The sequence below is a fragment of the Triticum urartu genome, chromosome 1 (genome assembly GCF_003073215.2).
Source record: "Triticum urartu cultivar G1812 chromosome 1, Tu2.1, whole genome shotgun sequence".
Classification (NCBI taxonomy): Eukaryota; Viridiplantae; Streptophyta; class Magnoliopsida; order Poales; family Poaceae; genus Triticum; species Triticum urartu.
Window position 1 is genome coordinate 35,782,064 of NC_053022.1, and position 72,089 is coordinate 35,854,152.

The 72,089-nt window shown below is 44.0% G+C and overlaps 4 protein-coding genes and 1 pseudogene across 5 annotated transcripts; 2 read left to right on the plus strand and 3 right to left on the minus strand.

Moving 5' to 3' along the window:
* Positions 1-4,827: 4,827 nt before the first annotated feature.
* LOC125532661 lies at positions 4,828-14,245 on the minus strand (annotated as a pseudogene).
* Positions 14,246-26,357: 12,112 nt separating this feature from the next.
* On the plus strand, positions 26,358-30,312 carry LOC125544947 (glycine-rich cell wall structural protein-like). 2 transcript variants are annotated; one of them, XM_048708759.1, is made up of 3 exons: positions 26,358-26,699; positions 29,418-29,662; positions 29,831-30,312. In XM_048708759.1, exons 2-3 carry the CDS (start codon positions 29,437-29,439, stop codon positions 30,091-30,093), a joined length of 489 nt encoding a protein of 162 aa, XP_048564716.1. In that variant the 5' UTR covers positions 26,358-26,699; positions 29,418-29,436; the 3' UTR covers positions 30,094-30,312. The 2 variants fall into 2 exon arrangements, with proteins under 2 accessions (XP_048564716.1, XP_048564708.1); XM_048708751.1 differs by having other exon boundaries at positions 26,360-26,699; positions 29,402-29,662.
* Positions 30,313-31,621: 1,309 nt separating this feature from the next.
* LOC125544940 (glycine-rich protein A3-like) lies at positions 31,622-34,172 on the plus strand. The gene is made up of 3 exons (XM_048708740.1): positions 31,622-31,860; positions 32,760-33,215; positions 33,641-34,172. Exons 2-3 carry the CDS (start codon positions 32,777-32,779, stop codon positions 33,922-33,924), a joined length of 723 nt encoding a protein of 240 aa, XP_048564697.1. The 5' UTR covers positions 31,622-31,860; positions 32,760-32,776; the 3' UTR covers positions 33,925-34,172.
* Positions 34,173-34,513: 341 nt separating this feature from the next.
* LOC125544933 (UPF0014 membrane protein STAR2-like) lies at positions 34,514-36,106 on the minus strand. Its single transcript, XM_048708727.1, has 2 exons — positions 35,453-36,106; positions 34,514-34,951 (listed from the first exon to the last, which is right to left on the minus strand). Exons 1-2 carry the CDS (start codon positions 35,975-35,977, stop codon positions 34,640-34,642), a joined length of 837 nt encoding a protein of 278 aa, XP_048564684.1. The 5' UTR covers positions 35,978-36,106; the 3' UTR covers positions 34,514-34,639.
* A 17,586-nt stretch (positions 36,107-53,692) lies between these two features.
* LOC125548587 (putative WUSCHEL-related homeobox 2) lies at positions 53,693-55,157 on the minus strand. The gene is made up of 2 exons (XM_048712188.1): positions 54,432-55,157; positions 53,693-54,290 (listed from the first exon to the last, which is right to left on the minus strand). The coding sequence occupies exons 1-2, from the start codon at positions 54,990-54,992 to the stop codon at positions 54,060-54,062; spliced, it is 792 nt and encodes a 263-aa protein (XP_048568145.1). The 5' UTR covers positions 54,993-55,157; the 3' UTR covers positions 53,693-54,059.
* Positions 55,158-72,089: the final 16,932 nt, after the last annotated feature.

Consider the following 72,089-nt stretch of genomic DNA (forward strand, 5'->3'; position numbering starts at 1 on the left):
GTTGGGTCATGAGACCCATGTTTGTAATATCTCGCTCCTTGGAGCCTAATGAATAAATACTTTGAGTTGTAGAGTTTTGTTGTGATGCCATGTTGTATTTACACATATCGGGCATATTGTGTGTATGATTGAAATGCTTGGTATGTGTGGGATCCGACAACCTAGTTGTTTATCCTTGGTAGCCTCTCTTATGGGGAAATGTAGTCTAGTGCTTCCACTGAGCCATGATAGTCTGCTACAGCCTGGTTTACCAGAGTCCTGCTAGCCCAGTTACTACTACTTCGGAACACTTAGACTGGTCGGCATGTGATCCACTTCGTTCCTATGTATGTCCCTTTGGGGAAATGTCACGCGGTGATTCCCGGAGTCCTGCTAGCCTGCTACAGCCCGGGTTCCCGGAGTCCTGTTAGCCCAGTTTCTACAGCCCGGATTCACATGTTGATGACCGACACGTTCGAGACTGGGTCATGTATTCATGTCCCCGTAAGTTAGTGCCACTTTGGGTTCATGACTAGTCATGTCATCCCGGGTTCTTTGTCATATGGATGCTAGCGACACTATCATATACGTGAGCCAAAAGGCGCAAATGGTCCCGGGCCAGGTAAGGTGGCACCCGTGGGAATACCGTGCGTGAGGCCGCAAAGTGATATGATGTGTTACATGCTAGATCCGTGTGACCTAGAATCGGGGTCCTGGCAGCTTTGGTATCAGAGCCTGACTGCCTGTAGGATTACCAAGCCAAACTGGTCGAAGTTGAGTCTAGAAATGCTTTAGTTATATAAGGGAATTGGTTGTGGAACGGAACGTAAGGCTCTAGTTACTCCTTTACCTTATGCCCTTCTGATCTGAGTCAACCTCTTCTTTTCTGTGGGGACTAAGGACTAGGCTTCTCATCTTTCTATCAGGATCATGTGTTACTAATCCATAGACTTATAGGATTGATGGATTCAAGTCTCATTTCAGTTTCTAGTACTTCCATGTGTTAACAGTTGATCTCGGAACCTTGATATTGTGATGTTGAGTGGTTATGCCACCCTTTTGCAGGATGTCTCAAATCTTTTTGAGCATTTACAGCCGTTATGCTGTCCGAGTCATCACAGGTTTCTAACTAGTCTGATGCATTTGCAAATCCCTTCTTTCCGTTCCCGATGTTTCTTTGGGATAGTTTAACCACACTAATCGGTGAGTTGAGGTACTCTATTGACTCAACATATATGTTGGGGCTATTATTATGACCCTAGGTGTCTTAGGGGATCATCTAGTAATCTAGCCATGTTTTGTGTTCCCAGTGTGATGATTCTGGCCATCATTCCCGAAAGCATCCCGTGATGCCACTTAGTTAGTATAGACATTCTATTTCTGGGTTCTTGAACCCGAGATTCACTCTACTCATTCATGTTGATAGTGTTTGCTAGTTCCTTTAGGATATTAGTAACCTTTGTGATAGTTCTCGAGGTCTATGGTATTTCCTTCTTCCCATACCATGAATCAGCCAAGGCAGACGTTCTCTAAATGGAAGGATCACAATAAGAGTGGTCTCAATGAGTTCTCCATTCTACATTGTGGCTCTGCCAGTCCTACCTTCCTGCATGGGTTATCCGGAAGAAATGTTGAACTTTGATGGACAAACTAATCCATGCATCCACAACTCAGAAAGTTATATGTTCCTTTGAGTTGTCCTTCTTCAGCCGTAGTCCGACCATCATCGATCAATTGATAGTCAAGGGTACATGTGCGATCATGTTCATCGATGCCTCTTATTCTTGTGGTCCGTCAAGCCATTCTATTCCGGTATGACTAGGAGAAACAAACTCCAGTACCTCATCCATATCTAGGATTGAGTCAAAGTAGTTGTGCTCTGCAGAACAAATGCCAATCCAGCTTTTGCTCTGTTCTACCCTGGAGTATTACCCCCTTTATGTCAGGATTGTCATGAGAATTGCACCATCTCTTATGAATTCTTGACGCAGTGATACTTCCGGCCATCATTGTTTCATTCCTCGATTACATGTTATTGTAACCGGAATGCCGACAAGTGAACTGTGATGCGTGAAATCAATACTTAACGTGTTGGTTATTGAATCATCATCCTAAGATTGATCGTGCTACCTAGTCCATATTTCCTGGTGCGCTCTTCGATCAAAGAGTTAGGATTGTGTCAATCCCTTTCTTATTTGACAACATCATCTTGCCTCGAAAGCAAGAATGCTCCTGAGTTAATAACATATCGGTGGTTCATGATTTTTTGAATATCTTCTCGGAAGTATCACCAGGCTGTTCCCTGACCATTATGTGGAGCTCATGATCAAATGGTTTTCCTATAAACCACTCTTTCTCCAAGAATCTGTGTTGGATACCCCTGAGCTAGTTGGGTAAGCTAGACAACAACTTGGAGAGTTGGAAGATAAAAGCTTGTCTGACTTAGTTCAAATCATGGGGATATCTGTGTGTGTGTTGAAGAAAGATGATATCTTCATTGATTGGTCCCCGTGATCAATTATTGGAGCTATTTTCTTACCCAGTCTTTGATTCGAGTACGGGCTATCGTCAAATCAAATCAGAACCAACGATATTCGTAATGTTGTCTTACTTGTGGTTGTTTCCTCGAGCATACACCATTATATCTTTTGGGTCTGACCAATGCTGCCACCTTGTTCACATAGTTGTGGAATTCCATCTTCATTGGAATTCTTAAGAATTGTTGTTGAGCCCATCGATAACATCCTTATCTTCTCCATGATTATGTTGGACATTGAGCTAGTGTTGGAAACTTCGTAAGCATTGCCTTCGTGTTTCGCTCATGAGGTATATGTTTTGGTGAAAGAAGTGACTTTCTCCAAGTTCACGTGCATTAGGTGTAAGTTGCCGCCATGAATTTGAGAAAGGTTTGTTTTGTTTCCTCTAGAATCATCCCAAATCAGTCATGCATACGTGCGAAGTATTCTATGGTTTAGTAGATTAATTACCTCCACTCCATACGTATGCCCTAGCACACCAAGCCACTGATTGATTTGTTCAAGAAAAGGGAGTCTCATGTGCTAATCCTAGGTCATGCACATGACTTCATTATCTTCAATGATGGTTCCCAACCTAAAGTCGGTAGTGCTTTATTATAAGACTACTACGTGGTCATGCTTGTCTGGGACAGCGTGTTCACATGTATGTAGCAGAACCAGCTCATGTTTTGGAGCTTGCTATCATAGTTCATTTCTCGAGAATCTCACAACATCATCTCGTCGGTTTGTGTTGCAAACTTCTTTTCCAGACATGATGTCTAAAATATTCTGTTACCAGCCATGGTAGTCTGCTACAGCCCGGTTTACCGGAGTCCTGCTAGCCCAGTTACTACTGCTCCGGAACACTTAGACTGGCCGGCATGTGATCCACTTTGTTCTTGTGTCTGTCCCTTCGGGTAAATGCCACGCGGTGATTCCTGGAGTCCTGCTAGCCTGCTACAGGCCGGGTTCCCGGAGTCCTGTTAGCCCAGTTTCTACAGCCCGGATTCACACGTTGATGACCGACACGTTCGAGACTGGGTCATGTATGCCTGTCCCCGTAAGTTAGTGCCACTTTGGGTTCACGACTAGTCATGTCGGCCCGGGTTCTCTGTCATATGGATGCTAGCGACACTATCATATACGTGAGCCAAAAGGTGCAGACGGTCCCGGGCCAGGTAAGGTGGCACCCATGGGAATACCGTGCGTGAGGCCGCAAAGTGATATGATGTGTTACATGCTAGATCCATATGACTTAGAATCGGGGTCCTGACAATCCTACTAGGACTAGGGAGTCCTAGTAGGACTCCACACTTTAGGCTGTTCCGGTAGCATCATCATCACCATCATCACGCCGCCGTGCTGACGAATCTCTCCCTCGACACTCTGCTGGATCGTGAGTTCGTGGGACGTCACCGAGCCAAATGTGTGCAGATCGCGGAGGTGTCGTACTTTCGGTACTAGGATCGGTCGACTGTGAAGACGTACGACTACATCAACCGCGTTGTCATAATGCTTTCGCTTACGGTCTACGAGGGTACGTAGACAACACTCTCCCTCTCGTTGCTATACATCACCATGATCTTGCGTGTGCGTAGGAATTTTTTTTTAAATTACTACGTTCCCCAACATGTCCGTCGGCTTGCCTTCGGATTCTTCTCTAGTCTCACCGTCTGCGTCGCTACCGTTATGACAGCGGGGGGATATTGAGTAACGTGATTGTATTAGGAAACACGAGATAGACTAGGAATTATTCTGGCTTGTCTTGTACTCCAAGTAGATCATGTACTCCTATATATATGCCCACGAGGTTCAAGCAATACAATGAACTATTCCACCAAATCCCTCTCTCCCTTCTAATAGACTCAGTCCAGCGGCTCTAACTTTTAGCTTATTAATGCCAGTTAGATCAACAATATTATCGAAGAATTCTTGGAGAAAATAGAGTAGATCATTCTTGAACATATCCTTGAAAAATTAATAGAACTCATTTGTGTAGCAATCAGTCATGAGGCCTACACTGATCAAGTATGCAACTACTCCCTCTGTCCCATAATTTAAGACTTTTTTGACACTAGTGTAGTGTCAGAAGATGTCTTACATTATGGGACGGAGGGAGTACTAAAAAGAAAAACATGCATCCAGATTGCCGCACACACAATTTAGGTACACTGCGAGGTCCATACTGATCAAATATTCTCAGGTTATCAGTACCTAGAAATTAGATTATTACTGGGTGCGCCATAACATGAAAGCTCATGAGCTCCGGTGGTTAGGCGAGATCATTCACCAGCAGGACGGTTCGATCCCTATCACGCGCATGGGAGCATCATCACCCCATGGTCCAGCAGGATTCATGTGTGAGTCGCTCCATGATTCGACGCCTGCGACCTTTATCCACCTGGGATCTCCTTGGGTAAATGGCATCACATTTCTTGCATGGGACTTCACCATGCAACTCGAATCTTTTCAGCCCCACAACTCGCTCCATGACTAGCCTTATGTAGTTTGTCACCTTGTCTTCATCCTCACAACCGTACATCCGGAGCAACTTCAAGTTTAGGTGCTTCAAATCCTTGGATGGTTCCCACACCACGTTGGTCTTCTCGGCACTGTCCTCAGACGGTATGTCACATGCATGCCGCTCTCGAGATAACTTCACTCAAGTCCATACAAGACAAATAACACAAGTTAATTGAACTCGACACCAACCCATGCAGGGCAATGTAGTAACAGTTCAAACTAAATATATCTGCCATTTAAATTTTTGCAACATGTTTAGTATTACTTCCTCCGTCCCACAATGTAAGACTTTTTTTTGACACTAGTGTAATGTCAAAAACGTCATACATTTAGTATCTAATCTAAGTGTATGCCTGTGTAGAGTTTGGACAACCTTGCATGAACTAAATCCTAGGCAAAGTAAAATATGCTAATATGCTTCAGGTAACTCTGACACGAGTGCGATCCAACATGATTTATTTATTTTTGGTCTTGCACGGACGTTGTCTCTCTGCAAAATATAAATGGAATGCCAGAACTTTTTATTTGCATTGCAATATCATCCATATACAATACAATCCATGTGTTCCATATATCCCAATTACTATGCGTACTCTTCTAAAATAGGAGTATCTGATAGACTAGAGTTGGTGAGTGATTGAAAATCAGATTAACTTTCTTGTGTGTTGTTAATGTTGAATATTCGGAAACCTGGCTGTCATACTAGACGGAGTCATGATATCGAGGCTAAGGTGTGGGTTATCTATACCTAATATTAAAGGACGAAAGATTTCATAGTTCTTCATAGGTCATCCTTCTATATCCATTGATTTTGTGTTAATGCTAAATATAGACGGTTGAGATTTAAAAATAAATCTACATAACACTACTTCAGATATAAGGCACGTACACAACCCAGCACGTACTCGTCTATGAAGATTCCTTTTTTAAACAGTTTATGGGAGTCTGACCTGCACACAAGCACACACACTAAAAAAACACAATTCAAGTATGCAGCAAGGGGAGGTTAAGAGAACGGGCACAAAACGCACCAAGGTAAGAACAATCATAGCCGATTGCATCTGGCGTGAGCATCTGGAGACAAAAGAGCACGGGCGAGTGCTCCAAGGGGGCAGCCAGGAGCGAGCCAGCACATAAACGTAAAGGCTGAAGAGTAGGCCGTTGGGCTCGTCAGAGGCGCACATGTACCCGGTGGACCACTCAGCTGATGATTGAGGCGTGGCTAATCCTTGTGAACGGTGAGATTATGTATGCAAGCACAACACGAGGATGATGGATGGAGCTGTCACACAAGACCCCTGAAATTGTAAAGATGCAGCAAACCATTGGCGCCATCGTTGTAGGGTCGTCGTGTTCACGTCAAGCTCTCCAACATAGCCATCCAGAGTGCGCCAATCACGTTGCCCACTAACTGCTACATTCACATGACATGACTTCGGACGATAATGCCCGGCCCATGCATGGTTACGCTGGAGTTGCTTCACCAACTTGCACCTCGAGTGAAACACTTCACCACGTGGAAGCTGCCGAAGACAAGGATGAGGGGCTCAGCACCATGACGCCGCGTCGCCGCTTCCCGTCCGCTTCATCATGCCGGATGCCGATGAAGATGGAGACACGGAGCTTGGAGTCAAGACGCATGCTCTCCACTTTATCAAGCCAGTGTAGGGTGGACACTGTCCGCACCATTTTGGTCCCTCACCGAGCAACCTTTTGGACTGGCTGCCGGTGGTCCAGACAGGATCGGACCGACCACCTAGTCATGTTTTCAAGGACCGATGGGCGACGCCGAAGCCCGGGACGGACCGAGCGAACTGGCCAATCACCCGCAAAAAAAACATGATTTATTTATTTATTGTCTTGCACGGGCATTGTCTCTCTGCAAAATATAAATGGAATACTATAACTATTGTTTGCATTGCACTATCATTCATATACAATACAATCCATGTCTTCCATATATCCCAATTACTATGCATACTCTATGCGCTACTTCTAAAATACTACCTGTGATAAGACTACAGTTGGTGAGTGATTGAAAATCAGATTAACTTTCTCGTTTGTTGTTAATACTGAATATTCGGAAACCTATCGTACTAGACGGAGTCATATCCAGGCTAAGGTGTGGATTAATTAAATTAAAAAGAAGGTAGAGTAACAGGCTTACTGTAAACTTGTACAGGGCAGGTGCATCTTCGAGGATAAATATGGTCCAGCTCAGATCACACTCAGGGAAGATACCAGAAAAAGACACTTCGGTCAGATTTCTGAATATGGCAGTGAGATGCTTCAGATGTTCTGATTGAATCCATATCTACACCAAGAAGAAGAACACAAATAGACAGCTGAGATTATCTATATCTATACCAATATAAAAAGATCCAAAAAGGCAGATCCAATTGATCTCGGCCATCAAACTAAGTCAATCCAACGACCAAGACTGCTCCAATAGCGGGCATTCAACGTGTTTAACATGCAATTAATACCATACCAAATATTGTACTAACTGCAGAATTAACACACAAATAATAGCATACATAATATCCACGTGCAATTAATATATTGCCTAAATATTAACATGCAACACATGCAATTAATATATTGCCTAAAATATTAACGTGCGTCGCACGTGCGCATTTACTAGTCAGTAAAGAAGAGCATATATATGATACGTCTCCAACGTATCTATAATTTTTTATTGTTCCATGCTATATTATATTCTCTTTTGGACATTATTGGACTTTATTATACACTTTTATATTATTTTTGGGACTAACCTATTAACCGGAGGCCCAGCCCAAAATTGCTGTTTTTTGCCTATTTTAGGGTTTCGCAGAAAAAGAATATCAAACAGAGTCCAAACGGAATGAAACTGTAACGCCCACGATGCGGTTATATCTCCCATGTGTCGAAGCACGACTTAGAGGCATAACCGCATTATAAGCAATGTCGCAAGTGGGGTAATCTTCACACAACCCATGTAATGAATAAGGAAAAGAGATACATAGTTGGCTTACACTCGCCACGTCACACAATAGCATAAATATCATTACATTCATCCAGATACAATCAAGGTCCGACTACGGAACCAAAATAAAGAACAACCCCAAATGCAACAAAGTTCCCGATCGCCCCAACTGGGCACCACTACTGATCGTCTGGAAAGGAAACGTAGTATCGTCCTGAGTCCTCATCGAACTCCCACTTGAGCTCAGTTGCATCTCCTGAAGCGATATCATCGGTCCCTACATCTGGTTTTGGAAGGAACCTGTGAGTCACGGGGACTCAGCAATCTCACACCCTCGCGATCAAGACTATTTAAGTTTATAGGTAGGGTAAAAGGTATGAGGTGGAGCTGCAACAAGCACTAGCATATATGGTGGCTAACATACGCAAATGAGAGCGAGAAGAGAAAGCAAAGGCACGATCGATCAACTATGATCAAGAAGTGATCCTAGAATAACCTACGTTCAAGCATAACACGAGACCGTGTTCTCTTCCCGGACTCCGCCGAAAAGAGACCATCACGGCCACACACTCTGTTGATTCATTTTAATTAAGTTAAGTTTCAAGGTTATCTATAACCGAACATTAACAAATTTCCATCTACCCATAACCGCGGGCACGGCTTTCGAAATATCAAATCCCTGCAGGGGTGTCCCAACTTAGCCCATCACAAGCTCTCACGGTCAACGAAGGATATTCCTTCTCCCAAGATAATTCGATCAGATTCGGAATCCCGGTTACAAGACATCTCGACAATGGTAAAACTAAACCAGCAAAGCCACCCGAATGTGCCGACAAATCCCGATAGGAGCTGCACATATCTCGTTCTCAGGGCACACCGGATAAGCAATCCATACAACTAAAACCAACCCTCGAGTTTCTCCGAGGTGGCGCTGCAAGGGGCTCTAGTTTGGACCAACACTCAGAGGAGCACTGGCCCGGGGGTTTAAAATAAAGATGACCCTTGAGTCCGCGGAACCCAAGGGAAAAGAGGCTAGGTGGCGAATGGTAAAACCCAACCGTGTAAGGAGGAGTTTTATTCAAGGCGAACTGTCAAGGGGTTCCCATTATAACCCAACCGTGTAAGGAACGCAAAATCAAGGAACATAACACCGGTATGACGGAAACTAGGGCGGCAAAAGTGGAACAAAACACCAGGCATAAGGCCGAGCCTTCCACCCTTTTCCAAGTATATAGGTGCATTAAAATAGACAAGATATAATAATGATATCCCAACCATAAACATGTTCCAACAAGGAACAAACTCCAATCTTCACCTGCAACTAGCAATGCTATAAGAGGGGCTGAGCAAAGCGGTAACATAGCCAAACAACGGTTTGCTAGGACAATGTGGGTTAGAGGTTTGACATGGCAATATGGGAGACATGATAAGCAAGTGGTAGGTATCGTAGCATAGGCATAGCAAAAGAGCGAGCATCTAGCAAGCAAAGATAGAAGTGATTTCAAGGGTATGGTCATCTTGCCTGCAAAGTTCCCCGAGTTGATGTTAGCTTAATCCTCGTAAGCGTACTCAACGGGCTCCTCGATCACGTACTCGTCTCCCGGCTCTACCCAAGCAAGAACACAATCAAAGGGAGACACAATCAACCATGTGCAATGCACAAGCAACATGATGCAACACATGGCATGATATGCGGGATGTGATATGCGATGCATATGCATGCTTCGGAAAGGAAAGATTGAACCTGGCCTCAACTTGGAAAACCAAGAGTGCCACTGGAAAGATGAGTTGATTTCGGTCGAAATCGATATAAATATCACCGGAATCGGATGCACGGTTTGCAAATGACAAGCAAAACAAATATGGCACCGATCTGCGATTAACAGCACGAGGCCATCTAAAAGCATCAAGAACAACGAGCTACTGCACTCTAACATAACAACAAAATACATGGCAGGGATCCAATCAAGATGCTTGACAAAAGATGAACACTGAGCTACAGCTAATTCACTCAATAGCAGGTTCAAACAAGCATGGCAAAAGTGCAGAAGATATCATGTTTCAGACTTAGTGAAAATAACATGTCAGGAATTTAACATCTGGAAGCAATCTTTAGAGCAAGATAACAACATGCTACAGGAACATATCATGGCAAAGCAAGCCATGGCATGAAGCTACTCAAAGCATACAACAAAAGTCCCTTACTGACCATAAGCCAAAAGGGATCAGAAAATACAATGGCAACCATGTGGACATAGCAATTATCGTTAACAGATTCAGAATTGGTAGAAAACTGGAACATGGCAAAACAGATATTAAGTAGGCATGTTTACGAGCTTGATGCACTCACCACAAAGCATTGCATGAAAAACTAAGCATACACCCAGCAAATAGACATGGCATAGAAGCTAAACATGGCAAGAACAACAACATAGCATGCATGGATCAACTACAACAACATCGGCAAAAATGTTTAACACGTAAACATTCTGCCAGGAACATTTTATAGCAAAAGTAGAGCTCGATTGAGTCAAGCTAGGGTGCTCCATAATTGCAAACAAAGACATGGATGGAAAGAGCACAACAATATCTACAAAACATCCTTATTGATCATGCTCAAAAGAGGCATGGATCACTCTGTAGCAACATGAATACATGGCATAAAAATATTAACAGGGCAAAGACTTAGAAGATTTCTAAGTCCCTGAAATTAGCAACATCACGAGAGCTACTTTGCATGCTTGTGCTAGTCACCACAAAGATCACAAAAATACATGGCATACACCCCTGTAAAGATGGCATGGCATACTTCAAAACACATGTAGGGCTCAAGTTCATAGGAGGAACACATTAAACATGACAAAAATGACAAATGTCCAATTACTGATAAAAATCTGAAACTAACATTGCATAGCCCTCTTGCAACAGCATTTAGGGCATCAAGATGAGCTCATATGAACATGGTGCAATGGAATGAAATGAAGTACTCGTCGAGACGAACAATTTGATATGCTACACGCCCAAAACGGAGCCACGGATGCAGAGTTATGGCATGATGAAAATATGCAAAAATTACTGAAACGGGGCAAAATTAGGTCAACTGTTAGGGTTTCCAAATCTCGATCCGGATCGGGCGGCACGGAAACTGAGGTTGCGAGAACAATGCTCGCCGGAGACGCGCCGCGGTGGCCAGAGTCGGGGACGGCGCGGAGGGCGGCGGCCGGAGTCGGGGACGGCGCGGCGAGGTCGGGCGGCGAGGCGGCGAGGACGGGGCGGCGGTGACCGGGCGAGGCAGCGGTGGCCGACGAGGTGCGGCGCTGGGCGGCAGGCGGCGGCGCTCGAGGGCGTGGGAGGCCCGGGCGGCGGGGCGGAGCGGAACAGGGCGGCGACCGCTTCGGGCCGGAGGGGCCCGCGATGGGCTCCGGCGGGCCGCGCGGTGGGAGGAGGCGGCCGGGCCACGTGGCGGCGTGTGATTGGCGGCGGCAGGGTTGTCCGGCGGCGACGAACGTGTCCGGCCGCGCGGAGAAGAGGGGAGCTAGGGTTAGGGTGGTATGGATCCGGAATTTTTGGGGGAGTGGCCTTTTTATAGGTAGAGGGAGCTAGGAGGCTCCAAATTGAGCAAGGTTTTCGGCCACGTGATTGTGATCGAACAACCTAAATGATGGAGGGGGTTTAGGTGGGTTTTGGGCCACTTTGGAGAGGTGTTGGGCTGCAACACACACGAGGCCTTTACGGTCCCTCGGTTAACCGTTGGAGTATCAAACGAAGTCCAAATGGCACAAAACTTGACAGGCGGTCTACCGGTAGTAAACCAAGGCTGCTTGGCAAGTCTCGGTCCAATCCAAAAACGTTTAATACCCGCACACGAAAAGAGGTAGAAGGGGACACCGGAGGACATAGGAGCGCTGGAATGCAAAACGGACAACGGGGAAAATGCACGGATGCATGAGACGAACACGTATGCAAATGCGATGCACAAGATGAAATGATATGAGATGCATGACAAAGACAAAAGCAACACGAAGACAAAAACCCGACAACGAGGAAATATCATAACTTAGTGCCGGAAATGGCAAGAGTTGGAATACAAATATGGCAAGTTACATACGGGGCGTTACAGAAACCTTCGGGAACGTGATTTTCGGAACGAACATGATCCAGAGGACTTGGACCCTACGTCAAGCAATCAAGAGGTAGGGGGGCGCGCCTACCCCCCCAGCGCCCTCCACCCTCGTGGGCCCCCTGTTGCTCCACCGACGTACTCCTTCCTCCTATATATACCTACGTACCCCCAAACTACCAGATACGGAGCCAAAACCCTAATTCCACCGCCGTAACTTTCTGTATCCACGAGATCCCATCTTGGGGCCTTTTCCGGAGCTCCGCCGGAGGGGGCATCGATCACGGAGGGCTTCTACATCAACACCATAGCCTCTCCGATGAAGTGTGAGTAGTTTACTTCAGACCTACGGGTCCATAGTTATTAGCTAGATGGCTTCTTCTCTCTTTTTGGATCTCAATACAAAATTCTCCCCCTCTCTCTTGTGGAGATCTATTCGATGTAATCTTCTTTTGCGGTGTGTTTGTTGAGACCGATGAATTGTGGGTTTATGATCAAGTTTATCTATGAACAATATTTGAATCTTCTCCAAATTCTTTTATGTATGATTGGTTATCTTTGCAAGTCTCTTCGAATTATCAGTTTGGTTTGGCCTACTAGATTGATCTTTCTTGCAATGGGAGAAGTGCTTAGCTTTGGGTTCAATCTTGCGTGTCCTTTCCCAGTGACAGTAGGGGCAGCAAGGCACGTATTTGTATTGTTGCCATCGAGGATAACAAGATGGGGTTTATCATATTGCATGAGTTTATCCCTCTACATCATGTCATCTTGCTTAAAGCGTTACTCTGTTCTTGAACTTAATACTCTAGATGCATGCTGGATAGCGGTCGATGTGTGGAGTAATAGTAGTAGATGCAGGCAGGAGTCGGTCTACTTGTCTCGGACGATGATGCCTATATACATGATCATACCTAGATATTCTCATAACTATGCTCAATTCTGTCAATTGCTCAACAGTAATTTGTTCACCCACCGTAAATACTTATGCTCTTGAGAGAAGCCACTAGTGAAACCTATGGCCCTCGGGTCTATCTTCCATCATATTAATCTTCCAATACTTAGTTATTTTCACTATTTATTTTACTTTGCATCTTTATCATAAAAATACCAAAAATATTATCTTATCATATCTATCAGATCTCACTCTCGTAAGTGACCGTGTAGGGATTGACAACCCCTTATCGCGTTGCGTTGCGAGGATTTATTTGTTTGTGTAGGTGCGAGGGACTTGTGTGCGGCCTCCTACTGGATTGATACCTTGGTTCTCAAAAACTGAGGGAAATACTTACGCTACTTTGCTGCATCACCCTTTCCTCTTCAAGGGAAAACCAACGCAGAACCAACGCAATGCTCAAGAGGTAGCAATATATGATATGTGTGCAGAAGAAAATTAGCTTTTACCATTTGGTGGCGAAAATTGAGATGCAATTTCAACAGGTTATTTGCACTCCTTCTTGAGAAGCACTTTGGTGAGCAGGAATGGCACCTACCACGCCTTGGCCTTACAGGCGAGGCTGACTTGACGAAGCTGTGGAACGTAGCCAAAGCGCACGGGGAGGTTCTTGGAGCGCCAAGAATGGCACAATGCCGTACTGAGCCCAGGGACGGAGATGAGGTCGATCCGCTTGCAATGGAAGTGCATAAACTCAAGCTCCTGGATCCCAGAACACGGTGTGTCAATCTTTAGCACGTGGTGCTGATCGACCAGTCCGCAGGAGTTCATGTTGAGATGCTCGAGCTTATCGGAAGCAGCAATGAGGCTGGGGACGTCGGAGTCCCCGAACGCAAGGCTCTTAAGGCGCAGCCTCGTGAGCGAGCGGAAGGCCGGCTAGTAGGAGCAGGAGAAGGACATGAACTGCTGCCCTAGCTCAGGGATCTGCGGTCCAGAGTTTACCTCGGGGGCGGGGATACTTGGAAGGCGAGGCGTCTGGTCTTGCCGTGGTTGATGACGTCTTGGACGACGCTGGCGTTGGAGCTCAGATGACAGGCCGACGACAGGAAGAAGTGGAGGTCGATGACCTTGATGGCCATGGAATTGGCACGGCCACGCTGGCACTCGCAGAAGTTGTGGTGGGCACAGACGTACGTCAAAGAGGCCGTGAACGCGTCCATGCATGCATGGTTTTGACCGGCATGCATTGCGCGGGGGACGTCGAGTGTCACGAACGAGAGCTGGCGAGGGAGATTCCCCTAGAAGGCACCTTCTCTGTTGGGTTTCGTAGTAATTTCAAAAAAATTCCTACGCACACGCAAGATCATGTGATGCATAGCAACGAGAGGGGAGAGTGTTGTCTACGTACCCAACGCAGACCGACTGCGGAAGCGCTGACACGACGTAGAGGAAGTAGTCGTACATCTTCACGATCCAACCGATCAAGCACCGAAACTACGGCACCTCCGAGTTCGAGCACACGTTCAGCTCGATGACGATCCCCGGACTCTGATCCAGCAAAGTGTCGGGGAAGAGTTCCGTCAGCACGACGGCGTGGTGACGATCTTGATGAACTACAGCAGCAGGGCTTCGCCTAAACTCCGCTACAGTATTATCGAGGAATATGGTGGCAGGGGGCACCGCACACGGCTAAGGAATAGATCATGTGGATCAACTTGTGTGTTTCTGGGGTGCCTCTGCCTCAGTATATAAAGGAGCCAAGGGGGAGGGGGGCGCCGGCCAGGAGGAGGGCGCAGGAGGAGTCCTACTCCTTCCGGGAGTAGGACTCCCCCCCCCCAATCCTATTCCAACTAGGATTCCCAAGGGGGGGAAAGGGAGAGAGGGGGGCCGGCCACCTTCTCCTAGTCCTAATAGGACTAGGGGAGGGGGGAGGTGCGCAGCCACCTTGGGCTGCCCCTTTCTCCTTTCCACTAAGGCCCATGAAGGCCCATATGGCTCCCGGGGGGTTCCGGTAACCTCCCGGTAACCCGGTAAAATCCCGATTTCACCCGGAACACTTCCGATATCCAAACATAGGCTTCCAATATATCAATCTTTACGTCTCGACCATTTCGAGACTCCTCGTCATGTCCGTGATCACATCCGGGACTCCGAACAACCTTCGGTACATCAAAATGCATAAACTCATAATATAACTGTCATCGTAACCTTAAGCGTGCGGACCCTACGGGTTCGAGAACAATGTAGACATGACCGAGACACGTCTCTGGTCAATAACCAATAGCGGGACCTGGATGCCCATATTGGCTCCTACATATTCTACGAAGATCTTTATCGGTCAGACCGCATAGCAACATACGTTGTTCCCTTTGTCATCGGTATGTTACTTGCCCGAGATTCGATCGTCGGTATCCAATACCTAGTTCAATATCGTTACCGGCAAGTCTCTTTACTCGTTCCGTAATACATCATCTCACAACTAACATATTAGTTGTAATGCTTGCAAGGCTTATGTGATGTGTATTACCGAGAGGGCCCAGAGATACCTCTCCGACAATCGGAGTGACAAATCCTAATCTCGAAATACGCCAACCCAACATCTACCTTTGGAGACACCTGTAATGCTCCTTTATAATCACCCAGTTACGTTGTGACGTTTGGTAGCACCCAAAGTGTTCCTCCGGCAAACGGGAGTTGCATAATCTCATAGTCATAGGAACATGTATAAGTCATGAAGAAAGCAATAGCAACATACTAAACGATCGGGTGCTAAGCTAATGGAATGGGTCATGTCAATCAGATCATCAACTAATGATGTGACCTCGTTAATCAAATAACAACTCATTGTTCATGGTTAGGAAACATAACCATCTTTGATTAACGAGCTAGTCAAGTAGAGGCATACTAGTGACACTTTGTTTGTCTATATATTCACACATGTATTATGTTTCCGGTTAATACAATTCTAGCATGAATAATAAACATTTATCATGATATAAGGAAATAAATAATAACTTTATTATTGCCTCTAGGGCATATTTCCTTCAGTCTCCCACTTGCACTAGAGTCAATAATCTAGATTACAACTGTAATGATTCTAACACCCATGGAGCCTTGGTGCTGATCATGTTTTGCTCGTGGAAGAGGCTTAGTCAACGGGTCTGCCACATTCAGATCCGTATGTATCTTGCAAATCTCTATGTCTCCCGCCTGGACTAGATCCCGGATGGAGTTGAAGCGTCTCTTGATGTGTTTGGTCCTTTTGTGAAATCTGGATTCCTTTGCCAAGGCAATTGCACCAGTATTGTCACAAAAGATTTTCATTGGACCCGATGCATTAGGTATGACACCTAGATCGGATATGAACTCCTTCATCCAGACTCCTTCGTTCGCTGCTTCTGAAGCAGCTATGTACTCCGCTTCACATGTAGATCCCGCTACGACGCTTTGTTTAGAACTGCACCAACTGACAGCTCCACCGTTTAATGTAAACGCGTATCCGGTTTGCGATTTAGAATCGTCCGGATCAGTGTCAAAGCTTGCATCAACGTAACCTTTTACGGTGAGCTCTTTGTCACCTCCATATACGAGAAACATATCCTTAGTCCTTTTCAGGTATTTCAGGATGTTCTTGACCGCTGTCCAGTGATCCACTCCTGGATTACTTTGATACCTCCCTGCTAAACTTATAGCAAGGCACACATCAGGTCTGGTACACAGCATTGCATACATGATAGATCCTATTGCTGATGCATAGGGAACACCTTTCATATTCTCTCTATCTTCTGCAGTGGTCGGGCATTGAGTCTTACTCAACTTCACATCTTGTAACACAGGCAAGAACCCTTTCTTTGCTTGATCCATTTTGAACTTCTTCAAAATTTTGTCAAGGTATGTGCTTTGTGAAAGTCCAATTAAGCGTCTTGATCTATGTCTATAGATCTTAATGCCTAATATGTAAGCAGCTTCACCGAGGTTTTTCATTGAAAAACTTTTATTCAAGTATCCCTTTATGCTATCCAGAAATTCTATATCATTTCCAATCAGCAATATGTCATCCACATATAATATCAGAAATGCTACAGAGCTCCCACTCACTTTCTTGTAAATACAGGCTTCTCCAAAAGTCTGCATAAAACCAAATGCTTTGATCACACTATCAAAACGTTTATTCCAACTCCGAGAGGCTTGCACCAGTCCATAAATGGATCGCTGGAGCTTGCACACTTTGTTAGCTCCCTTTGGATCGACAAAACCTTCCGGTTACATCATATACAACTCTTCTTCCAGAAATCCATTCAGGAATGCAGTTTTGACATCCATCTGCCAAATTTCATAATCATAAAATGCGGCAATCGCTAACATGATTCGGACAGACTTAAGCATCGCTACGGGTGAGAAGGTCTCATCGTAGTCAATCCCTTGAACTTGCCGAAAACCTTTTGCGACAAGTCGAGCTTTGTAGACAGTAACATTACCATCAGCGTCAGTCTTCTTCTTAAAGATCCATTTATTCTCAATTGCTTGCCGATCATCGGGCAAGTCAACCAAAGTCCATACTTTGTTCTCATACATGGATCCCATCTCAGATTTCATGGCTTCAAGCCACTTTGCGGAATCTGGGCTCACCATCGCTTCTTCATAGTTCGTAGGTTCATCATGATCTAGTAGCATGACTTCCAGAATAGGATTACCGTACCACTCTGGTGTGGATCTTACTCTGGTTGATCTACGAGGTTCAGTAGTATCTTGATCTAAAGTTTCATGATCATTATCATTGGCTTCTTCACTAACTGGTGTAGGTGTCACTGAAACAGTTTTCTGTGATGAACTACTTTCCAGTAAGGGAGCAGGTACAGTTACCTCGTCAAGTTCTACTTTCCTCCCACTCACTTCTTTCGAGAGAAACTCCTTCTCTAGAAAGGATCCATTCTTAGCAACGAATGTCTTGCCTTCGGATCTGTGATAGAAGGTGTACCCAACAGTTTCCTTTGGGTATCCTATGAAGACACATTTCTCCGATTTGGGTTCGAGCTTATCAGGTTGAAGCTTTTTCACATAAGCATCGCAGCCCCAAACTTTAAGAAACGACAACTTTGGTTTCTTGCCAAACCACAGTTCATAAGGCGTCGTCTCAACGGATTTTGATGGTGCCCTATTTAACGTGAATGCAGCCGTCTCTAGAGCATAACCCCAAAACGATAGCGGTAAATCAGTAAGAGACATCATAGATCGCACCATATCTAGTAAAGTACGATTACGACGTTCGGACACACCATTACGCTGTGGTGTTCCGGGTGGCGTGAGTTGCGAAACTATTCCACAGTTTTTCAAATGTACACCAAACTCGTAACTCAAATATTCTCCTCCACGATCAGATCGTAGAAACTTTATTTTCTTGTTACGATGATTTTCAACTTCACTCTGAAATTCTTTGAATTTTTCAAATGTTTCAGACTTATGTTTCATTAAGTAGATATATCCATATCTGCTTAAATCATCTGTGAAGGTGAGAAAATAACGATATCCGCCACGAGCCTCAATATTCATCGGACCACATACATCGGTATGTATGATTTCCAACAAATCTGTTGCTCTCTCCATAGTACCGGAGAACGGTGTTTTAGTCATCTTGCCCATGAGGCACGGTTCGCAAGTACCAAGTGATTCATAATCAAGTGGTTCCAAAAGTCCATCGGTATGGAGTTTCTTCATGCGCTTTACACCGATATGACCTAAACGACAGTGCCACAAATAAGTTGCACTTTCATTAACAACTCTGCATCTTTTGGCTTCAACATTATGAATATGTGTATTACTAATATCGAGATTCAATAAAAATAGACCACTCTTCAAGGGTGCATGACCATAAAAGATATTACTCATATAAATAGAACAACCATTATTCTCTGATTTAAATGAATAACCGTCTCGCATTAAACAAGATCCAGATATAATGTTCATGCTCAACACTGGCACCAAATAACAATTATTTAGGTCTAATATTAATCCCGAAGGTAGATGTAGAGGTAGCGTGCCGACCGCGATCACATCGACTTTGGAACCGTTTCCCACGCGCATCGTCACCTCGTCCTTAGCCAATCTTCGCTTAATCCGTAGTCCCTGTTTCGAGTTGCAAATATTAGCAACAGAACCAGTATCAAATACCCAGGTGCTACTGCGAGCTCTAGTAAGGTACACATCAATAACATGTATATCACATATACCTTTGTTCACCTTGCCATCCTTCTTATCCGCCAAATACTTGGGGCAGTTCCGCTTCCAGTGACCAGTCTGCTTGCAGTAGAAGCACTCAGTTTCAGGCTTAGGTCCAGACTTGGGTTTCTTCTCTTGAGCAGCAACTTGCTTGCCGTTCTTCTTGAAGTTCCCCTTCTTCTTCCCTTTGCCCTTTTTCTTGAAACTAGTGGTTTTGTTAACCATCAACACTTGATGCTCCTTCTTGATTTCTACCTCCGCAGCTTTCAGCATTGCGAAGAGCTCGGGAATAGTCTTGTTCATCCCTTGCATATTATAGTTCATCACGAAGCTCTTGTAGCTTGGTGGCAGTGATTGGAGAATTCTGTCAATGACGCAATCATCCGGAAGATTAACTCCCAATTGAATCAAGTGATTATTATACCCAGACATTTTGAGTATATGCTCACTGACAGAACTGTTCTCCTCCATCTTGCAGCTATAGAACTTATTGGAGACTTCATATCTCTCAATTCGGCATTTGCTTGAAATATTAACTTCAACTCCTGGAACATCTCATATGCTCCATGACGTTCAAAACGTCGTTGAAGTCCCGATTCTAAGCCGTAAAGCATGGCACACTGAACTATCGAGTAGTCATCAGCTTTGCTCTGCCAGACATTCATAACAACTGGTGTTGCTCCTGCAGCAGGTTTGGCACCTAGCAGTGCTTCCATGACGTAATTCTTCTGTGCAGCATGAGGATAATCCTCAAGTTACGGACCCAGTCCATGTAATTGCTACCATCATCTTTCAACTTTGCTTTCTCAAGGAGCACATTAAAATTCAACGGAACAACAGCACGAGCCATCTATCTACAACAACATAGACATGCAAAATACTATCAGGTACTAAGTTCATGATAAATTTAAGTTCAATTAATCATATTACTAAAGAACTCCCACTTAGATAGACATCCCTCTAATCCTCCAAGTGATTACGTGATCCAAATCAACTAAACCATAACCGATCATCACGTGAGATGGAGTAGTTTTCAATGGTGAACATCGTTTATGTTGATCATATCTACTATATGATTCACGCTCGACCTTTCGGTCTCCGTGTTCCGAGGCCATATCTGATATGCTAGGCTCGTCAAGTTTAACCTGAGTATTCTGCTTGTGCAAAACTGGCTTGCACCCATTGTAGATGGACGTAGAGCTTATCACACCCGAATCATCACGTGGTGTCTGGGCACGACGAACTTTGGCAACGGTGCATACTCAGGGAGAACACTTCTTGATAATTTTAGTGAGAGATCATCTTATAATGCTACCGTCACAAAAGCAAGAGAAGATGCATAAAAGGATAAACATCACATGAAATCAATATAAGTGATATGATATGGCCATCATCATCTTGTGCTTGTGATCTCCATCTTCGAAGCACCGTCATGATCACCATCGTCACCGGCGCGACACCTTGATCTCCATCGCAGCATCGTTGTCGTCTCGCCAATCTTATGCTTCCACGACTATCACTACCGCTTAGTAATAAAGTAAAGCATTACATCGCGATTTCATTGCATACAATAAAGCGACAACCATATGGCTCCTGCCAGTTGCCGATAACTCGGTTACAAAACATGATCATCTCATACAATAAAATTCAGTATCATGTCTTGACCATATCACATCACAACATGCCCTGCAAAAACAAGTTAGACGTCCTCTACTTTGTTGTTGCAAGTTTTACGTGGCTGCTACGGGCTTAAGTAAGAACCAATCTCACCTATGTATCAAAACCACAACGATAGTTTGTCAATAGACTCCGTTTTAACCTTCGCAAGGACCGGGCGTAGCCATACTTGGTTCAACTAAAGTTGGAGAGACAGTCGCCCGCAAGCCATCTATGTGCAAAGCACGTCGAGGGAACCGGTCTCGCGTAAGCGTACGCGTAAGGTTGGTCCGGGTCGTCTCGTCCAACAATACCGCCGAACCAAAGTATGACATGCTGGTAGGCAGTATGACTTGTATCGTCCACAACTCACTTGTGTTCTACTCGTGCATATAACATCAACATAAATAACCTAGGCTCGGATGCCACTGTTGGGTTTCGTAGTAATTTCAAAAAATTTCCTACGCACACGCAAGATCATGTGATGCATAGCAATGAGAGGGAGAGTGTTGTCTACATACCCAACGCAGACCGACTGCGGAAGCGCTGACACGACATAGAGGAAGTAGTCGTACGTCTTCACGATCCAACCGATCAAGCACCGAAACTACGGCACCTCCGAGTTCGAGCACACGTTCAGCTCGATGACGATCCCCGGACTCCGATCCAGCAAAGTGTCGGGGAAGAGTTCCGTCAGCACGACGGCGTGGTGACGATCTTGATGAACTACAGCAGCAGGGCTTCGCCTAAACTCCGCTACAGTATTATCGAGGAATATGGTGGCAGGGGGCACCGCACACGGCTAAGGAATAGATCACGTGGATCAACTTGTGTGTTTCTGGGGTGCCTCTGCCTCAGTATATAAAGGAGCCAAGGGGGAGGGGCGCCGGCCAAGGAGGAGGGCGCAGGAGGAGTCCTACTCCTTCCGGGAGTAGGACTCCCCCCCAATCCTATTCCAACTAGGATTCCCAAGGGGGGAAAGAGGAGAGAGGGGGGCCGGCCACCTTCTCCTAGTCCTAATAGGACTAGGGGAGGGGGGAGTGCGCAGCCACCTTGGGCTGCCCCTTTCTCCTTTCCACTAAGGCCCATGAAGGCCCATATGGCTCCCGGGGGGTTCCGGTAACCTCCCGGTAACCCGGTAAAATCCCGATTTCACCCGGAACACTTCCGATATCCAAACATAGGCTTCCAATATATCAATCTTTACGTCTCGACCATTTCGAGACTCCTCGTCATGTCCGTGATCACATCCGGGACTCCGAACAACCTTCGGTACATCAAAATGCATAAACTCATAATATAACTGTCATCGTAACCTTAAGCGTGCGGACCCTACGGGTTCGAGAACAATGTAGACATGACCGAGACACGTCTCCGGTCAATAACCAATAGCGGGACCTGGATGCCCATATTGGCTCCTACATATTCTACGAAGATCTTTATCGGTCAGACCGCATAACAACATACGTTGTTCCCTTTGTCATCGGTATGTTACTTGCCCGAGATTCGATCGTCGGTATCCAATACCTAGTTCAATCTCGTTACCGGCAAGTCTCTTTACTCGTTCCGTAATACATCATCTCACAACTAACATATTAGTTGTAATGCTTGCAAGGCTTATGTGATGTGTATTACCGAGAGGGCCCAGAGATACCTCTCCGACAATCGGAGTGACAAATCCTAATCTCGAATACGCCAACCCAACATCTACCTTTGGAGACACCTGTAATCCTCCTTTATAATCACCCAGTTACGTTGTGACGTTTGGTAGCACCCAAAGTGTTCCTCCGGCAACGGGAGTTGCATAATCTCATAGTCATAGGAACATTGTATAAGTCATGAAGAAAGCAATAGCAACATACTAAACGATCGGGTGCTAAGCTAATGGAATGGGTCATGTCAATCAGATCATTCAACTAATGATGTGACCTCGTTAATCAAATAACAACTCATTGTTCATGGTCAGGAAACATAACCATCTTTGATTAACGAGCTAGTCAAGTAGAGGCATACTAGTGACACTTTGTTTGTCTATGTATTCACACATGTATTATGTTTCCGGTTAATACAATTCCAGCATGAATAATAAACATTTATCATGATTATAAGGAAATAAATAATAACTTTATTATTGCCTCTAGGGCATATTTCCTTCATTCTCGTCGTTCCAGCCAGGACACGACGTGACAACAAACATCAACGCGGAAACGTCGCATGCATGCATGTGTGTCCTTTCTTTCCTTCCAACCAAAAGAAAAGGAAAACAAAAAACAGGACCTTCCTCCTCCTCTCCTCTCAATCCAATCCCCGCAACATACGCAGCACAGCGCAGAGCACGCACGTCTGTCTTCCTCGTCGCCGCCGCCGACGCCCTCCCTGCCCTCATGTAAACTTTCATGAATATCATTGGACAAAATAAACTTGATTCTTTGTAATAGTTTTGCGATATGATGGTAGTGATATGTGAGTCATGTTGGTGAGTAATTATACTTTAGTAAGAATATTGGTGTTAAGGTTTGTGATTCCATATGCAAGCACGAAAGTCAATAGTTATGCAATGAAATTACATCCTACTTGTGGTGCATTATTCGATGTTAGTTATGCTTAATGCTCGCTTATGTGTTTTTTTGTTTCTTGGTTGGATGCTTCTCGATCTATTTACTAGCCTTCACTTGTACTAAGTGGAAATACTACTTATGCATTCAAAATCCTTAAACCCAGTTTTGTCATATGAGTTCACCATACCTACCTATATGCGGTATTCTCGTGCCGTTCTAAGCAAATTTGTATGTGTCATCTCTAATTTTCAAAACAAAATTCATTTTTGTGTGCTCGTACCGCTCATGAAGTGGCAAGGGGTGGCCAATATTTTTCATGCTAGATGTGTTATTCTCAAGATGAGTGTTTATTCACTTGTCATTGCACGAGAGTACGTCGGTAATAGGGATGCCCAGTCCCGAAATGAAAAAGAAATTTACTTTATGTTGTCAAATAATAAACTTCTTGGAAAGTGTTGGTATTGAAGGCACTCGTGGATACGGCTAGCCATGGATTGTGAAAAAATTGTGGAAAAAGGAATAAACTTTATTTTCTATTTGCGAACCACCTATGATATATCTAGCATGGAAAGTGTTGGGAATTACTCGATCGATTTCGTTGATGGGAAAAGTATGCCCCTCAAAAATTTTATCTCTCAATTTAAGCTTTGAGCTATGGCACCTCTACAAATCTCTGCTTCCCTCTGCGAAGGGCCTATCTATTTACTTTTATGCAATTTTTATTTTTATTTGAGTCTCCATCCTCTCTTATAAAGCACCAACTAGGGAGCACTATGACCATACTTGAGCATTGGATGTAGCTAATATGCGAGTGTGTTTCGTGAATGGATCAATGATTGAGAATGATGGGCTAGGGATAACTTTCTTTAGTGTTGATACCTTGAAAGACATGATTGCTTATTGATATGCTTGAGTATTGAAATCCTCATGTCAAAACTAGACTATTACTTTGAACCATATAAAATTCCAAATGTTCATGCTATAAATTAAAAGAATATGTGATGAACATGTTAGGCAGCATTCCACATCAAAAATTCTGTTTTTATCATTTACCTATTCGAGGATGAGTAGGAATTAAGCTTGGGGATGCTGATATGTCTCCAACGTATCTATAATTTTTGCTTGTTCCATGCTGTTATATTATCATTCTTGATGTTTTACAATTATTTTATAGCAACTTTATATTATTTTTTGGGACTAACCTATTGACATATTGCCCAGTGCTAGTTGTTGTTTTTTGCTTCGCAAAATATCAGTACCAAACGGAGTCCAAATGCAGCGAAATTTTTTGGAGATTTTATGTGGACCAGAAGACAACCATGGGCCAAAGATGCACCAGAGGGGATGCCCGAGGTGGGCACAACCCACCAGGGCGCGCCAAGAGGCCCAGGCGCGCCCAATGGGGTTGTGCCCCCCTCGGTGACCTCTCGCACCGCCTCTTTGCCCTATAAATTGCCAAATATTTCAAAAACCCTCGGGGAGTCCATAGATCAGAAGTTCCGCCGCCGCAAGCCTCTATAGCCACAAAAAACCAATCTAGACCCCGTTCCGGCACCTTGCCGGAGGGGAAAATCATCACCGGTGGCCATCTTCATCATCCCAGCAGCCACCATGATGAGGAGGGAGTAGTCCACCCTCGGGGCTGAGGGTTTGTACCAGTAGCTATGTGTTTAATCTCTCTCTCTCTCTCTCTCTCGTGTTCTTGAGATGTCACGATCTTGATGTATCACGGGCGTTGTTAATGTAGTTGGATCATATGGTGTTTTCCCTCTCTTTATCTTGTTGTGAACTGAGCTTTCCCTTTGAGATTTCTTTCTTATCGGATTGAATATTTTTATGGATTTGAGAACACTTGATGTATGTCTTGCTATGAATACCCGTGGTGACAATGGGGCATCATATTTATTCACTTGATATGTGTTTTGGCACTCAACTCGCGGACTCCCGATGTGACATTGAGGTAATCTATGCATAGGGGTTGATGCACGTTCTCGTCTTTATTTCTCCGGTAGAAATCTTGGGGCACTCTTTGAGGTTCTTTGTGTTGTATTATGAATCTGAAATTGTTTGATGCATATCGTATAATCAACTCACGAATACTTGCGGTGACATTGGAGGGCACTCAACTCGCGGACTCTAGGTGACATTAGAGTTGGTTGATGTGTATCATATGGTGTTATTTTAGTACGAACTCTTGGTTAGATCGATAGGAAAGGATAGCTTGGTGTTATTTTAGTACGAACTCTAGGATAGATTGATCGGAAAGATAGCTTTGAGGTGGTTTCGTACCCTAGAAACAATTTCTTCTTATGTTCTCCGCTAGATAGGAACTTTGGAGTGATTTTTCATCGCACGTTGAGGGATGGTTATATGATCCAATTATATTAGCATTGTTGAAAGATTGCACTGGCGAAAGTACAGACCCTAGGCCTCATTTGCAAGCATTGCAATATCGTTTGTGCTCACTTTTATTACTTGCTACCTTACTGTTTTTTATTGTTCCTATTACAAAAATCAATATCTACTATCATCACTACACTTTTATCGACATCTCTTCGCCAAACTAGTGCACCTATACAATTTACCATTGTATTTGGTGTGTTGGGGACATAAGAGACTTTTTATTATTTGGTTGCAGGGTTATTTGAGAGAGACCATCTTCATCCTATGCCTCCCTCGGATTGATAAACCTTACGTCATCCACTTGAGGGAAACTTGCTATTGTCCTACAAAATTCTGCGCTTGGAGGCCCAATACGAGTCTACAAGAACAAGTTGTGTAGTAGACATCAGCAACTGATACGTCTCCAACATATCTATAATTTTTTATTATTCTACACTATTGTAGTATCAATCTTGGGTGTTTTATATATAATAATATATCATTTTTTGGGACTAACATATTGGCTTAGTGTCAAGTGCGAGGCCGGCATTCCGTCGAACAGAGCGCGGGCGCCCGCTACTCTCTCCCCGACGGCGAAGCCTTCAGTCCCTGTTCCTCCACGACGGCGACGCGCTCGGCCGAGGCAGAGGCCCCCACGCGGCAGAGGCGCTTGCGGCGTGGCGCCCCGAGCCGCGGCCACCTGCCTGCCCGGATTCCATCGCCCCACCTCAGTGCTCGCGCGCGCGGCGCGAGTGGGGCGCGAGTGCGGCGCGAATCCGATCCCCCCGTATAAGAAGAAGCGGGGGTGAGTGGGCGGATGGGAACCCAACCCGGCTCGCGAAACCGAATCCTCCCTTCCCCGCCTCCTCCGGGTGCTGCTTCGGAATCGGTACGACTGATCCCCTCCCATCTCCATTTCTGTAGAGTTTCGTTTCGATTTCTCTTTTCCCCTTGCTTGATCTCTGCGGGCTCGTTCATGATCTGGTTCTCACGAATTTGTTTGGCTCATCGATGGCTTAATTCGTGAACTGTGATCCTTGTTCACGGTGGATTTCCTCATCTGCGCGTCAAATTTCAGATTGAATAATAATAGGTCATCAGTCCCGAGTTATATGTGCCGAGTTCATCCGGTGTTGAGCAGACGTCCTGAAACTAAGAGAAATTGCCTGTGACTGATACGGGATGGTTGCCGCTAAGATCAAGAGCTTAGCAAAGCTTACTGGCAGCCACCTCTTATAATCCGAATTAATCCATTTTTAAATTTGTCTACTACCTGCGTCAAATTTCAAATTGTTTAAAGAACTTCAATTCTTTAGCACCTACAGTTGACGAGGAGGGAGAATAAGTTTAGATCCTTGGACGGATATAGCATGCTGATGTGTTTACCTCCGGCATTTACGGTAGATTCTACATATATAATTTGTGGTTGCTTCTCTATATTTTTCATTTCCTTGACAAAAGTGGAGCTCTGCCAAATCAGTTAAAAAAAATCTGGTCAGTAACAAACAATGAGTTTTTTAAGCAGAAATTGCCAATTCATGAGCTAGCCAGATTTCGAAGATGAACATCCAATACGTAGCTATCCAGGTCAAGAGAAGCCCTCCTCCTTTCGTGCACACTTTGTGTTCGCCATCTGCACCTTCCTAACGACCACGTCATTGCATCACACAGTACGGTAGTAATCGACTTTTCAAAATTGTCTCACATACTATCATCCAACTTGGCCTTAGGACCCACAAGTGCATTTGTTGGCAAAGAAACCCACAAAGGAGGCGCCATTTTTGTTTATCTTTTGCTAGTGAGTTTGGCTGAGACATTTTTTCTTTACTTGCACTGGATGTTGTCAGTATGTTTCGACGTTTCGTTATATTTTGATATGGAACCTGACCTTGCATAAAAGTTGTATGGGGAAAAAAGTAGAAGGCGCCTAAAGCGAGATTAGTTTGTTCTTCTCACGTCAATCTTCATGTCTGATCCGTCATCTTCCAGCAACATTTTGATGTACATGCCCAACCATGTGTGAGCAACGCATTTTCACCATGGTCCATGTAAAAATGGGTTGTGCACTCTTCATAGTGATCTTGATAAGATAAGGAAAGCTCAAATAAAATTTGGGAGAACAGGGGGACATGGGACTCCGATCCACCAGTGGATGCTGCTTTATATCATCTTGGCTTTTTTTTACGGTGAATCTTGGTTTGGGATTAGCAGCATGCAATGTTTATAAGGCGGTAAGGCGAGGCAAGGCGCTGGGGGGGCGCCTCACTGCCTAAGCGATAAGGCATAAGGCAAGGCGGACACCTTAGAGAGTTCTAAGCAGCAGAATATAGTAGAATTTGGTTGTTGCTGCTGTACTGGAGAGGAAGAGGAGCTGCTGGAGAGGAGGAGGAGCTGCTAGACAGGAGGAGGAGGAGGAGCTGTTGGAGAGGAGGTGGAGGAGCTGCCAGAGAGGATCTGCTGCAGAGGAGGAAGCAGATCTGCTAGAGAGGAGCCACTGGAGGGAAGGAGGGGGAGGAGTGTGTGGATTGGGGGCTGTTTCTCTCTCTCTCTCTCCCCCTCTTACCTGTTGGTGCCAACTGCCAACATCCTTTCTGTTTCCCGCCAAAACTCTGTTTCCCCCCTAAAACAGCTCACCTGCCTGCCTGGCAAGCTAAGGCGTCCAAAATGGACTAAGGCAACAACCTGGACGCCTAAGCAGACGCCTTGGACGCCTTAAAGCTTAAGGCGGACGCCTTACAGAGGTACATAAGGCAAGGTGGACGCCTCGAGCTCGCAGGGCGCCCTGACGCCTAAGCGTCGCCTAGGCGACGCCTTAGGGACGCGTTAAAAACAATGGCAGCATGTTGATCATGTAATGTTGTATGCTAATCCAAATACATGAATCTTTTTAACCATGACTACTAAACCCTGAGAAAAGGATGGCATGAGCACTCAAACAATGCCGCGGCTTGTAGAGCTTGTGCATTTGGTTGGAATAAGAAATGCTACAGCTACTCAGACCCTGTGTTACACGGCTCAAGTCATCTTAGGCCATGATTTTTCCAAAAATTGTTCGGCTAGTCCTCTCATCCTTAATCCACCTGCAAATGACACTCCTTGGCATATATGTTGGGAACATATCATGCCATCCAAGACCCGTTCTCGGGAACCCGTTCTCGGGAATGAAGCTCTCATAGTTAACTTGTCATCGTACTCCACCTCCACGGGAAAACACATTTAGGTTTAAGCACAAAGAGAAGCGACTCATCCTAGCAATTGCTCCAAAGTAGGACCCACACCAATATGTATCTCCTCTCCACCCACATGGGTCCAAGTTCTAGGGCTTGTATAAGTGCACATGGCTTGTGGCCCTCGTCACAAATTGTAAAGCTCGTATGTCTTTAGGCATCAAACGACAACTCGATATGCAATGATTGAGTAAGCTACTATATATGGCTTTGAGCTGGAATAATGTTTCAGATTGTACATCAATGGTTATACAATTCATACATGTTATGGCAATCTAATATATATAATTTTTCTCCATGTAATATTTCTTTTTCTCTCAATATAATTTGCTAAGGATAAATACTTACTTTCACATTTTCTTAGAGATACATCCTTCCAGGTAGGTCGGCAACGCAACAATGGAAGAAGGGAAAGACAAGAATAACACCACTGAGAAGGGGCTGTTCTCAAACATGATGCATGGGTATCCACCTCATGGAGGATACGGATACCCTCCTCAAGGTTACCCGCCACCGGGGGTCCCCTACCCTCCTCCCGGGGCGTATCCTCCTCCACCACAATATGGGTACCCTCAGCCAGGTGGCTACCCACCTCACGGTGGATATCCCCCCGTCGGCTACCCTGGTATGCATTGCTGGTGATCAGTTATACATAACGCACGTCCTAATTGTGTTGTGTCTGGGGAGTTAATTTGCTCAATTGGACCTCAATGATATGAACAACACTGTAATTGATCTTTCAGTTGTTTGCTCGGATTTATTTATGTCATCACTTCTTCATAATTTGTTTCAGGCTACGGGGGTGGCCATGGAGGACATGGCTACGGCGGCGGGCACATGGGCTATGGAGGCGGCTATGGCGGCGGCGGCCATGCTCTCGGGCACCACCACGGAGGCCACGGCTACGGCCATTATGGTCATGGAGGCCATGGCTACGGACACCACGGTCACGGACACTACCACGGCGGGCACGGCTGGGGGCACCATGGCCATGGATATCACCACCACCACCACCACGGCAAGCATGGTTACGGCAAGTTCAAGAAGTGCAAGTGATTTGCGTCTGCGCACAGTGATTGCGCCTCATCAACTATCTTAAGTAAGCTTGGTTCCAGAAATACCCCCGCGGCTGGGAAGAGCGCTAGCATGTCTCCTGTGAGACTGCGATGATGCAGTGCTCCTGTACTGTTACTAGATATACCATATAATTTGGTGCTGTATAGCTAATAAGGCTTGATAATAAGTAGCGGAATCAGATACCAGTCATTTGCTGCAGTTCAGACGTTCTCTTTCGTCCGTACACAGATGTGCTAGCTAGATATCATGCTCGATCAGATTAGTGCTCAGTCCATGCCCCTAGTATGCACGTCATGTGAAGGCCGGCGCCTGGGTGCGACCGTGGTGATCATCTTGCGCAGCCGCGCGGCCCAAGGCCGGCGTTCATCATGTAGCAGTGGCAGACTGGCAGCCGCCGGGGAGGCGAGCTCCGACGAGCAGCGACTCCCTCCCTCATGCCATGTCAGTTCCTGGCCGCCATCGATACAACAAAAGAAACAGTATGGTTGGATAGTCAGTGTAGACTAGCAAGAATTTGGGCAATGCACCTTGAGTGCAGCCGATGAATGACTCGCTGTATATATGGGCAAGGTACAGGAGGTGCGCGGAGCGCAGGTTACAGGCGCGACGTGAATGGGATCGTGCGCTAGCCACGATCGTGTGAGTATGAGACTACATCAGCTAGCTAACAGTCAGGACAACTGTGGCATCCTTAGTGCCTGTTCGGTTCCACTCTACTCCCTCGACTCCGTTCCCGGAGTGGAGCAGGCTGTAGCTTGTTTCCACAGAGCGGCTCAAGCCCAGCTCCAGGGAGTGGAGCGGGGCGGAGTGATTTCAAACAGGCCACCAAATTTCAAGCTCTAAACTTGACACCGATTCTCACATTTTTTTAAATTTATTTTAGGCCGGTGATGTACGTTTTGTGGGAGAAGACATTCCTATCGACTACAAAGGCTTCTGCGTTGACTTTGTCAATCTCAAGATGATGTGCCGGCTCAGTCACGGATGTGCTTATAGAGATAGGTTGTGCACGCGTGTGTTCATAAAGGTAATTGTATGTGCGTACGTATGAGTGCCTGTGTCTATACCGTGTTGAAAAAAAACGTAGGTGTCTTACTGTATTGAAAAAACGTAGGTGACACGCTCAAACGAGTTTTTTTTAGACAAACACACAGGCTCAAACAAGAGCAAGCAAAGAGAGTGTCTACGATAAAGTCTGGCCCAACACTTTTGGACTCATCAGCCCGTCGCGTCTGCCTGGGGGCGTTGCTGGACCGAATCCAGGCCCAGCCAGAAAAAGCGCCCACACACGCCACGCGTCGGCTGCTCGTCGTTTCAACGCGCAAATATCCCCCGAGGCAAAGCAACGTGGGGTTCCTTCGCCGCGTAGCTTTCTTCCCTCTCCATCCTCGCCCCCACGACGGACGACGCGCTTCGGCCGCGGCCGCCTCGAGCGAAGCAGTCTCGGCCCCCACCTGTCATCGACTCTGCGCAGCGAGGTCAAGTCCTATCCATCCATCCATCCACCCACGAATAATAACTCCAGGCCGCGGGACCCGCCCGGGATTCGGTGCGCCTGCGAGCCGACGAAGGTGCCAACGCCTGCCGAACCGAAGCGCGTACACGAGCCCACCGCCCCCTATATAAAATCCCCCAGCACACACAGGAGCCCAAACATCCACGGAGCGCACGGAGGAGAACGCCATCATCCATCCAGATCGGCCTCTTCTTCTTCAGCTTCGCAGAATCGCAGATCTTCTCCTCTAGGTATGCGCCTCCTACAGTCCTGCGAATCCGCGGCCCCTCTTGCTTCCGAGTAGTAGATCGTGGCAAAAATAAATTTACCGGAGGGGATTTTTTTTTTTGCTTGCTCTGTTCTGTCCTGTTTGACGGCCTGGGTGGGGATTTTTCCAAGTCGAGGCCGTGGATTTGGCCCCGCGGGATCTGGATTGGGGCTGGTTGCCGTGAGAAAACCCCTGTGGTAGGGGGCGCCCGAATTAGCCGTTAGTGTGTGGGAAGTCATGCCCGAGGGTTTTCGTCAGTTGGATCGGTGCGGCTCTTGATCGATCGATCGGTCATGCCATGGATTAATCAGTGCTGTTGTGGAGTTCCTAGCCAGGATGATGCGAAAAGCTAAAATCTACTCCACTTGCACTGGGCGTGGTTCAGAAAACCCGCAAAGTCTCTCCGATTGCGATTGGTGGTTAATAATCATACATGTATGCCCTTCCTTCATGTTTTGATTAGCACATCTGCACATGCATGTTTCACCTCTCTTGTATGAATAGATTGCTGCTTGTTAGGCACATGGACATGGTTTGGCCATTTGGAAATTGGAATGAGGATTGGGTAGGCAGTTAGGCACGATGGCTGGTTGTTGCTGCCCTGTTTATTTTAGTCAGAGGACCATGTCTGATTGCTTGCACGCAGCACTCACTCAAGCATATCATTCTTTTACCAAGTCAAATGTTCTGTTGCGAGGACGACTAGTTCTGCTCTAGCTGGCATAAACACATCAATGTGGTGGTGCTACCGGCCCTCTAACCGACAAGAAAATACATTAGCAACTGTTACATACATCACATGTTTAATGGCAGTTCTTATGCCTAAAGACAGCAAGATTTCTCTGTCACGTATTAACATTTGCCTGATCATGATATGTGCAGTTAGCTCCCTCAGAGCAATGGGAGGAGGCAACGATGGTCATGGGTACCCACCCGGTGGCCAGGGGGGATACCCTCCGGCAGGGTACCCGCCGCAGCAGGGAGGCTACCCGCCGCAGCAGGGAGGTTACCCCCCACAGCAAGGATACCCGCCTGCACCTGGAGCTTACCCACCTGCACCTGGGGCATACCCTCCAGCACCTGGGGCTTACCCTCCTGCACCTGGAGCGGGAGGCCCTGATGGGGAGAAGGGGCTCCTCTCCAACATCATGCACGGCGTTGCTGGTGCTCATGGTGGTGGTCATGGGTACCCGTCTGGTGGTCATGGGTACCCATCTGGTGGCCATGGATACCCTCCACAACAAGGGTACCCTCCTCAGCATGGCTACCCCCCGCAGCAGCATGGCTACCCTCCACAGCAGCATGGCTATCCCCCTGCCGGCTACCCTGGCTCATCCGGTATGTAACCTTCCTTTGTTTTATACCATTCCTGTTGGACTCCATAAATTGCTACCATTTGCACTAGCATTTATATTTCCACAGTTGAGATGCATGTATATGTGCATTATGCGCTGCATCTTCAACAACATGCCATTTCGGTCTCGTATATGAGTAGTGGTTTATCTTGATGTAAAGAGTCCCAAGTTCTCTTGTATCAAACCTCATTGTTTCTCAGGTCGTATGTGTAGTATGCACTGGATTGATGTACATTTATATGTGTAGTGTGTGCTGGATTGATATCCATTTATATATGTGTGGTATGCGCTGCATCTTCAATAATATGCCAAGTTCCATCTCAGGATACGAGTAGTGGTTTATAAAATCTGTTGTATCAAACGTGTATCACTCTTGAGCATCCATCCTCATCGGCTATTGTTTCTCAGGTCACAGTGGTAGCCATGGAGGAGGAGGCATGGGCATGGGCGGCATGCTGGCTGGAGGCGCAGCAGCTGCCGCCGCCGCCTACGGAGCACACAAGATCTCTCACGGCAGCCACGGTGGAGGTGGACACATGATGGGAGGCATGATGGGCGGCCATGGAGGCTACGGCGGCGGGTACGGCCACCACGGCGGCAAGTTCAAGCACGGGAAGCACGGGCACGGCAAGTTCAAGCATGGGAAGCACGGCATGTTCGGCGGCGGCGGCAAGTTCAAGAAGTGGAAGTAATGCGCGCGCTAGCTAGTAGCTTCACCATGGCTGATGAATCAAAAAAAAATACCTAAACTCTTTGTGTAGGCTTCCAGAACTTGGTTTGGTCAGGGAAAGCCTTTGAGATGTATCTAAGCAGGGTGGTGTGTGGTCGCTGCTCGATCTCGTGGAGCTTCCATCCTTTCCTCTATATGATTTGGCACTCTAGTCTGCGTCTGTGACAAGATATGACTTGCTAATAAGTACCTGAATTCTGTGTGGTGCTATGCTTACCCTGTTCTGATGCTGGTCATGTGTCGTTGTGCTCTGAATTGGTGTTGTGTTTGCTTCGCTGGGGCAAAATTGTTGCTCCTGACCAAACATGTTGCAATTTTGCTGCCATTTTCAACTGTTCGATGCTCCTCCAAAAGGGCGGGCAAGCAACATTTTGTAAATTGCTGCTCTGTAGTACTGATCTCTAGACGCACTAGTCAATTTCCCTAGTGCGAATGGCGAATGCGACTCGCTGGAAATTGTGCAGGCCATTTCCAGAATAGCTTCGGGAGGATATGATGATATATTCGTTTCATAAATGTCGCCCAAGTTAAAAAATGGCACAAGCCCAGAATTGACGGACGAAATTCAGCATGAAAACATGCGGACTCAGCCCAAACGACTTTGAGGTGCAGAAAAACAAAATTATTTGTCATTGTCATCACACAGAAAACAGAGCAGCTGCTTGTCCGGTCATGGGCTAGTCGGCGAAGACGGAGTCGTCGATCTGGAAGGCCTTGGTGAAGAATGCCGGCCAGCAGAGGTAGGTGGAGAGGATGCTGCTGACGGTGGAGGCGCCCATGAGCATGTTCATCACCACGATCTGCAGCTGGATGGCCTCCAGCGGCGACGCGCCGCCCATGATGAGCCCCGTCATGGCCCCCGGCAGCGCGATCAGCCCCACCGTCTTGGCGTTGTCGATCACCGGCGACAGCGCGATCACCAGCGACCGGCGCACCTGCTGCACCGTCGCCTGCCGCGGCGTCGCCCCCAGCGCCAGCGCAGTCTCCACCTGCGATGAAACGGTCAGAAAAATGAAGCGTCACCTGGAGTCGATTCTCTGAATTTGTGATGAAAATACCAAGTTCAGAATTTTGTACTACTAGTTTCTTGCTGAATTTGTTTAAAATTTCGGAAGAAAAGGTTGCGTAGTCGTGGAGACCATGATCATGTATTTTATAAACTGAATGGAAAAAGAGTGCACACGCCTTTAGCTAATGCAGAATGGCATGAACGATATTATACTTCAATCATACTAACAAAGTTATTGACGGTGCAAAGACCTACACGAAGTTATTGACGGTGCAAAGACCTACACAAAGTTAACTACTTCGTCTCTTCACAAATATAAAATGTTTTATATATGTCAATTTGAACTACATACAGACTGAAATAAGTGAACAAACAACATGAACAGGGTAGCATTTTTGTTTTGTTTCAAGAAAAAATGATCTTGGTGCGCGCGCGGCGGTGCCGGAACGGAAGACGAAGACTGAGATTGTTATTGACTTACGAGGCTCCGCTGCGTCTTGACGTCCTCGTGGAGCTTCTTCATGGTGACGCCGGTGACGGTCATGGCGTTGCCGACCATCATGCCGGCGACGGGGATGATGTAGCGGGGCGTGAAGGGGAACACGCTGAGCACCACGAGCAGGAACATGGTGACGGCCGTGCCGGCGAGGATGGACACGCCGGCGATGTACCCGCCGCGCGGGACCTGCCGGGCGCGGCGCCCCGCGGTGTAGCCGGCGACGGTGACCATGAAGAGGTATGCGAGCAGGATCCAGAGCGCGCTGCTCTGGGTGAAGATGAAGTGGAGCACGAAGCCGATGACCGAGAGCTGCAGGAAGGAGCGCGCGATGGCGTAGAGCATCTCCGCCTCCACGCCCAGCCGCTGCGTGAAGCTCAGCGCCACCGCCATGGCCACCACCACCGTGGCCGCCAGCGGCTTGAGCATGCCGATCGCGAAGTCCCGCCAGAACCCCGGCGCCCACGGGTCCACCTCCTGCGCCAGGAGGAGCGACGCCGACGTCGCCATGGCCGCCGTGCGTGTGCTGCTCCGGCGAGGGTGGGTTGCTTCTTGAGCTTTGAGGAGCTCGGTGGGCAAGTGGGGGGAGGGAGCAAGCGAGAAAGGCGCTGAATGGGAGAGGCAGGCCCTGCTCTGCTTTGCGGCGTGGCGCTTGGGTGGGTGCTACGTGGTGGAGGGCGAGGGGGCACCTTGGTGGAAGGTGGGACCCACCGCTCAGTGAGTGCAGACGAAAGAATCTAAAACAGAAACTCAGCAGCAAAAGTCCAACAATTTCCTGGCAATTTGCGGGAGAATCTGAGCTGACGCGCTCACAGGAAATCATTGGCGCAAAACTTAACAACCTAGGCATAGACTAATGGACCAAACGAACAATCATCAGGATGCAAGTCAAACGGAAAATGGCTCCACAAATGAACAATCATCACGAATCATGCAGTCTAACAGGTCATTCCATCGATTAATTCATTCACAAACGTGCCGCCATCATCAGCTATTTTTCATCCCCAGGACAGTCTTAAAACGGAGTGGACAGAGTCATCCCTCAAATCATATATAGTGAACCTACTAAGTACTAAGTGATAGTGATAACAATTAGCATGCTAAACGGTCGGTCATGCTCTCATGGATGCGGTGGGGGGAGCGGGTTGACTAAGCCTTGCTCTTGCTGCCGTCCTCGGGCTTCTTGTAGGCATGGTCCAGCTCCTTGGCCTTGCCCATCAGGCCCTGCATGTAGTTCTTGATGTTGGGAACGTCGTAGTTCTGGGCGATGTAGATGCCGCCCGCGGCGCCGACCAGCAGCGAGAAGGTGCTCTGGATGAAGCCCATTGGAGCTAGTCTGCAAAACAGGAACAAGAGGGCGCTGTCAGCTTAGCAATATGAGATAGGTTCATCTATGCAACACATGAAGGCACCGAGCAGCGAATGTCATCTACTACCTAATTTCAAAAAGGTAGTCAAACAAACAAGTAAATTCAACAAGCAGCAATGGCAAACTTCCACAGTTGCAACATTTGGTTTTTATATAGCAAGGTTCTAACATATACACATGTGTATAAAGGATAAACAACTTAGGCATGTGCTCAATTTGAGCATGGACCAAACTGATAATTTCAAAGTCAAGAGCAAGCATATATAGATCATATATGAATTAAAGTTAGCGTAAAGTATGAAAAACCATGGACAAAACAGAGGGCCATACTTGCCACCTGTTCTGTGACCTAAATACCCTAAAACATCAGCCAGCTGAATGAAAAACCAAGCATCTCAGAAGAGGTGAACTAAAAAGAACAAGTGCCACCAGCAAACATGACTCCAATCACAAGAAAAAAAATTATAAGCTCTGCCCTACTACCCGATGCGCACAACATTCACAATATGCAGCAAACTGTTCGTCAAATAGCTATCCAGTCTGCCAATCAAACTAAAACCAAACCAGAACGCATATCCCTAGTCAAATGGACATAATTACAATGATCCTACGATCCTACCATGGAATTATCTAACAAGGAAAATACTAGATTCTAAAACCTTGATTCCCAATGATATCAGCATGCTCACATTCTCAGAGTCACAGGTAGCATTCGAAGGAAAAGCATACTTGCAACACCTTGAAGCCACAATAAAATTAGTTATCTACTATATATGTACATCGGCTGATCAAATCATTTATGTACTAAATAAACATCATTTTACTTCATAACAAGAAAAACTACAATCACACAGATGCATAAAGATCAATCCTTAAAACTAAATATAACCAGATTTGTAAATACTAAATACTCATGGACACCGGTTGCAACATCAGCACAGCGCTAGATTACAGCGCCTACCATACCAGCCAAGCATCCAAGCTAGAATAGTTGGTTGAACAATGGCTAATCAAACTCCAACCTACAAAGTTAATCCGCACTGAAAAATAGCACAATCCACAGAAATACTAACAACAAATGTCAGGGATTGATTATAGTACTCCCTCGATCCATGTTAATTGACGCGGCTTTAGTATTATTTTTTAGATTTTTGTACAGATGATGATCAAATCAGATTAATCAAACATTAACTAAACTGGATAACAGGAAAACATACTGTGTTGATACATACAGATCAATCTGAAACTAAATTCTAACGAGATACATAATTAGTAAACCAACCAAACAATCAAGCAGCTCAGTTAACCAAACTCCAACCTATAAAGGTAATCTGCAATTGAAATATTAATCTGCGCTTGTAGCCCTAAACGGCAAAATCAACAAAACTACTAGAACAAACAACATCAATTGGCAGGGCAAGCTTTCTTCTGGCACCCTCAGGCCACGACTGCAGCAGCATTAACGAACCAAGCTCAGTTACACAAACATTAACGAACCTTGAAAACAGGCAAAGCAACAAATCCACAATCGTGGCAATGTAAACAAGCCAATCCTCGCACTAATTCCAATATCGCACAGCTGACGAACTAGATTCAAGAGTAGGACCAACCCTACACCGATTTGAGCTTAAAAAAAAGCAAGCAGATTAGCCAGGTCGTCGATTGTTTGGACCCCCAAGCCCCCGGTACCTCCAAAGAGCTCGAAATCGACCACGACTAGCAACTACAACTAGAGATCGCGAGCACCGACCGGCGGTCGGAGAACCTCGCGGGAACCAATCGCGGAGCGACACCAAGCCAGATTCAGCATCAGGCCGGCGAGGGGAGGAGGAGGAGGCTGGGGAGGGAGGATCCGGATATTTACCTAGGACGCGCGGAGGAGGGGAACGGATCGAGCTCGGCGGAAGCGGCGGGAGGCACCGGAGGTCGGAAGCGACGGAGGCGATCGCCGAGGAAGGTTGGGGATCGGAAGGATTGTGGTTTGGGTTTGGTTGAATTCGGCTTGCGTTCGCTCTTATTATGGCCCCCACCGGAGGCGGTTGCCGGACTTGCTGTCCAAGAAGAACTCGTTCCCGTTTGGGCCGGTACGTGCCGGGACCGGATGGATTCCCTCCTCAATCCGTGCCGGACTCTCTTTTCTTTATCGATTTTCACGGCCCAGAACAGCCCCCTGTACTGGGCCGCGTCAGCCTGGCCCAATTACAAAGGTCGTCACCCACCTTGTCAGGTACTACGTACCGAAGCATTCGGATCAGCTCTGGATGGCATGCATGCTGTTAAAAGAGAATTGCAAGAATGAATAGTCTGTTTTCGTTGATCGATGGATTACATATATACTAGATCATTGATGGCGCGCGTTGCCACGCCCGTCCATTTTTACAATGAAAAGGTAGGCATTGCCACAATTGCGTAAACTAAGCCATAACATGGTATTTGTCAATAAACAGAAGAATAGTTTTATTTGGTCTGTAGTGGTAGAGGGTCATATTAGTAATGAAATTGCAGATCAGGATTGATAGGGGTTCCAGATTTTAGGATTGGAAGAATATGTATTGGAAGATTGGTATTCAACTTGGAGCATGAACGCTGAGACAAGGTTTAGAGTAGAATACCACTACAAAAATAATCATGGCTAACATAGATTGCTTCCATACTCGGTCCAGAAACCAATCTTTTGCTCTTAACTAACCAAGAAAAACATATAGCCTTATCAATTGTAAACTTCTATTTTTTTCATACAAATTATAAGAATATTGTCAAACACATAACTGTAGCAAAATCAGCAGAAAATAATAAAGAAATGATATGTTGGAAAAAAATAGGTGGCATTACATGTAGTGTCTTATCACTCGCTATGCACAAGTCATGAAAGCCATATATTGTAAATTTGTAACACAAGAATTCTTCTAAGCTTCTTACTTAGGATCAACATTCAACTTAAGACCATGTTTGTGGGGATATATATGAACAAAGCCTGACATACCACATAGTCACATACATGAGCATGCATGATTGACTTGAGAATTTCTAAGATTTTTGTTGAGCTTCTTGCCACAAGAATGTTTCTTGATAATATTGTCTGTATGTAGAACTGCTCATCTTGGGCTAGGTATGAGAAAAGTCCTTGATACAGAAGCATACATGATCTGGGTCTTCTCACCAACCACCTTGTCTCCTTTATCCAACTTTTTCACAAGAACAGCAAAAAATAACCAAAAATATTTAAAACAATTACACAACTCAGGAGCTCAATCCTCGCATATTTCATTCATTCTAATTATATTATTTTAAAAAATCTGCAAAGCACTCACTTCTTGTTTCGGAATAGGCACACTACGATAATAAAATAACTCTGTCGTCTTTTCTACTCAAGAAAGCCAAGCCATTCTGATGTTAAGTTCCATGAACAACTTTGGGCGTTGGCCTTACCTAAATGATACCTAGAAATAAACCACAAGGAAACAAAAGTGAATTCCCAAGTCCAAAGCCATAATCATATTTAAGAAAGGAGATGGCCGTATATGGCGGATCCTATCAATAAGTTATTATCGTTTTCAACACCCGATGATTAATGCTTAAAGATTTGAAACGCATAATGATTTTCAGATCATGACGAATGCAACTTATTGGTGAAAGGTAATGTGATGTGAGGAAAGGTATACCGGCAAACCTTCTGTCAATTATTGCAGAATGAACAACACCTTGTTTTGTTGCACTATAAACCTTGCTGCAAACTTTGTACCATCACAATATTATGCTACATAAATCAACAGTTAAACGCTTGCTCTATCTAGTCTGATATACATGCAGCAATATATTATGCTAAGTGTCCGCAGTCCTGACAAGAATATGTTGCGACCATACAACCTTACTTTCAGAAGTGTGCATACAAATCCAATGTGAATTGGGGTAGTGCTAATAAATAAAACAAACCAAAATCGTATTTCTAGAGAAGCTAAGAAATTTACTGATGTAGATACATACTTTCTCGTGTCTGGAGATTCCCTGTAACAGGAAAATAAAGGGTATGTGTGATTGTTGTGGTGCATTAATTAACACGGTCAGGCTTAGTTTTACATTACATACCATTTGGGTAAAGATTTAATTCGAGGGCAATAGATATCATATACATATCCAGTAGCATCAATCATGGGCGCACATGCTTGGATATTAAGATGATACTGTATATGTGAGAACATGGAAACTAACCTGGTCAACAGACATTGCAAATCGTGTGCTCTAGGATTCCAATACCCCAACTGAGATCTAAGAGCACCTGCAGAAATTTTAAAGAGTCGGAACCCAATGGTATGGTCTTTTCTGCAAATCTGCCTTAGCCCTTAGATCCCCAAACCAACATACCAGAACCAGCATCCTGTGGCGGATTGGAAGGGAAAAAACAGTGTCAATAAGAAAGGATCTAACCATGGCCACCTGCCCACCTCATCACCACTCATGGCAGCCTCCACCGGCAAGGGATCTGCATGTCCCTCCCGCATAACACCTTCATCTCATCCACCTGGGATGTGACCGATTCACCAAATCTTCCACGACGAAGGCAGGGAAGGATGCATGTGATGCCCGTAAAAAAGAGGATGTGACGGTCTGGCCATCACACCTCCATCGTGGCTGATTCGCATCGCTGGGAGGATGTGGTTCGCCGTACCTCCGTCTTGGCCTGATCTGCATCGCTGGGAGGGGTGTGGTTCGCCATCGTCGCTGCTAACCTCGCCGCCGCCGGTGGGGCTAGGCTAGGGCTGGAGTGCAAAAGGAAGAGGCGTTGCGAGTGGGGCAGCGTGGAAAGCCTGTTCATGACGCTGAGATGGGCTGCCGGTGAGGCCCAACCAACCATATAGCTCCGATTTTTCCTCCAGAGTAGCGTCCACTTAAGACAGTTGGCTGAGTGAGGAACATCGTGGCGCTAACGGCAGATTAGACGACCAGATAAGACCCAGGCACGTAATCGAATGGTTTAGAACGCTGATAGCCTGAGATTGCTCCGATAGTGCCCAGTTATAATATATCTAAATACCCCCTGAGGGGGGCGCGATGTTTGGGAAGGACACCTCGAACAGAAGTATCCGTTCCAAGAGGAGGGAGTGCGTGTGGAAACTGCACGTCTGTTACAAGCGTAGATTATGCCTAATTACATGGATTAGATAAATCTCAACACTCCCCCTAATCTATGCTTGTCCATGTAACTCCATCAGTCTTAAAAAATGCTCCTCCAAAAACCTTATAGGAAAAATATGAGGAGATATGTACAATATGCCATCGAAAGCTCCTTCCAAAAACCCAGTGGGAAAATAAGGAGAAATCGACATATAAAATGTTTGTATTACTATCGCCTCATTAAAAACCTTCTATGAGAAACCATTTAGGAAAAACTCATAAAGGAAAAGAGTGCAATAACAAAGATCCAGAGATCTTGAACAGGTTATCGTTCAGGAGTACACTCCCCCAGAACTATGCAAATAACAAAGTCATCTCATACCAATTCCACCAACATTTTTCTAGAATGAAGAACTTGGTTAAGATTTTGTGAACATATCACTAAGATCACATATGACTTTGCTTCCTAAATATTTATCTTCCCACTTTTCAACTCACGTGGAAGAAAATACTTTCAGAGTAATATACTTTATAATATTGCTCTTTATAACCTGTTTGCATCTATGTAATACAAACAACATTATCTTCATGGATAATGGTGGGTGAGTCCTATCAATCAAACCCGCCCGGACTTTCAACAAAGTTCATCATTCTGTGAAGCCAAACAGATTCAGATGTTGCTTCATACATTCAGAATGATTAGTGGATACAACCACTAAAGTTTTTCTTCTCGACTTCTAAGAGAAGGTCGTTAATCCATTCGATAAGACAAAACCAGTCTGTGATCTAGGATTACGGGGATATGATATATGCCCAGCATCACAATATCCAACCATGGTCATATCTTGATTTTTCTCATAAAACAAACCAAGATTTTAGTGTCTAGAAGATATCCAAAAATATTCTTCACACTAACCCAATGCCTTTTCATTGGAGATGCATCTAGCCAATCAATTCACTGCAAGTAACATACCAGGCCTGGTGCAAATTGCTAAATACATTAGTGCTCTCATTGCACCGAGATATGGAAACTCAAGTTCAAACATCTCTTCATCACTTCCCTTAGGTCTTAGTCGGTTTAATCTCTATCGAGAGATCAGACAACCATAGTTCTTGATGGATATGATTTATCCATATTGAATTATTCAAATATCTTATGGATAAATGTGGACTGATGAACAAGTATTCCCGAAGGAATATGCTTAAGTTTGGAATTTAAGCAAAGTTTGGTCTCAACCAAATCTTTCATCTCACACTCCGTCTTAAGATGATTTGCTGGTCTCATGTACTTACTTGTGTAGTTTCAATGATATTCATATTATCAACATACACATAAATTGTACAAATCCTTCTCTGGATTTCTTGATGAATATACATGACCAGTCATCATTATTTGAGTAACCCTTCTAACAATGGAATTCACTCAGTCGGTTATGCCACATCTTTGCCGACTACTTCAAGTCATAAAATGACTTCCGAAGCTTCACGCAATATATGTTGCGATTAAATTCGAAATCTTAGTTCACTTAGGAACTATCATATAGATATCCGAATCAAGTGACTTGCAAAACTATGAAGTCACAATATCCATCAGTTGGATGTACAAATTCATTATTCACTGCCAGTGATATCAAATATCGGAACGTTATTCCACTCATAATAGGATAACATATTTCATCATAAACGATGATGGGTCTCTGCGTGAACCCCTGTGCTACAAGCCTCGCTTCATGTCTCACCACCTCATTGTTTTCGTTCCACTCATGAACAAAAACCCATTTGCTCCCCAGGGAACAAATTTAGAGGAGTGGGTATTACTAATCACGTCAATACCCCCTCTTCCCGAGAGCGAGCGCATCCTCAATTGTTGCCTTCCTTTGGATCAACTAGAGCATTTTAGACACTCAGCCATGCATGGACTTAGGTTCTAGATCCAATCCAAAGGTCTTTTACAATTCATGAGGATAAATAAATGTCGACATAATGTAGTCTTTATTATATGATTCTTCTGAATCCATATCCATAGTGGAGATTTCACTATTACCTTTTGACTCTTTGTGATTTCCCACAACAGTTGAGTCAAGGTCTTCTGATGTCCCAGCACAAAAATTTGTGTGCACACTCGTGTTGGGTCCTGGATGTGTCCAACATCCTTCGGGTGTCCTTCAACCCTTGGTTGAATATCAACATGAAGTTGACCTGCATTTACTGTTTGAGGATTCCTCATTCCCCTTGGACGCTTCCATGAAGCCTTGTCCTCTTGTGTCAAGACTCCTCCCCCTCTTCGGTGGCCGAGTGGACCTATGGGTCACATCCACTCTCTCTGACACATTCACTACGGGAGCATTTTACTTTGTGACACCTATATACTTAGTAAATGCAACTGGCAGATTATTTGCGATACTTTGTAAATTGATAATCTTCTGAACCTCCAGTTCAGGCACATTCGTACGTGGACCTAAGGACTAGATGTCTATTCACATCTCATTCTATTTCCCGGCATTCAATGTGGTTACTATCTCCCCCTAATGCCGGAAAAATGTCCTCATCAAAATACAAACAGTGTACCGGGCCATAAACAAGTCCCCTTCTAAGGAATTCAGGTACTTTACGATTGACGGAGAAATGTACCTCACATAGATCCCCATTTCTCTACGAGAGCCCATATATGTAAGCTGCGGTGGTGAAATCGGTATGTATCCAACACAACCGAATTATCGCAGAGAGAAATACTTACTCATTTGCACGTACTAACTGCAACGGGGAGACCATATAGTATGAAGTTTGTCGAATTTGTATATGCAGTACATAAAACTGCAATGTCCCCAACAAGATGTTGCGAGATTACAATTCTGTAGGAGCAATCTTGCTATCAACTTATCCTCTTGACAAGTGATTTCGCAAGACCAATATGGGTATGTACACAAAGTACCAATATGCTCCACAGTTATGCCTCAATCTAGGCAGTAATCGTCAAATGCCCATGAACCAAATTCCACGGCATTATCTATTTTGATGGATTTATCATGTTGATATTACCAACCAACTTTGTAAACGCATGGTCCCTTACATAAGACACACATTGGACCATCTCATCGATGCATCCAAAAATGCTATGAAATATCTGAATATTCCATGTAATGGTTGAATTGGATCACATGCATCTCTTGTACAAGGAAATCTAGTTGCACATCATTTATCTTTGATATGATGGCTTGTGATCAATCTCCAAGTCTGCACATATCATGCATACATAATCCAATATATTTGGAAAATTCAAACCATTAGATTGTGTCTAATGGAACCATCAAGAATTTTCACATCATCTCAATATTAGGATGACACAGGCAACCATGCCATCTTGAACTTGTCAAGAGTGTAGAAAATTATCTGGTGCGCCAAATGGGCATCACATTTAATGTATGTATAATACAATCCAAAAGATAGAGAAGGTGTTTACTCTAGATTTATTTTGAATCCTTTTGCTGAGTTAGGAGTAGGCTTCAACCTTACTTACTATGCTAGTTTCAACATAGAAACCATTGCGGATATCCTTATAACTCAGCAAGGTACGAGTAGAATCTTGATGCATGAATGCATCCATGATTATCATATAGTACTCCTAGGAAATGTAATTGTGGCTTGACCAGAACCAACAATTACCCCATCACAACCAACAATTGTCATGATGTTTCCACTACTCTTCTCAAGACTATGGAAATACTTAATCTCCCTTAGTATCATGTTAGTAGACACAGTTTCTACTAACACATTTTCTTCTCAATTGGATTATTCCAATATGCTTCTATAGAGAAAGAAACCAATTTCAAGATATGATTGAACTCATATAGAAATACATACATTGTATATCACTGGTAGCAAAGTCCACTAGCATGTCATCGACGCTAAGTAGTGGATCTTTGTTTTGCTGAGTCTGCGCATGACTTCCCACGTTCTAAGAAATGCCTTGGGAAGATCCACCAAAAGCATGGAAATATCACATCTCCTTGCATTGTGACAACCACATGTGTAGCATTCAATGCTACTTCCCTCGTCATTCTCCAAGAAATGACTTCTGCCAGTTTGTGCTCCATTCATATCTGCTTCTCATGATGTGTCCACTTTCATTCACCATTGACGAAACAATTCAGTCAAAATCCTCATAAAAGGATTTAAGGTGGAACACATTTCATTGATGAGATTGGCATCTGAAACCGCACTACTGCAGAATCTCAACTCTCAGTTGATTTGATGCACATTAGAGTTGTATGTTGTCACTGACTCAAAGTCATGGAAACGGACGAGCATCCATTTCCTATGCACTTCAAGCATCATCATCACCATATATTGATCACATTGCTCCTCAAAAGAGCTCTAGAGTGTCAGATACTCTACTTTTATAGATCATGGTGTAGTGAAGTGCAATGTAACATACTTTGCTATAGCGACTATAGCCGGAGCCCCTGAGCGGGTGTGGTTATGTGGGAACTGAGATCCCGGGCCACCAAGTTAATCTTGACATTCATGGCCTAGATTTGATTAATGATGCCATCAATGGAAAACACAGGAAAACAATCTCTTGGATTTGTCCAACATATGCTGCATAAAATCAACATGCATAAGTAATTTACTTTGTAGTAAATTAATTCCAAGTATCATCAACATATAGCAATTATCAAATTGCCTAACTAGATATGATGATATACCAGAAAAGAAACACAAAAAAATGGGAATAGGCCAGAACTGCGTGGCCCAACCCAGTGGCACACAAGCCACTTCATAGGGTTTTTTTTTTTTCGTTTTCTCCTCTCTTTTTTATAACTCCCAGCGGAGGAGGACGGGCGTGGGCCTTGGGCTGTTCAGTTTTCCGGCCCGAGTCGGGACGCTGTAGCGGAGGTCAGCGGAAGCCACGTCACGGCACACACACGCCGGCTCCTCGCGCCGCTAGCATCGTCGTCCGTCACGTTACGTAGCCGGCCGCTCGGCCGGACAACCGTTGGTGGCCTGGGATCCTGGTGCACCACCCCTGCAGGCTGCAGCCCATGCTACGCCACGCGATGCCGCGGACGATGATGTCTTCGCGCTGCTTCGCCCTGGGGCCATAGCAAAGCCGCTGCTCTTCTCGCGTGTAGCCACATTACCAGTGCCACCCGCTGGCGCGCTGTTATGCATCTTCGTTGGGATCCTGCTGTATGCCATGTCACCGAAAATAGTGCCGACTGAAGCCCTCGCTGAGGTGCTTGCTGTTGTGGTACGCAGCCGCCGTCGACACCGCGCACTATGGATGCCGCATGGAGTCCACGCTTCCGCCGCCGCTGCTGGTTGTGCGGACTGCGCCGTTGGCGATGTTGCTACAAATCTAAAAGAGAATTGCAAGAATGAATAGTCTGTTTTCGTTGATCGATGGATTACATATATATACCCCCTGAGGGGGGCGCGATGTTTGGGAAGGACACCTCGAACAGAAGTATCCGTTCCAAGAGGAGGGAGTGCGTGTGGGATTATGCCTAATTACATGGATTAGATCAATCTCAACACATGCGACGCGGCGGTACAAGCACATCGCGTGCCGTGCATCTCCTGCAATTGCAATGCGTACGCGCGGGGCGTTTAATTAGAGCGTCGGAAATGATTTCGTCCGTAGTATTTTATTTCTGTTTTTCTACGTACATTTGTAGTACATGTCTGCTTGAAGGAACACGACATGATCCGGTACGTATGGCGGCCTGCACGCAGAAGCTAACGCGTGCGTGTGCGTCCTAGGTGCAATGGACCATCCGTCCGTGCCGTGCGTGCGTGCGTCCACCGCTGCGGTCTGCATGCATGCAATTCGTAAACATCCACCCGTACGCACGCACGCACGTATCCTCCAAATATTCCGGTGTGCGTACGCACCTTTTCGTGTGTTTTTATCGCTCTCGTGCGTAGCACGAGTGAGAGCATCCATGTCGATATGTTTTTTTTTAGCCCGTCAATATGGTTCATGGGTTCGCTGAAATGAAGGGCCCGTTCGGTGTCGCGGAGCGGACGGATCTTGGAGCAAGCAAACAGACACTTCGTAGATTCTAAAAACTAGCAAAGGGCCCGTGCATTGCAACGAGAAAAATATATCATAATATTCAATGGATGTGACCATATTTTGTTGCATCACCAAGACATTATCACTCTCTTTCTCATTGTGTGTGTCGACCAGGTGGGTGGATTCCCAGACGTATTTTTTCGGTCGCTATCGTGTGGGCTGGCCCAGGTGGGCGGAATTTTCCTATCTAAAATGTATTTTTCCAGCAGCCACTGCGTGGGGTTTTTCTATTTGGGGCCTAATGACCTAACGTGTATCCCCTCGTGCCTTCGATCCCGTTTTGGGTTGGCTAATTTTCGGATTCCTTCCTCACCGTTTTTTTTCCTTCTTTTTTTCTTTCTTCTTTTCTTTTTTGTCTTTTTTCAGTTTTTTCTATCTTCCTTTTTTCCTTTTGTGAAAACCTCTTCAAATTTACAAATATGTCGCGAAATTGTTAACAATATTTGAAAATCATGAACATTTTCCAAACTCAAGAACATACTCAGAATAATGAAACTTTTTTAAATTAGCAAACATTTGTAGAAATTCGTCAACTTTTCTAAAAATCATGATTTTATTTTGGTTTCATGAATATACTATTTGCAAATAGATTAATCAAAGTGTCAACATTTTTAAACATTTTCTGAATCGGTGAATATTTTTCGAATCAACGAACATTTTTTTTGGTATTGGTGAGACATTTTTTGAATTTCAGGCATATTTTTTATTTAGCAACATTTTCTGAAATACGTGATTAGTTTTTGAAACAGCGAATATTTTGTGAACCAATAATCTATTTTGTAAGTCATAAATACTTTTCGAACTTTCAGGACATTTTTCCAAATTCATGAATTTTTCTTTGAAATGGCAGACGTTTTTTCAATTTCATTACCACTTTTTTAACACACGAACCCTTTTTCAAATCTTGTTTTTTGCCGAACATTTATTTTCAAAATCGTGAACATTTTTTTGAAAAAATCACAAACTTTTTTGTATCCCTCAAAAAAATATAATTTATAGCACATTTATTTCGATTCTCAAGTATTTTTTATTTTAGGAATTTTTGAGGTCCTAATATATTTAAAGTAGAAAAAAATGAAGAGCTAAAAGAAAATAACAGGCCGCCTGCACATGGCCCGGCTCAAACAGGCGCGCTGCATCTTTTCCCAACGCGCAGAGCACCGTATAGGAGGTCCCGTCTGCATTGGGCCGGTGCAGGCGGGGGGTTTCCTCTGTGCGAAAGGTTTTTTTTTGTGTCATTCCACTAAAAAAAATTATAGGTGGCATTGGTGGGTAATGTTTTACTACTTTCGGGGCAATTTCATGACGTACGGACAAAAGTACTAATTCATTCGTTAGTAGGGAAAAATAGATGGAGAACCCCTTAAAAAGGCATTGGTGGAGAAAAAGGCTTTTCTAAGAAAAAAAGATGGAGAAAAAAGTGTATATTCTAAAAGGGTTCACAAATTTGAAAAAAGCTCATGGGTTATTTTTCTCAAGAGATTTAAAATATGTTCACAAATTTTGAAAAAACAAAAACACATAGAAAATGTTCAAGTCTGAAAATATATTACGGTTTAACTTTTTCATAAATTATAAAAAAATCACAACTTGAAGATGTTCATAATTTTTTAAAAATGAAAAGGTAAAAAAAAGACAAAACCAAGAAAAAACCACGTAAAAGTGAAAGTTGTCATTATAATCTACCTATTACGCGTAATGCACCTGAAAGTTGTCGTTATAATCAACTGGTTACGCGTGTTTGACAAAAACCGAAGCACACCGTCCGGCACGCATGAAGGAACTCAGTACTCCATTGGTCTAAGAAATTAGGCATACATTAAGTATTGCATGATTATACTTATAAGGAAATGATGATGTAATCTTGTAGTATATCAATCGATCGGGTCTCTTCACACAATTATTATTCCAACAATGTGCTCACATTGTTATCGGCATCCTTTCTACTTTAACTATGCCCATGACTAGGAAAATATGATCATCATGTGACACATGAGCTAGTTTTAGATATGAGACTAGATATCTATTTGTTGTTTATTATTACACACAAGCAACTTAGTTTTCTTCCGAATTTCATGGTTATTGTAGATTTGAGAACCATTGCAAGTATAAAACAGAAAATGAATATTAATTACCAACATGGAAATAAATAATAAGATTTATTATTACCTTCAGGGCATATTTTTTTGGTGTGCTTCCATGAGGCGGGAAGGGCGAGGCATCACCTCAACATGCAAACAAGCATGACAAACGACACACCTAAATGATTATTTACAATAAATATTGTTAGTTTTATTTTTCATGTTATTCATCCAACTAGGCATGTTTCAAATAATCTAATACGAAGTATAATGCAACCAATTCCTGGTGCAATGTGCGGGGTATCATCTGGTTTTAATTAGTGTTGGTGTTATATCCTGACAACTTATTTTGATGGTATATTTATGTTTAAAGATGTATGGGGTCCTTAGTTAAGATGGCCCCTCGGAGGTCACACTTTCATGGCCTAGGCCGGCCCTATTCATCTGTTATCTTGGAGATTCGCGAGATTAGGGAGGATTACGGCTATGTGTCGCCTACTGCAATCCACACGCTCCTCGCCTACAGGGCTTGGTGGTAGGACAAAGTACGTTGAGCTGTCGTCATGCTCACATCACTAGAATTTCTTTTTGTTATTTATATTTTAAATGACAATAGTCAAAAACTAAAAATTACCTAAGCAAATTCAAAACCAGGAATTTGGGGAAATGGTAACCTAGTATAAACAAATTGTTACCGCAGTTATAATAAAACAGTGATAACTTTAAAAAAATTGTGGCAATTCCTTTCCATGTTTCAAAAAAATACATGTGCTTTTTTTTACAAAATTTGCATACAATGTAAGAAAGTATTTTTTAATGTAAAAATTGTTTTGTACCACTAAAAAAATGCACGTGACATTTTATGGAAATAGTCCCACATTAAAAAAAATGTTGTGACATTTTTAAATATGTTATATAGAATGTAAAAAAATGTTCACATCGGTCAGAAATGTTTATTGCATTTAAACATGTATATGACACTTTGATTAAATAATCACGTGTTTCCAAAAAATTGCCCGTGAAATCTTTCGGAAATGTTTATACAATGCAAAAAAATGTTTGCGTAGTTTAGAAAAATGTTCAATGCCATTAAAAAAATGTATAACGTGTATTTGGAAAATTGTTATCATGTATTCAAAAGGTGTTCAGAACATGTATTTGAAAAATGTCAATCTGGTATCATAAAAATGTTTCACATGTGCGTAAGAAATGGACATTGTGTACTGAGAAAAAGTAGACATGTGTTTAAAGGAAGAAAACTGATAAACTGACATGGAAACAAAAACAAAAGCAAAAACCAAAGAAAACCAATGAGAAAACAAAGAAACCCAAGGCAAAATGGAGTAAGACAATCAAAAAACAAAGAAACCGGTGAAATAACGAATAAAACCAAATATAAAAACCCATAGATAACCAGACCTGAACGAACCTACAACACGTACGTAGCAAACAAACGATGCTACTGGGCAAGCCCACTACATGTTGCCCTTAGGTGATTCATATTAAGAATTGGTACGGGCGACATACAACTCTGGTGAGTGGGGAGTTCTATCAGTCCTTGATTGACAGGCTTGGCATCCACTGGTGTTGGTTGTGGCATAGCATGAACCTAAGCATGGGTTGTTCGTAACCCGGCACCACGAGACAGAAAACTGGTGGTGAAGTGGGCGATGTTGGAGAGCATTGGGGGCAGGCGGTATGAGTAGAGAGTTGAAGCTGTCGTTGAAGGCGAGCATGCGGCTGTCTTGGTCCACCACCGACACTGCCAATTGACAAGAAGGACAACTTGTATTTGCAGTGGTTGCGATAGCTGGAGCAACTCATGAGTGAAGATTGAGAGCGAGATGATCGGCATGGCGGAGTGACGGACTAGTGGGACTGGGAAGGGGACTTGCAGCAAACGCCGATGGGGTTGACCGACATGTTGCGGATTATAAACTTTACAAAAGCTTGATTTAAGATGTGATATTCAAAGTTAAAAAGAAACATGGAGGGTACGTTCTTCTCATACTATTTAGATTATTTTTTTCTCAAGAAGGGAAAAAATGTAGATTTTTTTTGAGGGGAAAAAAATGTAGATGTGGGTCCATTTGAAATTGGACCGCACTCGTCATTGGACCAGTGCCGTTGGTTAATTACATGAGTAAATCCATCTGCGGCTGCACAGTGGTGGCTGTCAATTCGATATTTGTTGGGCTGGGGACCAGATGGGCCGGCGACAGGGAAGAACATTCTCCACCTTGCACACACAAAGTTTGAACTTGAAGTTAGTTTGGATGTTGGTCCCATGCCATGTCAGTTAATTATTAATTTTGTCTCAAAAAAGTTAATTATTAATTACCCCTCAGAAAAGTTAATTATTTAATTAACGAGCGCATATGCAGTACTCCATGCTCGTGGCGCGCCACCAGTACCTACGAATCCATCAATAATCAAGGCGGTGCTAAAAAGGGACATTTATTTAAATTACATACAAAGGCAGAAAATCTCAAGATTGCTCTGAATTTTCTCGAACAAATCTCATTTTTAGTACCTTGGTGAATCCGCCAAACATGAATACAACTCTAGTCCCCAGTTTTTTGTTTTGTTTTTTCTTCCTTTTTTGCGGTAGCATTTGTGTAGGATAGAAACCCGATGGAGGTGGAGTTGGGAGACCCATGCACTAGCTGGTGCAACAAGGAACATTTCATCCATGCATACCCACTTTGAAGCTAAGATGCATGTCGATGGAGCAAAAGCTTACAGGGTGCTTGGATCCAAGGGACTATTTTTAGTTTGACTAAAAATACTCTTTTTTAGAGGCTAAAGTTTCAAGCACCCCTGACTAAAGAGAGGCTAGGGCTAGTCTTGAGGCTAAAACTTTTTAGTCATAGGAAACCTACTAAAATATGTATTAGCCCTCTCTCTCATTTAATTTCTCTTCTTTAACACATGCGAGTTCTGAATTGGAGGGTTTGGAGGATAATAAATGCTCAATAACTTGATTTTAGTCTTTTTAGTATTTGGATCCAACCATGGGTGAGGCTAGCAAATTTTAGTCCCACTACTTTTAGTCATGGGACTAAAACGTATCCAAGCACCCTCTTAGAGGGTGCTTGGATCCAAGGGCAGACTAAAAATAGTCTCTTTTAGAGGCTAAAGTTCCAAGCACCCCTGACTAAAGAGAGGCTAGGACTTAGTCTTGAGGCTAAAAATTTTTAGTCATAGGAAACCTACTAAAATATATATTAGCCTTCTCTCTCCTCATTTAATTCCAATCCCGCGAGTTCTGGATTGGAGGGTTTGAAGGATAATAAATGCTCAATAACTTGATTTTAGTCTCTTTAGTATCTGGATCCAAACATAAATGAGGCTAGCAAATTTTAGTCCTACTACTTTTAGTCGTACTTAAACTAGTTGCATGCGGTAAAACGTTTCATGCGTAAGTACGACCTCGCTACTACTCCCTCCGTTCCTAAATATTTGTCTTTATAGACATTTCAAATGACTACTACGTACGGATGTATGTAAACATATTTTAGAATGTAGATTCACTCATTTTGCTTCGTATGTAGTCATTTGTTGAAATGCCTAGAAAACAAGTATTTAAGAACGGAGGTAGTAGCTACCTAGCTAGTCCTTGGCTAGCTGGGGCAGCATGCACTTGCCACCTTCTCATTCCATGCACCCATCCATGCACTGACCAATCAATGCACCCATCCATGCATTCGCTTCTCTTCCTGCCGCCAACCTACCTACACTCCGCATCAAGCTGAAGATCATCAGGTACTACTAAAGCGGATTAATAATCAACGAAAAATCGATGGGAATTACAAAGATACGTACTCCTACGTACTGCTCTACCTGCGTACGTACAACGCGCGCAACGTACGGACTGCTCTACGTACTACGACGACGACTGCTGCTGCTGCTGCTACTGGTGGCTAGCTATAGGTTGGAGGTAGTATATAGCTAGGCGACGTCGCGCTGCTCCTCCTTGATCGCGCCGGGGAAGAGGTCCAGCGTCTTCAGCGGCCGGCAGAACAGCCCCGTCGCCGTCACCGGCGCCGCCTGATCTTCCGTCGCCGCGGCCAGCTGCTGCGGCTGCTGCTCGTACCGCGACGGCCGGCATGTGTCCTCCACCACGCCGAAGTTGCCCAGCCTCCCCAGCGAGTACTCCGGCGATCCCACTACGCCTCCTCCCTGCACGCACAATAGTATGAACCCAGGTCAGGTCATGAACTCATAATCAGCTCAAGGTAAACGCAGACGCAGCATGTGCGTAGTAAGTAACAAATCGATGGAGGAGGTGACAACGACAAGGTAGCATCTTAGGTTTCGTACCTGATGATGGAAGGAGAGCGGGGTGTTTGGCGGCGAGGGCTCGGCGCACCGGCTTGCCGGCACGCCGGCGAAGGGGTAGGCGTACCCAGCAGCAGCAGCGTAAGCGGAAGCTGGGACGGTCGTCGGGAGCAGGTGCTGGTCGTAGCCGCCACCGGCGCAGGAGGCGGAGTAGTACTGCTGCTGCTGCGGGTGCTGCAGCAGCGGAGGAGGCACCGCGCCGGCGCCGAGGAGCTGCTGCTGCTGGTGGTACTGGCCGGCGTTGGCGGCGGCGTAGTAGTGCGCGCAGGAGAGGAGGTGGTGGCTCATGCAGAGCCTGCGGCGGAGCTTCTGGCGGTCCCGGGCCTTGTGGTTCTGGAACCAGTAGAAGACGTTCTTGCCCTCGATGCGGCCGTAGTGGGCCAGGTGCGCCGTGATCTGCTGGATCTGCGACGCGTTGGGGGTGCGCAGCCCGCCGCGGTACATCTCCTCCAGGATCATCAGCTGCTCCGGCGTCGGGCACCACCGCGTCGTCCCCGTCACCACGCTCGTCGCCGCCGCCGTCGCAGTCGCCGTCGCCGCCATCGCACGTGCTCTTGGCTCTTGCTCGATCTTTTGGTGGAGAGTGCTGTGTGTGGACTGTGGACGGAGAGACAAAAGGTGTACTAGGAGGAAGAAGAAGAGAAGAGAAGGGGAGTTTGCTGGTTGGTTGGGTTCGTTTGGTTTGGTTGCTCCCTGTGTGGCAAGCCAAGGATGGCCGGGCAGGGGTTATTATAGGCAGCCGCGTGCGCGCGGCGACACTCTCTAGAGCAGAGATAGAAAGAGAATCTAGCTCTAGAGAGAGAGAGAGAGAGTGAGTGAGTGTATGTGTTGTGTTAGAGGGAAGGGTCTAGAGAGAGAGAGAGAGCATGGGTGTGTAGAGTGACACAAGGAGGAATGGAGAGTGGCCAAGGGCGCATGCATGCATGCAAGAATTAATGTGTGTGTGTGTGTGTGTGTGTGTGTGTGTGTGTGGTGTACCGTTGTAGGGTGGATTTCGTGATTGTATAATCGATTGCACCATGATGGTGGTGGCCGGCCCGTTGCATGGTGCTCCGATTGGATACATTTGTCTTCGAGACATTTTGGTTCTGTCTCCTCCTGGACACACGCACGTACTGGCGTGGTACGTACGATGGATGTATACGTGGTGACGGATATACGCAGAGTTATTTGCCGCTCGTGGTACTCGCATGTGCTCTATAACACTACGCGCGTAGTGTCGCGCGCTAAGCGGAATATACATGTCAGTGGGTACGTACATACGCTACTACTACGTGTTTCCTGCCATGCACGGACAGGGCGCAGAGAGGGGCGCAATGCATGCATGTGAGGTTCAGTTAATGATATGTCGTATACGTGTCCGTATATGCTGTGTGTGGAAGTTGCAAAATTGGGGAGGCATGCACGGGCACGGAATTCGGCTTGGGAAGTTGGCTCAGTGAGTGAAATCGTGGCTTTTCGCTGCAGAATGTGAGGAGCTTGTGACCACCACGCTTCTTTTTGCAAGTTGAAGAGAAGGGTTCCTTCTCTTCACCCGAGCTCATATGCTCCCGCATGAACAGTAAAATAAAAAAAATCGAAAAAAAATCAAAAAATTCCAGATTTTTTTTGAGAGAAACATTGACAAAAGTTCTAAGTGCCTGCAAAAATTCATCATGAAATCACATTCCTGTAAGGCGTGGCAAAAAAAACAAATTCAGTGATTCAAAATGCATTTGAAAGTAGCTTTTTCAGAGTACTATTTTTGTTTTTTTTGCCACGCCTTCTAGGAATGTGATTTCATGACGAATTTTTGCAGGCACTTAGAACTTTTGTCAATGTTTCTCACAAAAAAAATTTGGAATTTTTTGAATTTTTTTGATTTTTTTTTCAATTTTACTGTTCATGCAGGAGCATATGAGCTCGGGTGCAGATTAGCTGCGTCCAGAAGGAACTGAGAGTAGAGCGAGGGGCTGACTGTACAATTTCTTTTATCAGAGATATTATGGGCAAAGAAACAAATCCGGAGGGGAACTCTGATCTATCGATGAACATCATGTCAGTACAAAGAAGACAAAAAGAATAAAAAATACGTCCATATTCATAGACCACCTAGCAAAGATAACAAGCACTGGACCGAGACGACGAATGCATGCCACCGTCATCATCCCTTTCTTACGGGAGCCGAGCAAAACTTTTTATAGTAGACAGTTAAGAAAACATTTATGCTAATGGCCCAAAAACCAGTGCATTAGAACAGCAATCGCCGCTGATGAAGAGAAGCGTAAATCGGAAGGATCCCAGTAGACAAATGAAGGCTGGATCCCAGCAAATACGCTGGAAATAAACACCGACCAAATCTTGCAAGATCCTTCAAAGACACACCTCCACACGCTATCCGATGATGCTAGAAGTCCTGCCGGGATTGGGGGCTAGGAGGGAAGAACCTTATTCCATCTTAGGGAGCCGCCGACGCCTCCCCTTACTCCCTGAGCAGGATACAAACCATAAACAAAATTTAAAGTACGAAGTAGAAACCCTCCAACCAGACAAGAGGTGGGATCCACCGCGTCTCCATAGCGCTAAGACCAAAGAAAACGAGACAGATCGGCCGCAGAAGACAAGGAAACTCTAGAGGGAGTTGCTCGTGGACGAGGTCGAGGAAAAAGGCATGTCTGTGCCAAACCCTAAACTTGCTAGGACAAATAATGCAGATGCCACCATTTTTGGACTCTTATTTCATCTGTATAATTCGTAAAAATGCACAATATTCCCTAAATCATTTCGAACTCACTAAACTTGGCTATCATATGTTGGATCACTTTACCCGTGTAGATTATCAAAGAAGAGAATCGTGCCTAGAAGTTTCTAGCAGAGATTCGGAAATGGAAGCGAAAAGTTGGCTCGTCTTATTTCACATGATTACACACGTAACGAGATCCGCTGAAACAACTTTTTGGTTACTGTAGAGAGAGCGGTACTGTAAGTACGTTAATCTATAGAAAATGCGTCCTGGCTTCTCTGCTGCAAGCGCCTTCAATGTTTGATCCGTATCTAATACGGTTCTATTAACACGTATGTGACGCCTTCTTCTTTCTCTCTGCCATTGCATCAGACAGACCCAGCTAGAGGAGAGAGGAATGAGAGAGAGAGAGTTTCAATCGCATTCAAGGGTGGAATTACACGTAGGATTCTGGAGATCTGTCTCGGATAGCGGGCGAGTGGAAGAAAAAGGACTAGCTCGGAAATTATGAGGCGATGATGGCCTCTGCACCGGCACTAAACGCGGCACCGGCACAACCATCCCGTCTCATCTCTCTCCATCTCTCTTTCTCTGTCTCTGTCTCTCTCTCTCTCTCTCACACACACACACACACACACACATCGGAGTTGCTGTAGCGAGCGTGTCGTCCTTGCAAGGGCTGACTAAATGGTGCTTTTACTTCTGCCTTGCTACCCTAAACCCTAGGCTTTGCAGTACCACTACACTGTGCTGCATGCTTCCATGGCCGCCGAGATACCGCACGTAGGAACCCTAGCTATAGCTAGCTACGGTTCAGCTCCGCGATTGTGAGCGAATTCGCTAAGAAATCCATTATCTGATTATCACCCTCCCAAACATTTTGATCATGACCGAATCCCTGCAGTTTAATCATGCATGCACACCGTCCGCTCGGTTGTCGGCCACCTCTGCCATGCAAAGCATGTTGTGTTTCCCCACGTATTCAATCGGAATTAAGGGAGCGGCCTTGATCCAACAGTTGGGCCGGATGTTTAGCCGGAGTAACTAGCTAGACAGACTGACAGATTAAGCACACTCAGAGACGGGGCAGCATACACCATAAGTGGGCAGTTATACGGTGCTTTTAGGTAATGGACCACCACGACAGCTTCTTAACAAACGGAGTACGGACCGTCAGGTCGAGGCGAAGCATATTCATAATTGCTGTAATTAATCTGACTGGTGCCTAGGAACACGTAGCAGCACTAATAACTGCAACTGATTCAAACATGACAGTATTTGTCAGTATATATCACAATATTTGTATGGCACTATCTAGCCTCCAGCTAGTTAGCTAATTGTTCCCTACAAAGGATTACACTAATTAGCCTTACACTAATTAGTGACACTTGCTAGTCTTTATTTATCCTTGTGTCTACACCTGAGGGTTATTCCGTCCATTCAGGTTCAGTTTATGACACTCAAACATATTTCAGGGAAAACATTAATCGTTAATATACTATGAAATTATGTACAGCTGGATACTTCTTTCAAATGTTAATCAAATTATATAGCACTCCACGGACCGGAGCGAGAGGGCAGGGGGCCATCTCCGGCGACTTCTTGGTGGGTGGGTTGCATCGATGTCCGATGGTTTTGCCTGGAGCCGCGGTGTCTCTTCTAGTTAGTAGCCTCGGTGCTTCTTGTTGGGGTGTGGGTGCTCTTATATTCTTGTTTTATCTTTGATCCACTTTGTAGAGGTTTTACTCATCACTTTGTACCGGTTCGGCCGTGTTACTTTATATATAAAGCGGCCGAAAACTTTTTTCAGTAATTATACAACACTCTTTGTGGCATGAAATTGAGGGCGTGTTCGGAAATGCTCCAGCTCCTCCAAATCCTCAACTCCTGCTCCTCAACCAGAAATGCTGCTCCTTGTAGAAAATAACGCCGGTGAATGATGTTCGACAGGTAGCTCTGCTCCCGATTCATGTGGTGCTAGGCGGGAAAACAGGAACGAGCAAGTTGGGTGTGGCCAGGCGAACCATTTTTCACTTGGCGGTGGTAGTTTTTCTGTAAATCTTATCAACTCCGTGATTTAAGGATCTGAGATCTCAGAAATTGCTGCTCTGCGTAATGGCACTGCAACCGGCTTCACTCCGCGTTTTCTGCTCCAAGGAGTTTGCCCGTTCGGCATCGCTCCACCAACTCCGGGAGCGGAGCTGAGGAGCCAAGAGCATCCGAACACGCTCTAAATAATATGTTGATCATTGTAGTGGTGGTCAAAGTTTTTCTAAATGATTGGACCTTATAAACCCGAATGGAGAAAGTATGCGACGAACTAATGGGCCTTTTGTTTGCATGTACCGTCGTGGTTTCTATGCAGCTACTTGCGGGTTGGTTTTGATGATGGAGCTTTATGGTGTAGTCGGTGTCACTCGTTCGGAGGTAGCATGACACTTGCGACTCCTCGGTGAATATCTTTTCTTCTTTGTAAATTTGTGTTTCATGTCTGTAGTCAGGTTGGCCGGTGTGTTACGTGGGTTGAATTGTATAGATTTTAGCACGGTTTCCGCCAGTTAACCAGCCAATTCTCAATCTTTCTTAACCAATGAAAAATGACAAGTCTTTTGCCTTGTTTCAAAAACAAAAGGTTTTGCAGCCAAAACCTGCCGTTCATTTTTGGCAACTTTTAGCTGAAGCCAAAGGCCATTTCAAACGCGAATCAGATTCAGCTGAGTTAAACGCTCACCTTTTGACAGGGCGAGCAGGAAACTCACGTAGGTAGGAGTAGCTATATAGACCCAGGCGGCATAGCTATAGGTGGTAGCGACGCAGAGGGATTAATATGGAATCGACGCGCCGGCCGGCCAGCCGTCCGGCCCTGCTGCTGGCTGCTGCCACACGGAAACCGATCAAAATGCATATACTAGTACCACCGCTGGTACGCCACGGTAGTACCAGCGTGTAGTAGTATATGCATGCATATGCACGCACAGTACCGCGCCTGCATGCAACGCAACGGTGGATGGTGGAAATGTGACGTGTTGTCTGAAGGAATTGAATGGAAGAACCGGATCAGAAGCATGCTGGTGCTGGTGCTGGGCAGGAGGCGTCTAGTCTTGTAAAGTCAGTGGCCAGGGCCTCACAAACTGGCTGGAGCTGCGGGTGAGAAACAGCTGCGTGCAGCGCCTAGCACGCAGCAGCTGAATGCCTTGTCCTCTCCGTCCGTCCGTCCATCCGTCCGTCTCCAATCTCTATCTCTTGAGTTGGATCGGTGCAAGAGACACACACATCATGCACGTATTTGTCTTTGTTTCCTTCTTCGATTTCGTGTTGAGTTGTTCGCCTACGAGCAGCCGCAGGAGGAGCTAGATCCTTTTGCCGCCTACTCATTGGCGCATCATTGTGTCGTTGATCCGACATGCATGCTCTGCGTGCTCGGCCTTTTGTTCGTGGAGAGAAAAGAGAATGACATAAAACTAGGGTTTTCATTTGTGAAAAAAGAAATATCACGTATATCAATCTGTGCAATCCATGTACGCTCAAAACATGGCACGTACATACGTGCCAGGCTGCCAGGCGCCAGCATTGTATATTGCACCCGTATATAAGAAATTAATCCAGAACATTCAGACGGTGACATGGTTATTGCTCGTTTCGTGTACACATGCATCCTTGCATGTACCTGCTCTGCTGTGTGTAACATATTCCGCGCATATATTTGCATGGATTCCAAGTATCAGACACACACCACATGCATGCATATTAGTTGCACCCACGTACATATATACAACGGTACAATGATAACCGAAATGTCATGTTTCTGCATTCACGCATGTCCGTGCGTGCAAATACGATGTGTGTGTATATGTAAAAGGTATGTAATGTACCCAAGACACAGTAAACTCAAAGGCGTAGTGCATAGCCGTAGTAACAGAAAGTTATTGCAAATTCTGGTACGTACTTGGTCCCAAATATATATCCAAGATACGCGCGAATGGTATCCTCTACGTACACTTAATTTCCTGGCCCGTTTTTCTCCCCTTGTGTCAGTCCAGCTACACGTACGTGCCCAGCCGTGTGTACCTAGCTAGCCTAGTTACTCCAACCGTACATGTAATTAAACAAAAAATATTTGCTCCAGCGTGCCTGTGGATGCGTGTGTGTATGTGCGTCTGGTCGATTTGATAGATCGGTCGAGGAGTTGACCGAGATGCCATGCTCATATTACTACTACCTCCAATAGTATTTATTGTTAGGGCTACTGTCTGCAGCGGCAGTAGTATCATCTTATCACAGACTACTCCATGCAGGACGTAGTAGTAGGATGGATGCATGCGGCTGGTAGCTGCTGTGTGTCTGCGTTGATCCCTGTGGTGTTCTGCGTGTCTCTGGCTCTCGGGAATACGATCCATGTACAGTACGTAGCGGCAGCATGCACGCACCGGCCTACATGCATGCAACGTCACGCGAGATCTCCTCTCTTCCGCGGATCGGCGGTGCCAGCGGCACAGTAGTATTTTCTAGTCGTATTATTCATTCTTCTTCTCTGGCTTCCTTCCATGGCTCGACAAAGTTGACAAACTTATTGCTTGTCAGAAAGTGTTCACTCCTGTCAGAAGGGAAGAAAAGGTTATCGTAGTCTCTCGCTCACAATAGCTTTCTCTCTCTCTCTCTCTCTCTAGAACACCAGTAGCTGGGTATAGCTTCTTCCTCGCTAGGCGCTAGCCGGTTGTTTCACCATGAAAGACGACCTCAGCTCCGGCCCGATGGCCGGCCGGCCGGCCGTCGTGTTGTCCCGTCTCCTCAGTGGTGTACTGTTGAATATGTACAACTGCTAGCTAGCTATAGGCTTCGGGGTTTTCAGTTAATTGGCGAGAGAGAGAGAGAGAGGGCGCAATTAAGGGTGAACAGAGACAGGACCATAACAGCTTTCAGAGGGTACTTGCAGCCGGAAGATTTCAGAAGTAATTAAAGTACTCTGCGTGCGGTACTGCGTGTGTGGGGAGTGAAGAACCATGCAGGGCCTCACGTGATGCCATTATTTATGTTTCATTTTTGTACTAATGGCAGTAACAATCTATGATTTACATGTATTTTTTAATACTAAGGGCATCTTCAACACCTGCACTCGAAAGGCCCGCATACATTCGGAATGAGTTGTCTAGACATAGTTTATCATCCAACATGACCGTATTTGTCCACTGATGCGCCAACTTGTTCGAATTCCTGCAAATCTTACCCAATTGAGGAGGTTTGCGGGTGTTTGGACCTCCGACATGTAGGACTTCGGCACCTCCGACCCACTCAATTCCCTCTCCCGGGTCACTTTTCTTTCACTCCGCACCTACTCCTCCTTTGCTCTGCATCTACACACTTCTCATCCGCCGCCGATGCACCTTTTCGACTGCCGCCCAGGCATTGCCGGACATACACAACCTCCACCCACGCGCCTGCCCGCCTTGGACTACACTGTCGTCCACCAAGGATCCGTCCGCAGCCGGGTACCCTCTGTCCCTGCCGACGCCGTCCATGGCGGACATCACAACCTGCAGGTGTTCGATCAAATAACATTAAGCTTTTTGATTAACCATATTTTTTTTCTAGAGTAAGGACGATGGCAGGGTACTCGGTGACGGAGGATGAGTTGTTGTGTGATGTGTGGAAGGTCATATATGCGGACTTTGTAGGCATGAGGCAAGAGTGCTTGACCTTTTGGCAAAATGTGCATTATTCGTTTAATGAGCAAAACCATTTCACGCCCTATGACTTGCACGTGATCCGTGAATAGAATGTGAAGTCACTAGCCCATCGGTGATAGACCATCTCCAACCCGTCATGAAGTTTTGTGGCACGATTGCACGAGTGGAGAGAAGGTGGCCATTGGGCTCACAAACCATTGAGATCGTAAGTTTTGCTTCTTGTTGCTCCACATGTGGGTCAATTTATTGATTCACTCAACGTTGAAACTTGATAATCATCACGTTGTATAGCCCGGACACGCTGTCGTGTCGTACCACAGGACCGACGGCTTGTCATTTACATTCATACATTGTGGGATGAAGCTCAAGAGGCATAGTGCATGGGATGACATGTGCGGGATTCTGACCTGAGTATCGTCAAATTTGGAATTGATGAATTCAAAAATTTGTTGAACGTCTCATTATCTCGGATGTAATATTTACATGTGAACTATTGTTGTACTTGGGAAATTTGCATGTTATTTATAGATGAATTGTGCTACTTTCTACAATTATTTTGAGTGTTGTGAACTTAAGAAAAAAAAGACGGGCATTTAGGGGACATGATTGAATGTCCGGCTCCTGTATCCGTGTTCGTGGACGAGTTCAGTCCATTCTGTGGACAAATAGTGTTGGACGCTCTAAGGGTAACACGTTAGGATGCATGCTGGACAATTGGATTTGTACTAATGGATAGAAATACATTTGAAGTGGTCTCGGGTCCAAAGAATCCTCTGGCTATACATTCCTTACATCTACATTTTAGTCAGAGTCTCCTATATAAAAAATTGTACCATTTTAACTCATAACTTTAAGCATTTTATCAATATGACTATTTTGATGAAAAATATAAAATACATTGCTGTAGTCATGCTGTCCTTTTTACATAGTCTTCAACGTGTAATTTTGGGCCATAATTCAATATAGAGTTTTTGTAAAAATAAAACATCATAATATTGTGGAAAAAAACCATGATAAGTTTACTGCCACTATATTCACAGTGTCAATAAATTACAGGCTCCTTTGATTCCAAGGAATTGCGTATGATGTTTTTTTTTGGATGATTAGTATCCTTAGAATTTTTTTCTATATTGGTTGTTTGATTCATAAGATTGAATCCTATAGAATTTTTATCTAAGGAACCATTTGTACTACATACCATAAAAAATCTAGCATCTATTCGTATGTATTGAAGAAAACTCCCTTGTTTTTCCCATGATGCAATCAAACAAACTGAAACCCTGTAGGATTCGAATGAGCATGACACTTTATTCCTATGTTTTTTTTCTATTCTTGCGTTTTCACAATCCTGCAAATCAAATTGGCCCTACTAGTCAAAGCTTGATGGTTTTGACTAGCCTACTCATCTATTTCCGAACATTGGTGGTTACCACTCTTGCATGCTCCAAGCCTCCAACCTCTAACCGAGGGAAGTGAATTTACATGACGATACTGACTCTGCATGCATGCTACAGCTAGTACTGCTGCCGCATCTAAAAGGTTGAAATGTTAATACTACCACAGTACACCACCAATTGCAAAGGCACCCAACTTTATGTCTTGCTATCACACTCTCTTATCTGATCTGATCAAAGGCTAGCTAGCTGCTACTGTGGCTGGCCGGCCTGCATGCAGTAACTACACAAACATGTATACTACCCCTTGCTAGACTTTTTTACTGGTGCAATAACTTGACAGAAACAAAAACACAAGAGGGTATCCTTCTGTCTTACTGCTCCTGCAGTCCTAGTAAGTAGGCATTGATTGATTGCCATGCATGCACATCAGCATATACAATTCTTTCTTGAAGAATTCAGTTGGTACACACCGATCAGTACTAGTACTAGCTGGAGTAGTATTCACTCACTGACCACACAGCTGCTGATCATCTCCAATTCAAAACAGATTCTTCCCCGGCCACTCTTTTATGGCCCTGTGTGTGCATCAGCTAGCTAGTAGCTGTGCATTTGCATGCATATTGAAGTCATCTGCATGTGAAATAAACATCTTGTCTCTCCCTGTTCCTCTCCTCTTTTTTTCTTTCCAAACTTTTCTGTTCATATCCATCTCTCTTTCTCTCTCCATCCCTCTCCCCTTCATCCATTAATACATTCATTGTGTCTCTGTGCAATGGTTAAGTGGCACTATACATACATGTACGTATGCACGTACACAAGGATGTATGCATGTCATCGGTAGCTAGCTTTGCTTTGCCTTTGCATTCTCTTGTAGCCAGTAGCCATAGGCCTATGGCTATGATACATGATTTCTCTGCTTGCAATCGATGTTGCAATTACTAGTAACCTGTGTGCAGCTAGGAGCTACAGCGTGTATTTATATGCAAGTGGTGAAGCTATATAGGTTTGCCTTTCATTAATTTTGTGTTGCTCTTTTCAGGAGAGGTCTCCCTAGCTACTCCCTGCCGTGGGAGTGGGACTGAGATCTTGCACCAGAGCTTCTAAAAGAAAACACAAAAGGTGAAGGGCTGCATGCAACAAGATCATGCATAGCTGTAGGAATTAGGAACCAGGCTGGAAAGTACATTTGGGGGACGGGCTCCAGGGAGCCCATCATTTGTTTTTTCATCGAAGATACTTTTTCCACATATCAAAAAATCTGAAAAAAGTATACACGTAAGAAAACATTTGAAGTATACACGTACAAATTTTCATTAACACGATACATAGATATGTTTTATTCCTTTGTTGTATTTGGGCCAGTTATTTTTTATGTTTTTTTTGTGTAGCCTGCAAATAATAGTACTCCCTCCATAACGCTAGTATATTTCTTTACGGAGGGAGTATTATTCAATGGAACTTTGCAAATACTTACAGAACATGTATATGTAATTGTAGAGTTTTTGTGATTTTTTAACTTAGGGGACATGTTAGAAAATTCATCAGAATAAAAGGATTTAAAATTTTCAAATGTTTGAAAAAGAGAAGCATTCATAAGAAATATGTATTTCACAATTAGTCCACAATTTTCATTTAACTAGCTTGACACCCATAGTTTTTGTTCACAACACTTCTGATGGTTTCAAAATTTCCTCGCATATGCTTTCTCGGAAATTTGTATTATGGAAATAAGTGCAGATTACCCCTTCAATTGTCATCCAAGCCTAAATTCTCACATTTTCTATTTTCCCTAGTCTGAACTGCATACTTGTTTTTAATCCACGTGGCCATTATATCACAAAATAAAGTTTGACATTTAAGTGTTCTGTAAGAAAAACAACCTAACTCCAATAACGGTTAGATGCCACTCCTTAACTCTAGAAGTAATTTAGTTTACATATGCCACCCAAATTTTGGTGGTATTGGTTGTACCATCAAGGTGTCAATACTAGTATTGAGAAAATATTCATGTGGTAAAAAAATAGTTATGTAACCATAGCCCATACCGAAAAATAGTAAATCCAATTATTAAATAAACACTCCGTAATTTTAGAATAAGTCTATCTTTTAACAATGAACTTTCAAATACGGGAGAAATAGTTTAGAACTAAAAACAGAATAACATCAATAAATACACAAAAATCTAAATTAAAAAAGATGAATTTAAATAAAAAATCATTAAAGGTGAAAATATTGCGAACAGAAATGGTTAGTTAGATACCTAGCTAAGTTCACATATTTTTCATAAGCTATCTTTTCTTAGTATTGTATCTTATAACTTATTTTAAACGAGACAATTTATTTCAAATATGAATTATTTATTATGTCTGAAACTACCTTATCCCTAAAATCCTCTCTTATTGTAATTCTTCTTGTATATTTTCTAAATTGCCTCGATCTAAACTCATACTTTGTATCCATGTGGAAACATATGTCACTACAAAACATTGACAACTAAATGACACATTAGTCCAAATGACTTGATTCCAATATTGGTTAGATAATACTCCTCAATTGTCGGAGTCATCTATAATCATGTCCACCCAAATTTTAGCGCCTTTGGCTATCATGACATCTAGGTGTCAATAATATTAATGTCATAATGTCCATGTTGTAAGAACAAGGTGAGTAACCATCAACTAAGAATTCAGAATAACAAATCCAAACATTTAAACAAACATAAAAAACTATTACTAAAAAACACTAGAACTGAGAACTTGAATATTACTAAAAAAACACTAGAATTGAAAAATTACAAGATATGAAAAAAAGAAAAGTAGGAGGGGGGGGGGGTGGTGGTCTATGGACAAGCTAGAAAAACATATGGACAAAATTTAAATATACTTTCATTAATATTTACTTGTTATAATATTTCTAATCATCTTGACAAATGTTGATGACTAGAATATACTATTTTTACCGAACACCATTTTTAATTTTATTTTCTCCTTATTTTCTGATTATTTTCTTTGCTAACCGTGAAAATTATTTCACAAAGAAGTGCTGCACCTAAGCGACATGTTACTCAAAACTGCCCCGGTTCTGCTAGAGGGAGGCCATCAATATGTTTGTGTGTGTATTAGTGGATGGGGATAAGTCAATGGGTCTGAGATTTTCTTAATCCACGTGACCATTATGTCACACAAAGGATTCACACTTAAGTGCCACATAAGTCAAAACAATCTGACTCCAATATCGATTAGATCACACTCCTCAATTCTAGGAATCTTTTACTTTGCCATGTCCACCCAAATCGTGGTGGCTTCGGTTGCTGCAACGTCTAGGTGTCAGTATTATACACAGTGTCATGTCTACGTGGTAAACACTGTACTTGAGTGATTGTAGCCTATTTTAGAAAACACTAAACACAAGTATTTAATAACTACTAACTTTTGGTGAAAGAATTCTATTTTAAAGGGAATTTTAAAAAACATGGGAGAAATAGTTTCAAAATTTTAAATATTAAAATAAGTTAAATTAATTAAATACAATAAAAAAGCAAAATAATAGTTAAAATATAAACATAGGAACATTAACAAAGAAAAAGGAAACCATATAAATGTCTAGAAGTACATTTAAAGTCTTACCAAAACTTCAAATGGTCAACCATATAGTACCTGGATATCATCAACTTATTTTTTATGTGCTAAAAATATCATTATTATAAGATATAATGTGATTTCATCATGTTTTAAAATTTATTTATTTTTCTTCTGAAATTCTACTTAACATATCTTCTTGTAATTAAGCTTGTTAATTTGCTAGTTCTAGACCTAAAATTTTATCCATGTGGGACATTATGTTACAACAAAGTAGTGACACCCAAATACCATATTAGTCCAAACAAACTAATTCCAATATGTGTAATATCAAACTCTCGAATTCTATATACATTTATTACTCAGTCCTCCCAAATTGTAGTGCTTTTGGGTATCATGACATCTAGGTGTCGATATTACTGAGAACCTATAATTTTTTATTGATGATGTCATGAGGTAAAAACTAACAGAGTAACCATTGCCCAAAAACTGGAAAATAATAATTCCAATCAATTTAATTATAAAATAGCAATTTTCTATTAATTTTACCAAAAAACAGAGAACTTTGAAATAATTAATAAACATGGAAAGTCGGGAAGCCATAACCTGGATTTTTTGATTGAAATATATTAAAACTTCACACAATTAAATAGCTACGCAAACAAGCAGACACATTTTTTCTTAATTGAATTATGCAAGATATTTATCCTTTCATGGATTTGCCTCAACCACATGGCTCAAACTGCAAGTTGTGGGATTTCGAAGTGGAAGTACCAAAACCTGTTAATTCAAACATCTTTTTGACTTAATAGAAAGGAGGGCATCATTACATAAGCATTCATAATTTAACATCGTTTCTGCGTGTGGGATCCCTCAACAAGATGTTTTAGTCCTCTCAATAAATCTGACCAAACAAAAGGACAATCGTAGCTCAATCATATAAATTCATATTTAAGAAACAACAATATATATCACACATATTCAATGTTCACAAGGTCAATCATCGCCACGAGTTTTCCTGGCGGTCCACCTGAGCATCGACGGGTTCTACCGGCTCGCCTTGCTGCTTCTAGTCGTGCTGTGCCTTGCGGCGCTCCCTGGCCCGGTTCCCAGGCTTGTTGAAGTACCGACTCTTTCCTTTGTAGCACTCATCGGAAGCCTCATTTTTACAGGTGCCATTGCCACGGGCCTTGTTGCCACCTTGTGGCCTTGGCCTCTATTGCCCCTTGCTGCCTTCTATGCCGGTTGTCGATCCTTGCCCGCCTTACCACCTTTTGGCAATTAACGAATAGCTCCGTCTAGTACTTGCTCATCATCATGCGTGTGCTATATAAGATGGAAAAGGCGTCTAGGCAGCCCCGCGAAGAAAACAAAGAGAATGTATTTCCAAAGCATGACGCAATGTCATTGCCTGAGCAAGTGCTGTCATTAGATATTGCTTTCTTTATATGTGTGTTCTAGATCATTCAAGCTGGCCAATGATTTGTGTGCCTTCGCACAACTTTCCCTTTAGCTATGAAGTAAATGTTAGCTATAAAAATGATTTTGAATCATTGAGATGCATAAACTATTTCAGCTTTGGCTATGAGTTGGTTGTGAAGATTTTCTATGAAGGGAATGTATTTGTGAATCAGACCCTATGAGTTTGATGTGAATGTTGTATTTGGAATGATGGACTTGTCCACCCACAGCGTATGGTTCTGACTGGTGGGTTACACTATTCAGATGAATTCAACGACAGTCATACAGTCGAGGAACAAGTATGTGATTTTGGGTGGCCGGGTACAAAGAAGGGATGTCAAAAAGGATAGAAGGCTTTGGCCGGGCACATAGCAGTTTGGCCGAGTAGGTCATATGGCCTGTTGTACCTTGGTGGCAATCAACTCATAGAGTGTACATCCCAAAATTCTAAACTTTGGAATGTTATATTAAATAAATAATTATGAATATTTTTTAGATTGTTGTGTGCTTTCTTGTCTAAAATTGAGTGGAAATTTGAAAGTTTTTGAAAGTTGAATGAAAGGGAATAAAAGGACTTTCCAAAACTTCCATTTTTGCATTTGGATCCATGAATTCAAATTTAATTCAACCATAAAACCCCAGAGCAAAGATGACATGACTTCTTCCATCAAAGAAATGAAAATGGTTTTGAAAATATTTGAATTCCAATTTGAAAATATTTCAAATGTAGAAACTTTATGCACCTCAATGAGTTTCATGAGAGAAGATAAAATGACTTCTTCAAATTTTAAGTAAGAGAGTTGGAGGTTTCAAAGAATCATTTTGAAAGTCAATTTGTAGTTATCTGAAGCTCACTTTCAATTTGAAGTTATTTGAATTTCCAAATTTCAAATTCACTGAAGTTATTAAAAATGAGAGAAGTAATATGACACCTAAAAATTCATAGGCATTTGAAATATATTTGGCCAAGGGAAAACAGAAAAGTTTTGAAAGTGGTTTGAAATTAAAATTTAGTCCCAACTATGAGTTATTTGGCTTTTATTCAAATTATTTTTCTCCTAAAAATAGATGAATGGAAATAAGGGTAAAATGATTCCCTTCAATGGAAAATTAGCACAAAATAAATTTGAAATCATTTTGGTATCAAAAATGATTTTATTGGTTTTAAATGCAACAGTAGCATTGTTTTCATTATATGAATGTTTGTAGATTTTATTTGAACTTGTAAAATAGTCATGTTTTAGGAAATTTTATTATAAACTTTTTGATATATAATATGCCTATAGTATATTTCTACTTATTTTCTTTTATTTTCTCTCTCTATGATTCAAAAAAGGAAAAATATTTTTTATTAGGTAACTAGCTACCGCGACCCGCTTAGCCAGATCTGGCCCAGCACCTCGCGCCCAAGCCAAATCCCCAAGGATCCAGCCATCCGATCCTCACCGGATCCCCTCCCTCTCTCTGCACATGGGCCCCACTACCCGGTCGCACCACCCCACACTCGCCTTCCTCCTCACGCTCGCTTTCTTTCTCCCTCGCCAGATCTCGATTCCCTGCCGATCCCGCGCTTCCCCTTCCCCAAGGAACCCGCCCCTATAAAGCACACGCCTGCCACACTCGATCACCCCCTAAACCCCCTCCTCAAACTCAGCAGCATCGCCACAATTTCTCACTGGAGTTCTGCACCACCGCCGCATGACTGAGATCACCCTGCCTCCCTCCGACCTCCCCGAGCCTGGCCGCCTCCATCGTTGTGCTCCCCACCCTCACCTACACCTCGCCAGCAACTCACCGGAGCTCCAGCGCCACCGGAACGCCCACGCCTCTGACCACCGAAGCTGCCATCGCCCCCGAGCTCACCATCGTTGACTCCGACCAACCCCGACGACGCCTCGACCACCGTTGAGCTCGACGTCGACTACTGCATCCATTGTTGACGATGATCGCCGGAGACGCCGCCAACATCGCCACCGTCGCCACCGCGGTGAGCTTCTCGTCCGTCGGATCTAAAAGAGACGGCGTAGATTAGATTTTTTATTAGGATGAACCGTTTTCCTGTTAAGATTGGCCCTCTGCCTATAGCGCCAGATCTCCCACACCGCTCGCCCACTGCTGTGCTGCCACAGAGCGCTTAGCCGCCCCGTAGTGTTTTTCCTTTTTCTGTTTCTGTTTCCTTTTTCATAAATAGTTTATGTTTTAGATTTGCTATATCTTTTATGCTTTAAATTATTTTTGAGTGATTCCTTTTGCAGCAGATCAATAATTTTGTCTAGTTTCTGTAGATGCAATGTTTGGTCATGTTTGAAAATCTTAAATGTTAATTTGATGAAATTTGTTCAAATCACTAGATTGCTATAGCTTTTATTTAAAAATAGGTATTTAGTTAATTCTTTTTGCTACTGTTTTCTTATTGTTTTGTTTATCCCGAGGAGCAATAAAATTTGTTTTTATTTCTGTTTAGATCAGATTCAAAATCTGAGTTGTTTAGGCAGTTTCATTGAAAAAGAACAATATTTTTTCTTTTTTTGTTAGTATTTCTTTTTGTCACTTTTGAAATATTAGTTTATGTTTGTTTTAGACATTAGTAGACACTTTTTATAATTATTTATAATTGTTTTGGACTTTTGCTTTGTATTAAAACTTGTATAGGTCATAACTTAGGTTTTATAATAGCTTTTGAAGTGTTTCTTTTTGCTAGTTAAAACTCTAGCTAAATTATTTATTTTAAATTAGTTGTTTTTGTGTTTCTTTTCTGTTAATTTAGTAGTTTAGATTTTTATTTACTGTGAAGTTTT

What these genes read in the sequence shown, in the direction of transcription:
- LOC125544940 (XM_048708740.1), top strand. Translation starts at nt 32,777, where the DNA reads ATGGGAGGAGGCAACGATGGTCATGGGTACCCACCCGGTGGCCAGGGG. An exon ending in CGGCTACCCTGGCTCATCCG is followed by an intron (nt 33,216 to 33,640) that starts GTATGTAACCTT and finishes ATTGTTTCTCAG; the next exon opens with GTCACAGTGGTAGCCATGGA.
- LOC125544933 (XM_048708727.1), bottom strand. Translation starts at nt 35,977, where the DNA reads ATGGCGACGTCGGCGTCGCTCCTCCTGGCGCAGGAGGTGGACCCGTGG. An exon ending in TCAAGACGCAGCGGAGCCTC is followed by an intron (nt 34,952 to 35,452) that starts GTAAGTCAATAA and finishes GTTTCATCGCAG; the next exon opens with GTGGAGACTGCGCTGGCGCT.
- LOC125544947 (XM_048708759.1), top strand. Translation starts at nt 29,437, where the DNA reads ATGGAAGAAGGGAAAGACAAGAATAACACCACTGAGAAGGGGCTGTTC. An exon ending in TCCCCCCGTCGGCTACCCTG is followed by an intron (nt 29,663 to 29,830) that starts GTATGCATTGCT and finishes AATTTGTTTCAG; the next exon opens with GCTACGGGGGTGGCCATGGA.
- LOC125548587 (XM_048712188.1), bottom strand. Translation starts at nt 54,992, where the DNA reads ATGGCGGCGACGGCGACTGCGACGGCGGCGGCGACGAGCGTGGTGACG. An exon ending in CGCTCTCCTTCCATCATCAG is followed by an intron (nt 54,291 to 54,431) that starts GTACGAAACCTA and finishes TTGTGCGTGCAG; the next exon opens with GGAGGAGGCGTAGTGGGATC.